The 72,089-nt window shown below is 45.8% G+C and overlaps 1 protein-coding gene across 1 annotated transcript; it reads left to right on the top strand.

Annotated features, from left to right (window-relative positions):
• The first annotated feature begins 46,233 nt into the window (after nt 1-46,233).
• LOC136571855 (ribonuclease inhibitor-like) lies at nt 46,234-65,524 on the top strand. The gene is made up of 6 exons (XM_066572475.1): nt 46,234-46,284; nt 46,680-46,750; nt 49,091-49,261; nt 51,042-51,212; nt 59,918-60,088; nt 64,083-65,524. The coding sequence occupies exons 1-6, from the start codon at nt 46,234-46,236 to the stop codon at nt 64,168-64,170; spliced, it is 723 nt and encodes a 240-aa protein (XP_066428572.1). The 3' UTR covers nt 64,171-65,524.
• The last annotated feature ends 6,565 nt before the right edge of the window (nt 65,525-72,089 follow it).

Genomic DNA, 72,089 nt, shown 5'->3' with positions numbered 1-72,089 from the left:
GATGACCGCAGGATGATGCATTGAACAAAAAAACAGTGTCTCCTGGCCCCACACAGCTCTCGCCCACGCCCCACCTACCTCCATTGAACTAATCCACAGTCTCCCCTGGCCCCTCCACTCTAAGTTCCCTCTACAGTATGGGACATTCCCCTGCTGTAGAGTGAACTTCGAGGGGGCGGGAGAAGGGCGTGGGCCAGGAGAGTCTGTCAATATTCAGTGTAATAGCAGCTGTTCAGTACTGAACAGGTTAGGTGCATGTAGAGGGTCAGGGGAGAGCGAGGAGTGAAATCTCCTACAGCCACCCCGCTGTGAAGCAAGGAAACCTGCTCCTGTGCAAAAGCACGTGAATGGGCACTTGCTGGGACAAGTGTTGGGCATCTTCTGAGCTGCTGTATCTAAGCTGTGCAGACGTATCTACCCTGGAACAGCTTAGATACATCTGCACAGTAATGGGGTCACCATTACTGCTGGGGCAACAACTATAATGTGTGATACTGTCTGCCAAGCTAACGTATCTAAGCCAATCATGGGTGATACATCTGCTGAGCTGCTGTATCTAAGAAGATCCTATGTGGTATGTCAGCTGAGCAGATGTATCACACAGGTTCAGCTTAGATATATCAGCTTGGCAGGCAGTATAACACATTATAGTTGCCCCAGCAGTAATGGGGACCCCCCTAGTAGTTGCCCCAGGAGTAATGGGGACCCCCCTAGTAGTTGCCCCAGCAGTAATGGGGACCCCCCTAGTAGTTGCCCCACCAAATTCTTTAGTCTATCCAGATGCACAGCTCAATGAAGTTTTCCAGGTTAGCAGATGTCTCCACTCTGGCAGTTCATCCGTTACTCACTCAGATAATCACCGGCAGAATTGGATCTGTTGTGCAGCTGGATTCCACATTTTAGACCCCCATTACTTCCGCAGCAGACACAACTCCAGCTCCATTCCCACAGTCAGTTTCTGCAACTGGATCTGATCCTCATTTATCTGCCCCGCACGCTACGAGGGAGATCCTAGACAATGTTTTGGGTTTATTAATCAGTGCTCGCTACATTTTGAGCTGTTGTCTTCCCCACTGACCACCCTAAAAGTGGCTTTTATGAAGTCTCACCTGTCCAGACAGCGTTGGTCTGGGTGAACCTTTTCTGGGAGAGGGATGATACTATGGTTATGTCCTAAGTATATTTGTGGAGATGTTTCAGAGGGTGTTTAATGAACTTGGTCGTACTAGTTTGGCTTCCTCCTTCCTGCTACATCTACGCCAGGGTAGTCTCACTGTGGGGCAATAAGTTATTAAGTTTAGAAACTTGGCCTCGGAGTTGGGTTGGAACAATGAGGCCATGGTAGTGGCATTCTAGAAGAATTTGACAGGTCGCATCAGAGATAAGTTGGCTGATCGCAAGGTACCAACTTCAATGGATGCCTTGATCTCCCTGGCCACAAGAATTGATCTCTGTTTCCAGGAGAGGACCAAGGAGGCTACCCAGGAGAAGTCGATCTGCCTGGCACCCAAGGACCAGAGACCGCTTTTTGTCCTACCTACTATCTTCGTGTTCGGTGATCCTGAGCCCATCCAGGGTGATCAGCTCAAATTAACTGAGGAGGAGCGCATGCGCAGATGCTCTACAAAGCTGTGCATGTACAGTTTATCACAAAGTAGTTCTCTCCACTCAGAGATTTCTTTGTTAGTTCTTCCAAGATCCACCAGTACCGTTACTAGGCCTGCCCTGGCTTTGTCTGTATAATCCCACCTTGGATTGGAGCTCTGGCAGCGTGTTACAATACAACCTGTTTGTTGCCCCTCAGTGCTTCAGAACCTCCAGGGTCTGCCGAAGAATTCTTATTTGTTACAGTATCCTGCAAAGGTGACGCAGAAATCCCCAGTTAGTCACAACAATTGTTTGTCTCCTCTCCACTAACCTAAGGGAAGCAGCGACTTGACGATACGACTCCTCCGAAACCATCAAATAACTCCTCCTGTTTCCCTGGCCATAACAGGCGTTGAAAACAGAGTTATGGATGGCTCGGTCCTAGATGGGGTTCTTTGTCTTCAGGGGGATGTTGCAAAGCAAGTTACTTGAGCTCTCGACGACAATCCGTGGATCTTCTCCAGAATGGTTCCACTGTAAGGAATTGTAACATTAAGCTACTTCAAGGCCTTACTTCATACTCTGAATATACCATTTCTGATTATATAAGTAGTTCCCTAGCTCCAAGAGATGAATCCAGAGATTATGGATCCGGGGGGGTGTTACTGTTTGGTCTGCTGCCCTCTTGCTGTTCCAGGTAGACTCGTGCGTCCCTCTGCTACTTCTATATAAATGTACTTGTTTCTTCTTTCTATCAGCACTGCACTTGTTAACCCTGCCCAGTGCTCTCAGCACAGCTGCAGCTTAAATGGCAATCACCTTCATATTTAAGGGAGCTGGGAATCCTCCATCTTTGCCTCAATATGGGTTTGTCTCAGACACTCAGCATATCCAGGTCACCTGTCTCAGGACTGCTTTGTCTGTTTTATCCTGTTCCTGTATATCTGTTAATTCTATATATGTTCTTTGTCTGTGTGCATTTGTCCATTTCCTTCCAGTCTGTGCATAGTTACCATCCCTGTGTCCTGTCAGGACAGTTAGCCCAGAGGCTCCAGTGCTGGGCTGTGCTTATCAGGACACCTACCCTGCTTTTAGGCAGAGATCTTTTCATCTTCCTGATTTGTTAAGGACAAGATTCCCCGTCTGAGTTTGCCTTGCAACTGGGATCAGCTGCCAACCACACCAGGCCTGGTCCAAAAGCCAGACTGCTTAGCTAGCACAGTGGGTCCACACTCAGAGTTCCAAACATCAATGATGATAGATGTGCATGACTAACTAGACAATATAATCACAAGACCCTATAGACAATAGGGGTATAATTACAAGACAATGCTGATACTATGTCCAAATATTAGCATGGTTCCAGCAAGTCTAAAACTCAGTTATACAATCCCTATAATTTTATATATTGAACATTAATGGCTGTTCAAATACAATATGGAAGGTTACAAATAACCAATTACATTTTCACCCATGACCCTCAACAGGGGCTACGGATCTCTGCGTGGGTCCTAGTGTACCTTGATGCCACCAGAAGCTAGGGGTTTGACAGGGCATAGATAGAGGAACGCCCCTGTCATGCCCCTAGCTCCCGATTGGCTAAAATCTTTAAGGTCCTAGCAGCGTGTGCAGTGATTTTTGCCTGTGCTGGAGGGTTCGGGTTACTTTTCCTGTTAGGCTTAGATTATTAGCTGTCAATGCTTCCACGTTACAGCTGTAACATGGCAGCATTTAGAGCTAATCATGTAAGCCTAACATGAAAACTAACCCGAACCCTCCAGCACAGGCAAAAATCACTACACATGCTGCAGTGATCAGTCTCACATGAACAGCCATCCCCCGTTCCATCTCAATCGTCATCTACACGGTGCTGCAGTAATCCCCCTGCTGGTATGGTGTGGCTCCGCTCCCTCACTGCTCCATCCGCCTACTTTTTGGCACGCCAGTGTGTTGGCTCTCATCTGCATGCTGCTCGGTGTCTCTCTGCTCCGTCCCGCCCGGCCTGTCTATGCCCAGTCCCGGCTAAGGTCTCTGTGCCCCCTCCCTGCTGGCAGCTCTGTACTCGGTTCTGACCATCGGATCTGTGCCGCTTACAGGTGGGTACCCCGTATTTCAGCCCCAGTTCAGTACTATTCACCAATCAGGTTGCTGGAATTCTGAAACAGACAACCCAAACAACCAATCAGGTTGCAGGAATTGTGAATCAGAACCCACCAGGTTGCTGGAATTGCTCACTGCTACTGAACTGGGGCTGAAATACAATATACGCGTGCCCTGCTGACTGTTTCTTCCCCTGTGCCGCTGTCCTCAGGACGGCACTTGGGGGATTAAACACGCCCCAGCCAATCAGAAGCTGGGGGAGTTAACAATTCAGAAGACTGCCGTATTATGTCACCACCCCTAACTTTCGGTGGTGACATAATACAACAGTACCCTTTGCCTGGTGGTCTGCACTCCCTATGCACTCTAGGGAGTGCTTGAGGCCACTAACTGGATCCACTGTTGGCCGCCCTCAGCGGACATGGCCGACCCAGCATCGCCGCATGAACTGGAGGCTATTACTACCTGGCACTATACATCTAGCAGCTCCGTCCTCCTTCCTTGTGCCTGAGCGAGGTCGGCACTGCAGACGGCCCATCCTCTCCCTGCTGGTGGCTTACCTCTGACAGGGGAGGTCTTCATTTTTCTCCACACTGGACACATGGTGAGGAGTAGGCGGGCGCCATCTTAAAGAAGAACACGTAGGCCGGGTGCCTGGGAAGCTCTTCTCCCTGCAACAGAGGTGAGCCAACTAATGGTTCCCTGACTGGCACTAAGTATTTGGGAGGACTCTGACAAACTTCCCTATAGTGTATCGGGTTGTGCCAGAGGGCTGTGGGAGACCTCCAAATAGTGCTCCCCCCGCACCTGAACTGCTTCACTCTGGCTCCTATAGAATCTAATCTAGCCCGGAAATGGTCATACTGAGCTTTGTTCACTTTTTTCTAGTCCCTACTAGAAAGGGACTGCATTTTTTACACCTTTTGTAGCACACATTAAAAAGAAAAAAAAGCTTAAGAAAAATAAGAGGAGAAACAGCATAAAAGGGTCTTAAAGCTATATTTTTTATTGGATAATAACTTTCTATATTATCCACCTTTAATATCTAACAACTGCAGGACTGTTACAAGACTGTTGCACCATCTAGTGGCCAACTGGAGTATAGCAGTTGGGTGAATGAAAATCTGGCTCTAATCACTTGGCTACTGTTTACTTACATAGTTATGCTTTGAACCTTGGCCCCCTAAGATTACAGAGGATGCATTAACTGAACGGCTTTGTTATGTAAGTGCACTAATCCCCAACCCAGTGGTGGCATGTGATATCTAAAAGAAATGACACTTCTCAGCAGACAAGCAGAGTTTCTCATTCCCACTCTACTGGACTGGGCATGCCTCTCAGATGATTCCTGAACTATTTTGCTAACAACTTTCCCCGGCCATGACGGAACAAGACCCAGATTACTCTTCGCAGACGTCTGACAACGAGCGCTCGCCATCAGCCTCTATACTGGGCACTTCTACCCTTTTGGCCCCTGATCTCAGGGAATTGTATGACAACATCAAACAACACTTACAAGAGGAGCTCCATAATGCCATCTTGGAATTCTTCAAACAAGTGCAAGAATTAGCCCAAGTGGAAACAAAACTGCTGAAATTATTGGGACGATGGACACTAATAGAAACTGCACCATGAACAATCACAACAAAATTGAACAACTTGAACTGAAGCTCGAGGATGTTGAAATCTGGTCCAAACAAGCTAGCGTTCACATCTGAGGATTTCCCGAGCCTTTCACTGCACTGAAAGAGGCTATGCTGAACATATTCTGAGCACTATTACCACTAGTCCATGTTGGGCTATTCAGATTAGATCACATCCTCAGAGCCTTGACTAAACCATGCAATCTCAATCAACCACAGGACATTATCTTAAAGCTCCATTATCCTAAGGTGTGGGATGTGATCCTTTCTGCTGCTAGAACTCTCTCATCTCTCCCAGGTACTGAGCAGGGAGTTCAGCTTTTTGCAGATCTGGCCCCATCCATCCTTGAACGCAGACGACTATGCTCAATAACCATAGCTCTACAACGAGCACAGATCTGATACCGCACAGATTATGCTATCTTTTCAGATTGATGAAGAGCACCTTGTATGTATACTGAATAAGGGACAAGAGACACTTTGCTCTGCTAACATTTCGTTTGAGTCTCCGCCTACTGCGGGTTCACAGATCCCACTATCCCAACGTTTATCTAGGCTCTGAGAGAACAGGTGTCAGAGTGCGTCCTACAACTCCCCAAAAGATTAATTAATGCTAGTGCAAGATGCCTGCAATCCTTATGGGAACTTTAATATGTGACATAGTTGATATACTTAATATGTCAACCATAGAATGTTGGCAAAATTGTGGTGGCCTGACCAGCGGCTCTATATGTCTTGACCTGATGGGCCTATAATGCTTCACAGAGTGGTGTAGGAAGAGGAAACCCCGTCCCTATGCAGGAACATCAGATGAGAGCATGCATGGAATAAAGGCTGGGGAGACAGGTGGGCCCCCAGAACAAATAACAGTGAAATGAGGTGAAGAGACTTGTCGATGGTGACTTGAAAAAGTGGATTTTTATTGAGCAGGAAAAAGAACTGCAACGCGTTTTGGAGCTCTCACCAACGCATCAGAGGGGCAGTGTATATCGGCCGGGGCGTGAAAAACCGGCCGATATATGCCCGTGTGAATAAGCCCTAAGGGCAAGTAGCCTGAAACACGTAGACCAAAGTTTTCCATTCTCTACTGGTCTTGCATGTATCTGTGAACACTGTGCATTATGAAGTTTATATACTGCATTGAATAAAGCATGGATGTTTTATTTAATTAGTGTCCAGATTTTCTTTAGTTCTGATAGTTAAATAGATCTCTTAGTTCTGCACACCTATTGATCTGGATTATGATTTCTCCAGCAGGCTTTGGGGTATTTTGCCGCTTCCGAATTATATCGTGTGTGCACACATCGTCGACCAGAATCAGACACAAGTGCTGGTCTAAAACTGGGAGAGTCTCTACAATGTGTAGAGGCTCAAGCCTTTTATTATAACACATGACAACCGCCCTTCAATGGGCGTGCAACAGATTACATCAGTAACATATAAGATGCTCATTTGTCGGATCATATAGAATCCCCCACCTCTCTGCCCACCCCCTTCCATGTGCTGAGGTAGTATGGACTTTTGTCCTAGCTGAAGTCAGCTCCGTGTAGTGATGAATCATTGTTTAACTAGCTTGTGTGAAGGAGTGGAAGGGGGCTAGGTAAACACTCAGTGTTAAACACAGGATATACACGACACTATGGCCCTTTAACTCTTAGAGGCTGGTTGTGCAACTTGTGTAACTTCTATGTACTTAACTAACATTACATCAGACATCCATTGTCTAGCAAATACTATGATTAGATTGTGTGTGTGTCCTTTAAACTCCTGAGCTAAAAAGTCATTACAACAGCAAAATACATTTGGGTTATATTAATCGATAGACATTTTATAAATAATCATCATGTCTATCACACTATTAAGACAAATGTTTCAAATGTTGGTCTTAGGCCTCCTTCCCACGAGCGTGACGGGCTCCGCCGCGTAATATTACGCTGTGAAGCCCGTCACGGCGCCCCCCAGAGCCCCTATACTTACCTGCGGGAGATAGCGTGAAATCGCTTCCCCGCCCACCGCCGCCGCGTCACCGCGCGTCACCGCCCGTCACCGCCCACCGCCCTCGCGTCACCAGCCGTGTCACGTGCACGGCCGGCCGTGTCACGTGCACGGCCGGCCGTGTCACGTGCACGGCCGGCCGTGTCACGTGACGCGGCCGGACCGCGTCATTTGGCGTCATATGACGCTCGGCGGTGGGCGGGAAAGCGTTTTTTCACGCTATCTCCCGCTGGTTACAGCGGGAGATAGCGTGAATGGACGGCTTCCATTGACTGCAATGGAAGCCGTCAGTGCGTACAGCCCGTCCTCACCCGCAGAAAATAGAGCATGCTGCGGGTGAGGACAGGAGAAATCGCGGTGCGTAATTCCGCGGTGGAATTACGCATCGTGAGCATGGAGCTATTAGGTTCAATAGAACCTAATAGCTGCGGGCAACGCAGCGGATTTTCGCCGCGAATTACGCGGCGGAAATCCGTTCGTGGGAAGGAGGCCTTAATACGATTCCTGCTAGTGCACAATATGCCCAATGTATGAAAAGGCATACATTGTGCAGCGTCCGAGGAGCGGGCCACAGCGTAGGAGACAGCGGGGTCTTGTCACGGTGGCTCTATCGCCTCCCACCCGGAGGGTAACCAGGGACATGTCCAATGGGCCGAGGGCAGGCTATGAAAACAAGGAAACCCACTGACTGATTACCTTAGTCCTTTTTGTCATGCGTGACGCCACAGTTCCATCCTTTGCGGTGAATCCAGTTGATGTTGGAAATAAAACAGTCCACACAGGGATTTAACTTTCTGAGGCAAACTGGGAATGGCCGGTGAAACTCGTTTACGTGCAACAACCTGGAAATACATGTTATTCACTGAAAAAGCCAAAAATGCAATACCTGAGTCTGCAAAGCAGACACGGTCGCCATAGGCACGATCACCATAAGGCAGGCACAATCACCACCGGCACAAGGGAATAACACAGCAGACTAGAACAGAAAAGGTAACCATCAGTTCACATACAACAGCGACGCCCGTCTGTGCCAGGATCCTTTACCACCCGCTCATCCATGGCGAGTGCTGGTCCCAAAAGTTAGCTCTTTTTAGTCAGTGCGGTCAGCTTCTTAATGGCAACTGCGTCTTTACCCGCGGGTCACGTGTCATCTAGGATGTAGGTACAACAAGTCTCCCCTATCATCTTACAGACACTCCCCTTTTTAGCTAAAGTCATATCTAAGGTCACTCTATTTTTAAAAAAGTCATAGTCGAGGTAGGTCCTATTGGTCGACTAGTCCCTATAAGTCGTCTCTAGTATAATTTATAAACCACTGCTAACTATAATAAACATAATTAATCCAATCAACGTTTATTTACCATAATGACCAGGAAAATGGACTCGAATCTAGTTTTAACTTGGTCTCTAATTTTTAAAACTTGTCAGGTACCCCCCTTGGCTATCCTAGGATGTCAATGTATACGTGTAGATCAAAACTACCACCAGGGGTCTCTCTTCTCGCTCTAGCATAATGTTACAATACTAGTAGCGTGCACAGGTACGCACGGCGTGGGACTCCCTAATCTTCACCCACACCAATGTCCCTCCTGGAGATAGTCCTAATGGTGAACACGTCCAGGTCGCCTCACCCTTGCGTCAGGGTTTTCCCACTGCCCGTAAGTCCCTACTCCTAGGAAGGGGGGATCCCTACCTCACCTCAGAGGGAGGCCATGGATTCCCTGGGCTCATTTCCGGGCATCCATACCCTCTATCTGTACAAGTTAACACCCCACAGGGTGTGCCCTCGCCGGAACCTAAGGTCTTCTGCACTATCCCTTGGCAAATGGGAATTCCACTGACAATCCATCTTAGGAGATCGGGGCAGGCACAGTACTAGTACATTTCTCCTTTTCTTTGGTAGCGTATGTGGTTGGCATTATCGGAACTGGCTCTTCATCCTTTTTTAGACAAGGGAAATATTGGTGAGTTCCCAAAAAATCTCCCTCTACCCTGCCTAATTGCCTGGCAGGTGTAGTTTCCAGGGTAGTCAGTAATACTCTCTTCGGTGCAAAACACTTAAGTAGTTATAGAGTATTCCTTCTTCCATTTCTCACGGACAGTGTAATTAGCGGAAATGTTCGTGAAGAGACTAAGCATCTACAGGGAGATTTAGGGGGACCATCCCCGAGTGTAGTCGGGCACTACCGCACACGCAACAGTTAGACTTGTTGCTCCTGTTAGCATTGTACCTCATCAACTCCAACCAGAGATTCTGGTCAGAGTAGCCAGTCGCTACTGTCAAGGTGTCTACAAAAGGTAGGGTCGGCTATGATCATCATGTTCGTCAAGGTCTTTATCTTACGGCGGAGGGGGTTAATTATGGGCACGGGACTAAGTGAAGGCTTCCATTCGGCTGCATCTACCATATCCCTTGTTTTAAACTTCCCTAAGGGATCTGTCCTCCCGTACCGGTATGTCCCCAGACTATAAGTCTCCCCGTCCCCCGGGCTTGGATCTCCCATGGTTAATGTAAAAACCGCATTAAAACCAAGCAACATACTAAGTTCAGCCTTCCAATACCTGCTGTCCTTATTATTCTCAAGGAGGGTTATACGACTAATTAGGGATTTCCCGCTCTTATCTTTCTTATTTAAGGCACTTCGCGGTTTATAGGACTAGTCTGTTCCTGCGTTCCATCCCACTAATCCCCAATAACGGCAGTCTTCTCCCCAGACGTTGTCAGTGGCGCAAACATATTGTATTCCCCGGGTATATAAGTCATTTAACCAGCTGGACTGAGCTAAATCTGGCCTGCGGTGGGATCTTGCGCCTAGACACGGGACCACAGTACAATAGTCGAAGGAATATGCGGCTACTTGAGCATTGAACGAGTTATACTAGAAGGTAACCATACCCCCATATTCTTCCGACTAAGGATTCCAGTTGCCACCCTCCTCTCTCACTAGCCTTAAGCAGAGTAATGTCTTTGGCACAACTAAGACTGGTCTCCCGGATCTGAAGCTTTCTTACAGTATGAAGCATGGATCCATGTAAGTCTTTCGGCTAGTTTCACAGCTGTGGCAGTAGTCAGAAGCACCTGGTAGGGGCCATCAAATCGGGGCTCAAGATGGTGCTTCCTGGGGAACTTCTTGACACACACCCAATCCCCAGGCTGCAAGATATGTGTCCCAGTGTCTGCCTCTGAGTCTGGAAGAGAACACCTGTGCATAGGCTTTGGTTAGTTCTTTAACAACGGAAATCACATACTTAGTCAACACATCAGATTGTAATTGTAACTACTGAGGATAGTAACAACCTAGCCTTGGGGCTAGCCCAAACAATCTCGTAGGGAGATAATGTATAATCCCCCCTGGGTTCATATCTAACACTGTATAAGGCTATTGGATGACAGTCTTTCCAAAGTGGCGTCATTTTTAAGTATCTTACTTTTTAGCGTGCCACTACGTCTCTCCACCTTTCCACTACTCTAAAGGTGGTACAGTATGTAAAAGGCCTGGGATACACCCAGAGCAGACATGACATGTTACATTTACCTGCAAAGTTTATACCTCTGTCTGACTCTGAATCACCTCTGGTACCCCATATTCACAGTTTACCTCGTTCATGAGCTTTTTTGCGGTTACCTACATGTTTACCTTGGTAACAGGGTCGGCCTCCAACCTGCAAAGACATCAACAACAACAAGCACGTAGTCATACTTCCCAACAAGTGGGAACTGAACGTAGTCAATTTGCAATCCCTGAAATGGGTAGAGTGGTCCCGGCAAGTGTGATGTGGCAAATTTACTTCTGCCCTGACTCACCTATGGCATAGATCATGCTAAACCGGACAAATGATGCAGCAGCTACAGAGAACCCAGAAGTCGCCCAACCTCTTTCAAGCGTCGTCGTCAGTGCTGCTTTACTAGGTGGGTCTTTGCGTCCATCAGCTGGGCCATCATGGGATACAGGAACTGTGGTGGGCAAGTGCTGTTGACTGTTCACCACACGCTGTCCTGTTTCTGCTGCTCCCATATTAGTCCATTTATTCTTTTCTTCCTTGCTGGCTTGTAACTGTAAAAGTCTTTTAGCATATCAAAGTCCAAATTTTTGTCAATGTCTAAAGTTTTTTACCACTGACTCATGCTGTCAGTATCTTTCTTCTTTCTTCCACGGCTTGAGGGCCGCTGCCTTTGCTATGCTGTCAGCGAGGGTGTCGTCTCTCGCCTCTCCAGTGTAGGACTCGGTGCGAACTCTCAACTTTGTCAGGTAGAAGTAGGGCCTCCATGCGACTCTGTACCGCTGCACCATTCTCAATTGGTTGTCCTGCTAAGGTAAAAACTGTCTGGCCTTCCATATTGGGCCGTAATCATGAGCTGTGCCAAATGCATACTAGGAGTCAGTGTAAAGGGTTGCCGTCTTACCTCTCGCCACTCTACTCGCCTCAGTGAGGGCCTTCAATTCCGCTTATTGTACTGTGACATGCGGAGGCAGAGCTTCTGCTTCTAGGACATCTTGTTGTGTGACCACTGCATATCCGATGTGGAGTCATCAATCCTCACCCTGGTACCATCTGCAAAAAGCTCAACATATGCATTATCAACAGGGGTTCTGGTAACTGTTTGCTTACCTGCAGTTTCTTACTGTATTAGTACTAAATAATCGTGCTGATGTTCTATTTCACATGGCTCAGAATCTTGTAGCACAAAATCATTTATTTATTTTTTTTCAAACCCAATAGCTGATCTACAACACCTAGATCATCTATGACCCAGATCACCTATGCCTCCCCCCTTTTGAACCGGAATACTCAATGGAAAAAGAGTCATTGCGTTCAAACTAGTAAACCAAGAGGCACAAAAACAAGCACTTTGTAGGTCAAGGTGACATTGTATGCAGCGAAGTCTGAGCGAAAATCTCCTTACAAAAAAAATGTTTTTTTATTTCAGGTCGCAGTTAGCATTTTTTAACACAAGGGGGCGCCACACAATTCAAATTTTACGTCACCCAGTGTAATAGTATTTCAGGGTATGGCCAGCGTTTAGCTTTTACTCTCCTGTCGGAATATAATTATAGCTTCAGTGTAGACTGACACTAGAATATACAAAAGGCTTAAAGAAAAACTAAAGAATACAGATGAATTAACATCCTACTCTGGGCAATTCAGTCCCTCTTTCTTCACATAAAAAGTAAAATTACTTCACCAAATTGCATGAAAAAAGTTTGCTGGGTGACTATAGTGAAATTATTCCATCTGTAGGAGCCTTCCATAACATCATCTGTCTGAGCATCCATTGGAGAAGCGGGCAGTGGAAAACAGAGCCCCTGGGAACATGAGAGAGCGTCCCCTGTCATGTATTCCTGGTCTCTGCCCCCCATGCATCAACTCCAATCTTCCATGCACTATAAACCAGCTTAGTCATCTACTATGTCCCAAGCTGCATCTTCACAAAGGTTTGTTTCCCTGAACTTATCACACATCCAAAGTGGCCACATCTTGGAGCGTAACAAAGTCTGGTCAAACAAAACCTTACTTCAGACAATCATGATGTTAGCACTGGATACAGTGGCATTGGGGAATATAGGCCTCCCAAATGCAGCAAAATGGCCGCCAGAGGCAGAAAGGGGCGGGGCTACAGATCTCCCAGGTGAGGCAAAATGGCTGCCGGAAGAAGGGGCGGGGCCAGGGGCAGCAGCACTCCCAGGTGAGGCAAGATGGCCGCTGGAGGACCGGGCGGGGCCAGGTCCTGTCCCGGATGGGGAGGGACCGGAAGTAACATCACACACCCTGAAAGTGAGCACATGGGGGGGGAAGTAACTTCAGGGTGGGGGCAGGCCTCACTACATTTACTGCAGAGTCACACTATGTTGGATTGTAAACATTGCAAGCACGGCCGCCATTACAGGGAGGGGCTGTAGTGAACACAAAGGCATTACATTGTTCATTAGCAATACACATACCCCACTACATGCTTTCCCCTCTTCAATCTCTTAACTACGTTATACCTCCTCCTAGCAATCTAAAAACACCTTTCTTTCTGCTGGGCTTCCTACTCATCTTCTGAAAACTTTCTACAGCCTATCTTACCTGTCCATGACCTAACATTTCTTTCTGCAACTTTTCCTGGTCCTTTCCCATTGTTCAGTAACCAAATCACAAGCTCTATGACCTTTGTCCTTGCTCACTTTGCTCAACTCTATTCTATTCGAAGTTTCTATTCATTCTATTCGAAGACACAGTAGTGTTTCTCTTGTAAAATCTGCTTTCTTCAAATCCTTCCCATATAACCTCTCTTTCCCACTCAGAATTATAATGCACATTAATTCTACAAAACACAGGGAACGACAAAGTAAACAGAAAGGGTTAATTGGAAAAAGCTTTCAGTTCACTCTTATCAGCAGCCCTCCCCCCAACAATAAACACTGCACATTCTTTCTATAGTACCAGACAGACGGGATTACTGGAGAATACCCACAACGGCTCAAGGTATATATATATATCTCATCCACCTTTATATCAACCCAAGGTCTACTAGCAATCCCGAAGAGCACTTCCTGTACACGTCCTAGACAGGACATTTAGCTATACACAGAGACTGACGATTATTTTCAATGACCAAAACCTCAACAATATTCTGGAGAAATCAGCCGTCACAAAGCACGGCTATACCTTTCCACATATGAGAACATAACACGCTCAATCATAAAGGTAAGTATACGTATCATAAATCTTCCTAACCTCACACTAGTTTTACCTAGGAGCACGTGTCACTGGCGTGTTCCCTCAGACTTAAACAGCCGAGTCCGCCCTCCCGACACATTAACCCTCACAGAATTTATCTCTTGGTCTTGCATACACAATTTTTAACCGTCTCAGACATAGCAGACACAGCGTACAAAATACCCCTAGACAGGTAACATGGTGATTTTTCCGAGTGGACAGAACTAGAGTTATTACCTGTCTTTCAGTGAAGGTCCAGTCTGGATCAGGAACAGGCAGAAAAGCAGTCAGAACCCAGCTCACATCGGTAGATTTACATAAAGCAATCTTACCGTGTTCTGTAGATTTTCGGGCCCCTGAGTTCTGCGTGCCATCTGCCGATCTCTGTACGTTCCAGGCTGTGACCTTACAGATCCACTCGCCCACCCAGGGACGCCACTGATCTGGATTATGATTTCTCCAGCAGGCTTTGGGGTATTTTGCCGCTTCCGAATTATATCGTGTGTGCACACATCGTCGACCAGAATCAGACACAAGTGCTGGTCTAAAACTGGGAGAGTCTCTACAATGTGTAGAGGCTCAAGCCTTTTATTATAACACATGACAACCGCCCTTCAATGGGCGTGCAACAGATTACATCAGTAACATATAAGATTCTCATTTGTCGGATCATATAGAATCCCCCACCTCTCTGCCCACCCCCTTCCATGTGCTGAGGTAGTATGGACTTTTGTCCTAGCTGAAGTCAGCTCCGTGTAGTGATGAATCATTGTTTAACTAGCTTGTGTGAAGGAGTGGAAGGGGGCTAGGTAAACACTCAGTGTTAAACACAGGATATACACGACACTATGGCCCTTTAACTCTTAGAGGCTGGTTGTGCAACTTGTGTAACTTCTATGTACTTAACTAACATTACATCAGACATCCATTGTCTAGCAAATACTATGATTAGATTGTGTGTGTGTCCTTTAAACTCCTGAGCTAAAAAGTCATTACAACAGCAAAATACATTTGGGTTATATTAATCGATAGACATTTTATAAATAATCATCATGTCTATCACACTATTAAGACAAATGTTTCAAATGTTGGTCTTAATACGATTCCTGCTAGTGCACAATATGCCCAATGTATGAAAAGGCATACATTGTGCAGCGTCCGAGGAGCGGGCCACAGCGTAGGAGACAGCGGGGTCTTGTCACGGTGGCTCTATCGCCTCCCACCCGGAGGGTAACCAGGGACATGTCCAATGGGCCGAGGGCAGGCTATGAAAACAAGGAAACCCACTGACTGATTACCTTAGTCCTTTTTGTCATGCGTGACGCCACAGTTCCATCCTTTGCGGTGAATCCAGTTGATGTTGGAAATAAAACAGTCCACACAGGGATTTAACTTTCTGAGGCAAACTGGGAATGGCCGGTGAAACTCGTTTACGTGCAACAACCTGGAAATACATGTTATTCACTGAAAAAGCCAAAAATGCAATACCTGAGTCTGCAAAGCAGACACGGTCGCCATAGGCACGATCACCATAAGGCAGGCACAATCACCACCGGCACAATCGCCGTAGGGCAGGCGCAATGGCTATAAGCCCTAAAGATATGCAGTCAGCCAGAAAATGATGTGGAGGAGCAAATTGTTCATTGCAGGCTAGTATGCAGACACCCACTCAACCCAGCCCAGATTGGGGAGGAGCAACTGCATATAATCATAGCCTGCACATGTGAACGATAACCAAAGATGCCAGCCACAGATGGATGGTGACCCACCATACAGGATATCAACCCTGGCTGATATAACAGTGGGTTGTCCTGTATCTCTAGAGTGGGCCACACTGGCTGACATCTTGGGCTCCCCCAACAACTAGCAAACTACATACAAAAATACTAATGCATACCAATAAAATGCGGGTGTTGGTACTGCATTTTGGCCAAAACGCATAGGCTGACTGGCCGCGTCGAGGCCACACCGCGTCCGTCAGTACCTACGCTAACTCACTATAAATTACATAAAAATCACAGAGGTGAGGAAAACAACAAAGACATTATTCACTGAAAGAGACAAAAATGCAATACCTGAGTCTGCAAAGCAGACACGGTCGCCATAGGCACGATCGCCATAAGGCAGGCACAATCGCCACCGGCACAATCGCTGTAGTAATTAACGCTAGCAGGAAAAACAGTGCAAACTTCAAAGTGATCAGTACAGCTGCAGGTCTGTCATATAATGGTGGAGCAGGTCCAGTAATAAATGTAGACATCACATGTTATATACTCACTGTACAACAAGCAGAAGGAATTTTCACATTACTAGGTTTTTCCAAAGAGCTTATTAGTTTCATTGTCACCGGCATCTGGAAATAAAAACAAATTACTGCATTTTTAGTGCATGCGCTTTCCATATTTCATCCAGTTTACATGTGCTGCCACTTGGTTCCCTCCTCCAACGATAACCACCATACGATTGAGTGATTCCTGGCCAATGGCTTTCTATCCAGAAAATACAACTGAGTCAGTCCCATAAGGGATGAGGCCACTTCTATTCGGGGGTCATTCGAATGTTGGCTATTCAGGCCAGTTTCAGAGGAACGTATTATGGGCACATTCTTGCACCTGTAATATGTAAGAGCAGCCCAGCCGGACCGCAGGTCTACTGACCCAAACTAAGAGCACCACAGATCCCTGGGATACTCAAAACTGATTTTCCAAATTATGGACATCTGAATGCTGTTTCCGTAGCATGTGCATGGATTTCTAAAAGAGCCGATCAGACTGAATGAGGCGGCCGCAGAAACATATGAAACAAATTTACGGTCTGTAAATATAGCTGTATAATCAGGTAGTCAATAAACGTGGTGGCTACATATAGGGAGGGTCCAAGTATGGGTTTTAGCTACCTGCAGTTAGGATCCAGTAAAGGGTATGGCTATGAGTTGTAAGGGATCAATGCGGTTTGTACTTTTAACCAAGGTCCAGCAAGGGGTATGCCTATTGTAGTGGTCCTGTGAGTGGGGGGGCTATGACTAGTCGGGGTCTTTTAATGAGTGCAATTGACAGTGACAGAGATCCCTTATGGGAACCTGACTTGTCACACAGATCTTAATTTATAAAAAAAATAAAAAAACTTATTCAAAACCCATTAAAATCAATGGCTCACAAACGTTACCCCATAAAAACTACCATATCACAGGATAAAGACTCATTACTGCTGACGTCCCCAAGTACTACCCTGTTTCCCCGAAAATAAGATGCGTCTTATATAAATTTTTGCTCCCAAATATGCGCTACGTCTTATTTTCAGGGGGTGTCTTATTTCGCCGCGGCAAATCCGTCTGTGGCCGCTAATCACTCAATTAGCCAGCTTTGTGGATGAAATTTCTCAGAAATCCCGTCCACATGGGACAACGAATCTGTCATGGCAAAGCTGGGAGAAGCCGGTGTTGTGGTACAGATTCACCGGCCACAGAAACGGAAAAGCGTGCAGCCAGGTCGCTTCAAAACAAGCGGCTGAGTGCCGTGGGTTTTGAAGCAGCGCTTTCCCGACGGAAATCTCGCTGTTTATTGCTGTGGCCAAACTGCGAGATTTCCGCTGGAAATACGCTCTGTGAGAACCCAGCCTTAAGAATCACACACAGGTTGCCTGACTCACACACAGAGCCATAAAAAAAATAAGGGCTGTAAAGTAACGTACCTGTCTGCAGACAGAAGTTCCTGTACCACTTGTAAGCAGGGATGATATTGCAGCTTCCGGCCACCAGGGGGAGTTCATCACAGCAGACATGTACAGCAGTAACAGAATGTACAGTATAGACTTTTCCAACCAGCAAGGGGAGCTCACAACAGCACACTCGTACAGCACAGCAGGAGGTAGGAGACAACGGGGATGGCAGCAGGGGACAGGCCTCTCGACTTGCCTGCACACTTTAGTATGCCTTACTATCGGGGTGTGCCTTATATTTGCGAATTCTGCAAATTTCCTAATGTGTCTTACTTTCGGGGGTGCCTTATTTTCGGGGAAACACGGTATCAGGCATCCGCAGGACATATGACATATTTAGTGCTCCTTACACCTGTGGTATTATGAATTAAAGGGAACCCGTTGTCAGCTTCACATTGCTGATCCCCAGCCAGTAATGCCCATTGTCCCCATGGATGTTATTCTGAAACGCTGCAGCATTGTACAATAAGCACATTTTAGGGTGTTTACATGTTGTGGATTTATTGTAGAATTTCCACAGTAAATCTGCAGCTAAGAGTTAGGGCTCAATTACATAGCCGTAGGCGTTTTTATGTGCGCCCGCTGGGCACCTTTACGCTGTGGAAATACACCCATGTGCACTGATGCCTGGAACCCAATGCATCAGAGGGGCAGCGTATATTGTCCGGGCGTGAAAACCCGGCCGATATACGTCAGTTTGAATCCAGCCTTACAGCACAGCAGAAAATCCACAGCAGTTTTTTTCCTCTACTTTTGGATTTGCTTTAATCCCATTCACTTTGATAGGAAACGTTTCTGCTGTGGAACATCCGCAGCATTTCCAAAGGGGGTAGCAGATTCTGTGATTTGTCTGTTTATATATTCCTTTTCTGTGATTTTTGACTGATGCTAGTGTAGGGACTCGCAAGTCATTGAGGACCCTTGACACGGTTGTGAGCTTGTGTATTTTGGCCAAAATATTAACCAATACCTCAAATTTATAGGTATTTATCAGTAGCAGGTAGTGCAGCTTTGAACACTGAAGGAGCCCTGTGTGGTCCATCTATGGGGTGTAGGGCAGCCCGCTTAATTTAAATATGGTGTCATTAATAGGCTGTAAGCCTGCATGGAGCACTACAAGTACCATGTAGCCAAACAGCCTGCATATATATGTCTTTTTATGTGCAAGAATAGTACTAAGAAGCCCCCCCCCCTCAATAGGAGGCCGCTTTCACACAAACAGAGAAAATTGTGTGAATTGGTGCGTTGCGAGCGCACAAATAGGAAAAATATCACTGTGTGCTAACTTTGGGCCTTTAAGCATTGCACAACGTGTGAGGTTGCCCATTGAAAACACTTGCCATCCCTACTTGTTATACATAATACTCAACAGACGTGCAACACACACACACAAACACGTGACACACACACACACGTGACACACACACACACACGTGACACACACACATGTGACATACACACGTGACACACACATGACACACACACATGTGGCACACACACGATACACGTGACACACACACACGTGACACACACACACACGACACATACACACGACACATACACACGACACACACGTGACACACATACGTGTCACACACACGTGACACACACACATGTCACACACACACGTGACACACACACGTGTCACACACACGTGACACACTCACGTGACACACACACACTCACGTCAGACACACACACCCATGACACACACACGTGACACGCACACGTGACACACACGTGACACACACACACTCTCGTCAGACACACACACACGTGACACACACGTGACACACACACGTGACACACACACGTGACACACACACGTGACACATACGTGACACACACGTGACACACATGTGTCGCGAGTGTGTGTGTCACATGTGCGTGTGTCGCATGTGCGTGTGTCGCATGTGCGTGTGTCGCATGTGCGTGTGTCGCATGTGCGTGTGTCGCGCGCGACGCACACGTGACACACAAACACGTGATACACACACACGTGACACACACATGCGACACACACATGCGACACACGTGACACACACACGTGACACACACACGTGACACACATACGTGACACACGTGACACACACACGTGACACACGTGACACACACGTGACACACAGACACACGTGACACACACGCCCGACACACGCGCGCGACACACGCGCGCAACACACACGTGACACACACACGCGTCACACACACGTGACACACACACGTGACACACACACGTGACACACACGTGACACACACACACACATCACACACACGTGACACACACGTGACACAGACACACACCTGAGACACACACCTGACACACACACGTGACAGACACACACGTGACACACACACGTGACACACACACGTGACACACGACACACACGTGACACACATGTGACACATGACACACACGTGACACACACACACGTGACACACGTGACACACACATGACACACGTGACACACACGTGGCACACACGTGACACACAGACACACACATGACACACACACGTGACACACACAAACGACACACACGTGACACACGACACACACGTGACACACATGACACACACGTGACACACGTGTGACACACACGTGACACACGTGTAACACACACGTGACACACGTGACACACACGTGACACACACGTGACACACATGTTACACATGTGACACACACGTGACACACACACGTGACACACACACGTGACACACACGTGACTCACACATGTGACACACACACGTGACACACACGTGACTCACACGTGACACACGTGACACACGTGACACACACATGACGCACGTGACACACACACGTGTCTCACACACGTGACACACACGTGACACACACACGTGACACACACACGTGACACACGTGACACACACGTGACACACACATGACACACACGTGACACACATGACACACACGTGACACACACACGTGAAACACGTGACACACGTGACACACACACGTGACACACACGTGACACTCGTGACACACACGTGACACACACGTGACACACACGTGACACACACACGTGACACACACATGACACACACACGTGACACATGTGACACACACGTGACACACGAGACACACACACGTGACACACACACGACACACATACGTGACAAACACGACACACGTGACAAACACGACACACGTGACACACACGACACACACACGACACACACACGCGACACACGTGACACACACGCGACACATGTGACACACACACGCGACACACGTGACACACACACACGTGACACACACACGTGACACACACACACGTGACACACACAAGTGATACACACGTGACACACACACGTGACACACACACGTGACACACACACGTGACACACACACGTGACACACACGCGCGCGTAACACACACACACGTGACACACACGTGACACACACACGTGACACACACGCGCGCGTAACACACACACACGTGACACACACGTGACACACACACACGTGACACACACACGTGACACACACACGTGATACACACTCGTGACACACGTGACACACACACGTGACACACGTGTCACACACACGTGGCACACGAGACACACACGTGACACACACGTGACACGTGACACACATGTGACACACACGTGACACACACACGTGTCACACACACGAGACACACGTGACACACACATGTGACACACACGTGACACACACACGTGACACACACGTGACACACGATACACACACACGTGACACACACACGTGACACATGTGACACACGTCACACACAAGTCACACACACACGTTACACAGACACACACATGACACACACGTGACACACACGTGACACACACACACGTGACACACACGTGATACACGAGTCACACACACGTGGCACACGAGACACACACGTGACACACACACGTGACACGTGACACACACATGTGACACACACGTGACACACACACGTGTCACACACACGAGACACACGTGACACACACATGTGACACACACGTGACACACACGTGACACACACGTGACACACGAGACACACACACGTGACACACACACGTGACACATGTGACACACGTCACACACACGTCACACACACACGTTACACAGACACACACGTGACACACACGTGACACACGAGACACACACAGGTGACACACACACGTGACACACACACGTGACACACGTGACGCGACACACACACGTGACGCGACACACACGCGTGACACACGTGACGCGACACACACGCGCGACACACACGTGACACACACACGTGACACACACGTGACACACACGTGACAGACACACACGTACGTGACACACACACGTGACACACACGCATGTGACACACACACGTGACACACACACACGTGACACACACGTGACACACTCACGTGACACACACACACTCACGTCAGACACACACACGTGACACACACACGTGACACGCACACATGACACACACGTGACACACATACGTGACACACACGTGACACACATACGTGACACACACGTGACACACACACTCACGTGACACACGCACACTCTCGTCAGACACAAACGTGACACACACACGTGACACACACACGTTACACACGTGACACACACACACGTGACACACACGTGACACACACGTGACACACACACGTGACACACACACGTGACACACACACGTGACACATACGTGACACACACGTGTGACACATACGTGACACACAAGTGACACACATGTGTCGCGAGTGTGTGTCGCATGTGCTAGTGTGTCGCATGTAGCGCGCGACATAGCGCGCGACGCACACGTGATACACACACACGTGACACACACACACACCACACACACACACACGCGCGACACACACATGCGACACACGTGACACACACACGTGACACACATACGTGACACACGTGACACACACACGTGACACACGTGACACACACGTGAGATAAACGCGCGCAACACACACACGTGACACACACACGACAAACGCGCGTCACACACAAACGCGACACACACGTGACACACACACGTGACACACGCACGTGACACACACACACGTGACACACACACGTGACACACACACACATCACACACACGTGACACACACACACGTGACACAGACACACACCTGACACACACACGTGACAGACACACACGTGACACACACACGTGACACACACACACGTGACACACGACACACACACGTGACACACACGTGACACGTGACACACACACGTGGCACACACGTGACACGTGACACACAGACACACACATGACACACACACGTGACACACACCGGTGACACACAGACACACACATGACACACACACGTGACACACACACGTGACACACACACACCTGACACACACACGCGCGACAGACACACGCGACACACACGCGACACACACACGCGACACACACGTGACAGACACACACACGTGACACACACGTGACACACACACACCTGACACACACGTGACAGACACACATGTGACACACACATCACACATGTGACACATCACACATGTGACACACACACGTGACACACACACGTGACACACACACGTGACACACACACGTGACACACACACACATGACACTCACACATGTGACACACACGTGAGACACATGACACACACGTGACACACACACGTGACACACACACGGCACACACGTGACACACACGTGACACACACACGTGACACACGACACACACACATGACACACACACGTGACACACACACGTGACACACATGTGACACACGTGACACACGTGACACACACGTGACACACGTGACACACATGTGACACACGTGACACACGTGACACACACGTGACACACGTGACACACACGTGACACACGTGACACACGTGACACACATGTGACACACATGTGACACACACACGTGACACACACGTGACACACGTGACACGCACGTGACACACACACATGTGACACACACACGTGACACACACACGTGATACACACATGTGACACACGTGACACACACACGTGACACACGTGACACACACACGTGACACACACACGTGACACACATTTGACGCACGTGACACACACACGTGTCACACACACGTGACACACACGTGACACACACGTGACACACACGTGACACACACGTGACACACACATGACACACGTGACACACACACACGTCACACACACGACACACATGACACACACGACACACACACGCGACACATGTGACACACACATGTGACACACACGTGTGACACACACACACGTGACACACACACACGTGACACACACACGTGACACACACACACGTGACACACAAACGTGACACACACACGTGACACACATGACACACACACGTGACACACACGTGACACATGTGACACACACACGTGACACACACGTGACACACACACGTGACACACACATGACACACACACGTGACACATGTGACACACACATGTGACACACGAGACACACACACGTGACACACACATGTGACACACACACATGACACACACACGTGACACATGTGACACACACGTGACACACGTGACACACACACGTGACACACGTGACACACACACGTGACACACACATGACACACACGTGACACATGTGACACACACGTGACACACGAGACACACACACGTGACACACACACGTGACACACACACGTGACAAACACGTGACACACACGACACACACACGCGACACACGTGACACACACGCGACACATGTGACACACAGACGCGACACACGTGACACACACACACGTGACACACACACATTTGACACACACGTGTCACACACTCACACATGACATACAAACACACGTGACACACACACAAGTGACACACACACGTGACACACACGTGACACACACACGTGACACACACGACACACACACGTGACACACACTCGTGACACACGTGACACACACACGTGACACACGTGACACACACGTGACACACGAGTCACACACACGTGACACACGAGACACACACGTGACACACACGTGACACGTGACACACACATGTGACACACACATGTGATACACGTGACACACACACGTGACACACACATACTTGACACACATGACACACACACGTGACACACACACGTGACACACACACGTGACACACACACGTGACACACGTGACACACACGTGACACACGTGACACACAAACGTGACACATGTGACACACACATGACGCACACACGTGTCACACACACGTGACACACATGTGACACACGTGACACACACACGTGACACACACACATGACACACGTGACACAAACGTGACACATGTGACACACACATGAAACACGTGACACACACACACGTCACACACACGACACACATGACACACACGACACACACACTACACACACACGTGACACACACACGTGACACACACACACGTGACACACACACGTGACACACACACACTTGACACACAAACGTGACACACACACGTGACACACACACGTGACACACACACGTGACACACACGTGACACACACATGACACACACGTGACACACACACGTGACACACACACGTGACACACACGTGACACACACATGACACACACGTGACACATGTGACACACATGTGACACACGAGACACACACGTGACACACACACATGACACACACACGTGACACGTGACACACACGTGACACACACACACGTGACACACACGTGACACACACAAACATGACACACACACGTGACACACACACATGACACACACACGTGACACACACACACGACACACACACGCGACACACGTGACACACACGCGACACATGTGACACACAGACGCGACACACGTGACACACACACACGTGACACACATGTTACACATGTGACACACACGTGACACACACACGTGACACACACACGTGACACACACGTGACTCACACATGTGACACACACACGTGACACACACGTGACTCACACGTGACACACGTGACACACGTGATACACACATGACGCACGTGACACACACACGTGTCTCACACACGTGACACACACGTGACACACACACGTGACACACACACGTGACACACGTGACACACACACGTGACACACACATGACACACACGTGACACACATGACACACACACGTGACACACACACGTGAAACACGTGACACACGTGACACACACACGTGACACACACGTGACACTCGTGACACACACGTGACACACACGTGACACACACGTGACACACACACGTGACACACACATGACACACACACGTGACACATGTGACACACACGTGACACACGAGACACACACACGTGACACACACACGACACACATACGTGACAAACACGACACACGTGACAAACACGACACACGTGACACACACGACACACACACGACACACACACGCGACACACGTGACACACGCGACACATGTGACACACACACGCGACACACGTGACACACACACACGTGACACACACACGTGACACACACACACGTGACACACACAAGTGATACACACGTGACACACACACGTGACACACACACGTGACACACACACGTGACACACACACGTGACACACGCGCGCGTAACACACACGTGACACACACGTGATACACACACACGTGACACACACACGTGATACACACTCGTGACACACGTGACACACACACGTGACACACGTGTCACACACACGTGGCACACGAGACACACACGTGACACACACGTGACACGTGACACACATGTGACACACACGTGACACACACACGTGTCACACACACGAGACACACGTGACACACACATGTGACACACACGTGACACACACACGTGACACACACGTGACACACGATACACACACACGTGACACACACACGTGACACATGTGACACACGTCACACACAAGTCACACACACACGTTACACAGACACACACATGACACACACGTGACACACACGTGACACACACACACGTGACACACACGTGACACACGAGTCACACACACGTGGCACACGAGACACACACGTGACACACACACGTGACACGTGACACACACATGTGACACACACGTGACACACACACGTGTCACACACACGAGACACACGTGACACACACATGTGACACACACGTGACACACACGTGACACACACGTGACACACGAGACACACACACGTGACACACACACGTGACACATGTGACACACGTCACACACACGTCACACACACGTTACACAGACACACACGTGACACACACGTGACACACGAGACACACACAGGTGACACACACACGTGACACACACACGTGACACACACGTGACACACGTGACGCGACACACACACGTGACGCGACACACACGCGTGACACACGTGACGCGACACACACGCGCGACACACACGTGACACACACACGTGACACACACGTCACACACACGTGACAGACACACACGCGCGACACACACACGTGACACACACGTGACACACACGTGACAGACACACACGTACGTGACACACACACGTGACACACACGCATGTGACACACACACGTGACACACACACACGTGACACACACGTGACACACTCACGTGACACACACACACTCACGTCAGACACACACACGTGACACACACACGTGACACGCACACATGACACACACGTGACACACATACGTGACACACACGTGACACACATACGTGACACACACGTGACACACACACTCACGTGACACACGCACACTCTCGTCAGACACACACGTGACACACACACGTGACACACACACGTTACACACGTGACACACACACACGTGACACACACGTGACACACACACACGTGACACACACGTGACACACACACGTGACACACACACGTGACACACACGTGACACATACGTGACACACACGTGTGACACATACGTGACACACAAGTGACACACATGTGTCGCGAGTGTGTGTCGCATGTGCTAGTGTGTCGCATGTAGCGCGCGACATAGCGCGCGACGCACACGTGATACACACACACGTGACACACACACACCACACACACACACACACACGACACACACATGCGACACACGTGACACACACACGTGACACACATACGTGACACACGTGACACACACACGTGACACACGTGACACACACGTGAGATAAACGCGCGCAACACACACACGTGACACACACACGACAAACGCGCGTCACACACAAACGCGACACACACGTGACACACACACGTGACACACGCACGTGAGACACACACGTGACACACACACGTGACACACACACACATCACACACACGTGACACACACACACGTGACACAGACACACACCTGACACACACACGTGACAGACACACACGTGACACACACACGTGACACACACACACGTGACACACGACACACACACGTGACACACACGTGACACGTGACACACACACGTGGCACACACGTGACACGTGACACACAGACACACACATGACACACACACGTGACACACACCGGTGACACACAGACACACACATGACACACACACGTGACACACACACGTGACACACACACACCTGACACACACACGCGCGACAGACACACGCGACACACACGCGACACACACACGCGACACACACGTGACAGACACACACACGTGACACACACGTGACACACACACACCTGACACACACGTGACAGACACACATGTGACACACACATCACACATGTGACACATCACACATGTGACACACACACGTGACACACACACGTGACACACACACGTGACACACACACGTGACACACACACACATGACACTCACACATGTGACACACACGTGAGACACATGACACACACGTGACACACACACGTGACACACACACGGCACACACGTGACACACACGTGACACACACACGTGACACACGACACACACACATGACACACACACGTGACACACACACGTGACACACACACACGTGACACACACACGTGACACACACACGTGACACACGTGACACACATGTGACACACGTGACACACGTGACACACACGTGACACACGTGACACACGTGACACACACGTGACACACGTGACACACGTGACACACATGTGACACACACACGTGACACACACGTGACACACGTGACACACACGTGACACACACACATGTGACACACACACGTGACACACACACGTGATACACACATGTGACACACGTGACACAGACACGTGACACACGTGACACACACACGTGACACACACACGTGACACACGTGACACACATTTGACGCACGTGACACACACACGTGTCACACACACGTGACACACACGTGACACACACGTGACACACACGTGACACACACGTGACACACACGTGACACACGTGACACACACACACGTCACACACACGACACACATGACACACACGACACACACACGCGACACATGTGACACACACATGTGACACACACGTGTGACACACACACACGTGACACACACACACGTGACACACACACGTGACACACACACACGTGACACACAAACGTGACACACACACGTGACACACACACGTGACACACATGACACACACACGTGACACACACGAGACACATGTGACACACACACGTGACACACACGTGACACACACACGTGACACACACATGACACACACACGTGACACATGTGACACACACATGTGACACACGAGACACACACACGTGACACACACATGTGACACACACACATGACACACACACGTGACACATGTGACACACACGTGACACACACACGTGTAACACGTGACACACACACGTGACACACACATGACACACACGTGACACATGTGACACACACGTGACACACGAGACACACACACGTGACACACACACGTGACACACACACGTGACAAACACGTGACACACACGACACACACACGCGACACACGTGACACACACGCGACACATGTGACACACAGACGCGACACACGTGACACACACACACGTGACACACACACATTTGACACACACGTGTCACACACTCACACATGACATACAAACACACGTGACACACACACAAGTGACACACACACGTGACACACACGTGACACACACACGTGACACACACGACACACACACGTGACACACACTCGTGACACACGTGACACACACACGTGACACACGTGACACACACGTGACACACGAGTCACACACACGTGACACACGAGACACACACGTGACACACACGTGACACACACATGTGACACACACATGTGACACACGTGACACACACACGTGACACACATACTTGACACACATGACACACACACGTGACACACACACGTGACACACACACGTGACACACACACGTGACACACGTGACACACACGTGACACACGTGACACACAAACGTGACACATGTGACACACACATGACGCACACACGTGTCACACACACGTGACACACATGTGACACACACGTGACACACACACGTGACACACACACATGACACACGTGACACAAACGTGACACATGTGACACACACATGAAACACGTGACACACACACACGTCACACACACGACACACATGACACACACGACACACACACTACACACACACGTGACACACACACGTGACACACACACACACGTGACACACACACGTGACACACACACACTTGACACACAAACGTGACACACACACGTGACACACACACGTGACACACACACGTGACACACACGTGACACACACATGACACACACGTGACACACACACGTGACACACACACGTGACACACACATGACACACACGTGACACATGTGACACACATGTGACACACGAGACACACACGTGACACACACACATGACACACACACGTGACACGTGACACACACGTGACACACACACACGTGACACACACGTGACACACACAAACATGACACACACACGTGACACACACACATGACACACACACGTGACACACACACACGACACACACACGCGACACACGTGACACACACGCGACACATGTGACACACAGACGCGACACACGTGACACACACACACGTGACACACAAACGTGACACACACGTGTCACACACACATTTGACACACACGTGTCACACACTCACACATGGCACACAAACACACGTGACACACACACAAGTGACACACACACAAGTGACACACACTTGTGACACACACACGTGACACACACACGTGACACACGCGCGCGTAACACACACACGTGACACACGTGACACACACTCGTGACACACGTGACACACACACGTGACACACGTGACACACACGTGACACACGAGTCACACACACGTGACACACGAGACACAAACGTGACACACGAGTCACACACACGTGACACACGAGACACACACATGTGACACACGTGACACACGTGACACACACATGTGTCACACACACGTGACACACACACGTGACACACATGACACACACACGTGACACACACACGTGACACATGTAACACACGTGACACACACGTGACACACAAACGTGACACATGTGACACACACACGTGACACATGTGACACACACACGTGACACACGTGACACACATGACACACACACGTGACACACACACACGTGACACACACGTGACACACACATTTGACACACACGTGTCACACACATAGACGTGACACACAAACACACGTGACACACACACAAGTGACACACACACGTGACACACACACGTGACACACACACACGTGACACACAAACGTGACACACACACACGTGACACACACACGCGTAACACACACACATGAAACACACGTGACACACACGTGACACACGTGACACACACACACGTGGCACACACATGTGACACACACGTGACACACGTGACACACACGTCACACACACGTGACACACACATGACACACACACGTGACACATGTGACACACACACGTGACACATGTGACACACACATGTGACACACGAGACACACACACATGAAACACACGTGACACACACGTGACACACGTGACACACACACACGTGGCACACACACGTGACACACACACGTGACACACATGACACACACACGTGACACACACGTGACACACACATGTGACACACGAGACACACACGAGACACACACACGTGACACACACATGACACACACACGTGACACACACATGTGACACACGAGACACACACACGTGACACACACACGTGACACACACACGTGACACACACACGTGACACACACACGTGACACACACACGTGACACACACGTGACACATGTGACACACACGTGACACACGAGACACACACACGTGACACACACACGTGACAAACACGTGACACACACGACACACACACGCGACACACGTGACACACACGCGACACATGTGACACACAGACGCGACACACATGACACACACACACGTGACACACAAACGTGACACACACACATTTGACACACACGTGTCACACACTCACACATGACACACAAACACATGTGACACACACACAAGTGACACACACACAAGTGACACACACACGTGACACACACACGTGACACACACACGTGACACACACACTTGTGACACACACACGTGACACACGCGCGCGTAACACACACACGTGACACACGTGACACACACACGTGACACACGTGACACACACGTGACACACGAGTCACACACACGTGACACACGAGACACACACGTGACACACACGTGACACGTGACACACACATGTGACACACACGTGACACACGTGACACAAACATGTGTCACACACACGTGACACACACACGTGACACACACGACACACACACGTGACAAACACTCGTGACACACGTGACACACACACGTGACACACGTGACACACACGTGACACACGAGTCACACACACGTGACACACGAGACACACACGTGACACACACGTGACACGTGACACACACATGTGACACACACGTGACACACGTGACACACACGTGTCACACACAAGTGACACACACGTGACACACATGACACACACGTGACACACACACATGACACATGTAACACACGTGACACACACGTGACACACGTGACACACACACGTGACACACGAGACACACACGTGACACACATGACACACACACGTGACACACACGTGACACACACATTTGACACACACGTGTCACACACACAGACGTGACACACACACAAGTGACACACACACGTGACACACACACACACGTGACACACAAACGTGACACACACACGTGACACACACACGCGTAACACACACACATGAAACACACACATGAAACACACGTGACACACACGTGACACACACGTGACGCACGTGACACACACACGTGGCACACACACGTGACACACACGTGACACACGTGACACACACTTGACACAAGTGAGACACACGTGACACACGTGACACACACTTGACACAAGTGACACACACGTGACACGTGACACACACGTGACACACACACGTGACACACACGTGGCACACACATGTGACACACACGTGACACACACGTGACACACACACGTGACACACACGTGGCACACACACGTGACACACACACATGACACACGTGACACATGTGACACACACACGACACACGTGACACATGTGACACACACATGACACACGTGACACACACACACGTCACACACACGACACACATGACACACACGACACACAAACGACACACACACGTGACACACGTGACACACACGCGACACATGTGACACACACATGTGACACAGACGTGACACACACACGTGACACACACACGTGACACACACACGTGACACACAAACGTGACACACACACGTGACACACACACGTGTGACACACACACGTGACACACACACAAACACGTGACACACACACGTGACACACACACGTGACACACACACATGACACACAAAAGTGACACACACGCGTGACACACACGTGACACACACACACGTGACACACGCGACACACATGAAACACGTGACACACACACGTGACACACCCACGTGACACATGTGACACACGTGACACACACGCGACACACACATGTGACACACACACGACACACACGTGACACACGTGACACACGTGACACACACGTGACACACACACACGTGACACACACGTGACACATGTGACACACACGTGACACACGAGACACTCACACGGGACACATGAGACACATACGTGACACACGTGACACACACGTGACACACACGTGACACACACGTGACACACACGTGACACACACGTGACACACGTGACACACATACGTGACACATGTGACACACACACATGACACACACACGTGACACGTGACACACACGTGACACACACACACGTGACACACACGTGACACACACAAACGTGACACACACACACGTGACACACACCCATGACACACACACGTGACACACACACAAACATGTGACACACACACGTGACACACACATGCGTGACACACACATGACACACACACATGACACACACACACGATACACACACAGACATGTGACACACACAGACATGTGACACACACGTGACACACGTGACACACACACGTGACACACATGACACACACACGTGACACACGTGACACACACACGTGACACACGAGACACACACATGTGACACACACATGTGACACACACACACGTGAGAAGCACTTCTTTTTTATTATTTTTTCAGAAATTAAAAACCAGTTAAAGCACTTTTTTTCTCCCCTGTCCTCCTGCACACAGGACCTCCGACACATCCTATACATCTTTGGAATCGTGTCACCCCTAGGCATCCTGTTGTCCTATCCAGCCGAACTGACGAAGGGGTTCTTCCCCGAAACGCGTATTCCATTGCTGGTTTTTAATTTCTGAAAAAATAATAAAAAAGAAGTGCTTTCACCATCACACATTGGACTTTGATCTACATCTTCTAGTAGCTTAGAGTGTTGCGCCTCCATACCAGTTCTTTTGACATCCTTTTCGCTACACTTACGCCCACACTGGTGGAGTGTCATCTGGTTGGCAGCACCTCCACCATTCAAAATACTCAATCATTGAAAACTCTGTGTACTCCATAAATATTCCACTACCCTCACTGGGTCTTGTTCCACCCTCCTTTTTCATTTCTTTTACTCACATATGCCATAAAGTGAGGACATTACTCGGGGATTCTGTATTTCTAGACCATGGATTTGGTGTCCCGGAAACTATTATAAAGCTGCCACCATTGCTGACATCCACCACACACTAGAGGCGGCTTCTAGTGATGACATTTATGGATGTTAGTAGCAGCCAGGGACATTTTCTCTCCATATTCACCATGTACAGATTTTATACTAACAGTCTGTGGACACGTCACCCTCATCTCATCTTCTTCTTACAGTTTGGCTGGTACTCATCTATCAGACACATCCTGCACCCAGTTGGCATCTGGAATAAGGAATAACCAGTCCCTGAAGATACTCGACTTGTCTAATAACCGTCTGTATGGTCCTCAGTTCAGTGACTTGATGGACGCTCTGTCCAATCCACCCTGCGGGATAGAAAAATAAAAGTGAGTGTAAGAGACATGTACAGGTTGAGACATGTGGAGTTACAAGTTATACATGTACAGGATGAAGCATATGGGAGGCACAAGTTATACATGTACAGGATGAGACATGTGGGGGGGGTGCAAGTTATACATTTATCAGAAAAGACATACGGAGGGCATAAGTTACACATGTACAGGATGAGACATGTGAAGGTCACAAGTTATATATGTAAAGGATGAGCTATGTGGGAGGCACAAGTATTACATGTATAGGATGAAACATTTGGGGGAACAATTTATATGTACAGGATGAGACTCCTGGGGGTACAATTTATACATGTGCAGGATGAGACATGTGGGCAGCACAAGTTATACATGTACAGGATGAGACATGTCAGGTTACACGTTATACATGTACAGGATGAGACATGTGGGCGGCACAAGTTATACATGTATAGAATGAGACATGGGGAGGGTGTACAAGTGCTACATGTACAGGGTGAGGCTCACAGGAGTACAAGTTATACATGTACAGGATGAAACATTTGGGGGGAGCAATTTATATGTACAGGATGAGACTCACGGGGGTACAATTTATACATGGACAGGATGAGACATGTGGGCGGCACAAGTCATAAATGTATAGAATGAGACATGTGGAGGGTGTACAAGTGCTACATGTACAGGGTGAGGCTCACGGGAGTACAAGTTATACATGTACAGGATGAAACATTTGGGAGGGCACAATTATAAATGTACAGAGTGAGACTCATGGGATTATAAGTTATATACATGTACAGGATAAGACATGTGGGGGGCACAAGTTATACATGTACAGGATGAGACATATGGAGGATGTACAAGTGCTACATGAATAGGGTGAGGCTCACGGGAGTACAAGTTATACATGTACAGGATGAGACGTGGGGGGAAAAATTTATACATGTACAGGATAAGACGTGGGGGGCACAAGTTATACATGTACAAGATGAGACACTTGGGGGGCACAAGTTATACATGTACAGTATAAGACATGTGGGGGGAACAAGTTATACATGTACAGGATAAGACGTGGGGGGCACAAGTTATACATGTACAGGATGAGACACTTGGGGGGCACAAGTTATACATGTACAGTATAAGACATGTGGGGGAACAAGTTATACATGTACAGGATAAGACATGTGGGGGGAACAAGTTATACATGTACAGGATAAGACATGTGGGGGGGCGTACAAATTCTACATGTACAGGGTTAGACGTATGGGAGTACAAATTATACATGTACAGGATGAGACGTGGGTGGCACAAGTTATACATGTACAGGATGAGACCTGTGGAGGACAAAAGTTATGCATGTACAGAATGAGACATGTGAGGGCACAAGTTATACATGTACCGAATGATATATGTGGGAAGTACATGGGTTTGTCCTATTTTATTCTCCACACAATTGTTATGTCTATGAGATGATATGTGACATCTCTACTAATGTCTCTCTCATCTCCTCCTATCACTTCTGTCTATGGTGTAAATAGGCTGAACTGGATGGACATTGTCTCCATTCGGCCTTATATACTATGTTACTATGTAATTACAGGGGGCTGCCACAAAGTCAGAATATGACCAATGCTATCAATATGCCCCTCATTGCTTTCCTAAGGGGACATCATGATCTGGAATATGATTTCTCCAGCAGGCTTTGGGGTATTTTGTCGCTTTCCGAATTGAGTATCGTGTGCACACATCGACCAGAATCAGACACAAATGCTGGTCTAAGACCGGGAGAGTCTCTACAATGTGTAGAGGCTCAGGCCTTTTATTATAACACATGACAACCGCCCTTTAATGGGCGTGCAACAGATTACATCAGTAACATATAAGATTCTCATTCGCTAGATTATACAGAGTCTCCCGCCTCCCTACCCTCCCGTCCTCACGTCCGCCAAGGTATGGACTTTGTCATGCAGACAGCCTTAAGGAATTCTGTGTAGTTGACAAATCATTTGTTTAACTAGCTGAAGTCAGCTCCGTGTATAAGCAAGTCTTATCAACATGTGCTCAGGCTGAAGCAATTCCTTTGTTGTAGAAGTTTCAGGATGGGAGGGGTGAAGAAGTGCTAATTCAACACTCAGTGTTGGTCACAGGATATAAGGATATACACATGGCCCTTAACTCTTAGAAGCTGGTTGTGCAACTTGTGTAACTTCTATGTACTTAACTAACATTAGATCAGACATCCATTGTCTAGCAAATACTATGATTAGATTGTGTGTGTGTCCTTTAAACTCCTGAGCTAAAAGTCATTACAATAGCAAAATACATTTGGGTTATATTAAGCGATAGACATTTTATAAATAATCATCATGTCTATCACAATCCCCCCTTAAAATGTCTATCCTCTAATTCTTTATCTAATTTTCACAGTCTTCTGCGCATGAGCCTATAACCGGAGCGCGTTGAAGGTTCGTTTTAGGGTCTTCAAGGGGGTGTAGGACTTGTCCACTCCTTCTGGGGATGCATTCAGCAAACTCATGGTGGGAGCGGCTTTTCCAGCATCAGTTTCACAGGTCTCTCTGACACAGGGGATAACACAGCAGACTAGAACAGAAAAGGTAACCATCAGTTCACATACAACAGCGACGCCCGTCTGTGCCAGGATCCTTTACCACCCGCTCATCCATGGCGAGGGCTGGTCCCAAAAGTTAGCTCTTTTTAGTTAGTGCGGTCAGCTTCTTAATAGCAACTGCGTCTTTACCCGCGGGTCACGTGTCGTCTAGGATGTAGGTACAACAAGTCTCCCCTATCACCTTACAGACACTCCCCTTTTTAGCTAAAGTCATATCTAAGGTCACTCTATTTTAAAAAAAAGTCATAGTCGAGGTAGGTCCTATTGGTCGACTAGTCCCTATAAGGCGTCTCTAGTATAATTTATAAACCACTGCTAATTATAATAAACATAATTAATCCAGTCAACGTTTATTTACCCTAATGATCAGGAAAATGGACTCGAATCTAGTTTTAACTTGGTCTCTAATTTTTAAAACTCGTCAGGTACCCCCCTTGGCTATCCTATGATGTCAATGTATACGTGTAGATCAAAACTACCACCAGGGGTTTCTCTTCTCGCTCTAGCATAATGTTACAATACTAGTAGCGTACACAGGTACGCACGGCGTGGGACTCCCTAATCTTCACCCACACCAGTGTCCCTCCTGGAGATAGTCCTAATGGTGAACACGTCCAAGTCGCCTCACCCTTGCGTCAGGGTTTTCCCACTGCCCGTAAGTCCCTACTCCTAGGAGGGGGGGATCCCTACCTCACCTCAGAGGGAGGCCATGGATTCCCTGGGCTCATTTCCGGGCATCCATACCCTCTATCTGTACAAGTTAACACCCCACAGGGTGTGCCCTCGCAGGAACCTAAGGTCTTCTGCACTATCCCTAGGCAAATGGGAATTCCACTGACAATCCATCTTAGGAGATCGGGGCAGGCACAGTACTAGTACATTTCTCCTTTTCTTTGGTAGCGTATGTGTTTGGCATTATCGGAACTGGCTCTTCATCTTTTTCAAACAAGGGAAACGTTGGTGTCTGACAGGATGTGGAGGAGCATAAGGGCTTTACTAAAGCACACTCCCCTGTCTAATTACCCTCCAGGCGGGTCCTCTACCTCATGTCTCCACAAAGCCAGTAAACGTCTCCTAAGGACTGGACCTGATTCTGCATCTATTCCCCTCCTATCATACTGTAGGAGGAGCAATACCCGTTGGCGAGTTCCCCAAAAATCTCCCTCCACCCTGCCTATTTGCCTGGCAGGTGTAGTTTCCAGGGTAGTCAGTAATACTCTCTCCGGTGCAAAACACTTAAGTAGTTATAGAGTATTCCTTCTTCCATTTCTCACGGACAGTGTAATTAGCGGAAATGTTCGTGAAGAGACTAATAAACCACTCTTCAGCATCTACAGGGAGATTTAGGGGGACCATCCCCGAGTGTGGTCGGGCACTACCGCACACGCAACAGTTAGACTTGTTGCTCCTGTTAGCATTGTACCTCATCAACTCCAACCAGAGATTCTGGTCAGAGTAGCCAGTCGCTACTGTCAAGGTGTCCTCAAAAGGTAGGGTCGGCTATGATCATCATGTTCGTCAAGGTCTTTATCTTACGGCGGAGGGGGTTAATTATGGGCACGGGACTAAGTGAAGGCTTCCATTCGGCTGTATCTACCATATCCCTTATTTTAAACTTCCCTAAGGGATCTATCCTCCCGTACCGGTATGTCCCCAGACTATAAGTCTCCCCGTCCCCTGGGCTTGGATCTTCCATGGTTAGTGTAACAACCGCATTAAAACCAAGCAGCATACTAAGTTCAGCCTTCCAATACCTGCTGTCCTTATTACTCTCAAGGAGGGTTATACGACTAATTAGGGATTTCCCGCTCTTATTTTTCTTATTTAAGGCACTTCGCGGTTTATAGGACCAGTCTATTCCTGTGTTACATCCCACTAATCCCCAATAACGGCAGTCTTCTCCCCAGACGTTATCAGTGGCGCAAACATATTGTATTCCCCGGGTATATAAGTCATATAACCAGCTGGACTGAGCTAAATCTGGCCTGCGGTGGGATCTTGCGCCTAGACACGGGACCACAGTACAATAGTCGAAGGAATATGCGGCTACTTGAGCATTGGACGAGTTATACTAGAAGGTAACCATACCCCCATATTCTTCCGACTAAGGATTCCAGTTGCTACCTTCCTCTCTCACTAGCCCTAACCAGAGTAACGTCTTTGGCACAACTAAGACTGGTCTCCCGGATCTGAAGCTTTCTTACAGTATGAAGCATGGATCCATGTAAGTCTTTCGGCTAGTTTCACAGCTGTGGCAGTAGTCAGAAGCACCTGGTAGGGGCCATCAAATCGGGGCTCAGGAGGGTGCTTCCTGGGGAACTTCTTGAAGCACACCCAATCCCCAGGCTGCAAGATATGTGTCCCAGTGTCTGCCTCTGAGTCTGGAAGAGAACACCTGTGCATAGGCTTTGGTTAGTTCTTTAACAACGGAAATCACATACTCAGTCAACACATCAGATTGTAATTGTAACCACTGAGGATAGTAACGACCTAGCCTTGGGGCTAGCCCAAACAATCTCGTAGGGAGATAATGTATAATCCCCCCTGGGTTCATATCTAACACTGTATAAGGCTATTGGATGACAGTCTTTCCAAAGTGGCGTCATTTTTAAGTATCTTACTTTTTAGCGTGCCACTACGTCTCTCCACCTTTCCACTACACTAAAGGTGGTACAGTATGTAAAAGGCCTGGGATACACCCAGAGCAGACATGACATGTTACATTCACCTGCGAAGTTTATACCTCTGTCTGACTCTGAATCACCTCTGGTACCCCATATTCACAGTTTACCTCGTTCATGAGCTTCTTTGCGGTTACCTACTTGTTTACCTTGGTAACAGGGTCGGCCTCCAACCTGCAAAGACATCAACAACAACAAGCACGTAGTCATACTTCCCAACAAGTGGGAGCTGAACGTAGTCAATTTGCAATCCCTGAAATGGGTAGAGTGGTCCCGGCAAGTGTGATGTGGCAAATTTACTTCTGCCCTGACTTACCCATGGCATAGATCATGCTAAACCGGACAAATGATGCAGCAGCTACAGAGAACCTAGAAGTCGCCCAACCTCTTTCAAGCGTCGTCGTCATTACTGCTTTACTAGGTGGGTCTTTGCGTCCATCAGCTGGGCCATCATGGGATACAGGAACTGTGGTGGGCAAGTGCTGTTGACTGTTCACCACACGCTGTCCTGTTTCTGCTGCTCCCATATTAGTCCATTTATTCTTTCCTTCCTTGCTGGCTGGTAACTGTAAAAGTCTTTAGCATATCAAAGTCCAAATTTTTGTCAATGTCCAAAGTTTTTTTACCACTGACTCATGCTGTCAGTATCTTTCTTCTTTCTTCCACGGCTTGAGGGCCGCTGCCTTTGCTGCGCTGTCAGCGAGTGTGTCGTCTCTCGCCTCTCCAGTGTAGGAATCGGTGCGAACTCTCAACTTTGTCAGGTAGAAGTAGGGCCTCCATGCGACTCTGTACCGTTGCACCATTCTCAATTGGTTGTCCTGCTAAGGTAAAAAACTGTCTGGCCTTCCATATTGGGCCGTAATCATGAGCTATGCCAAATGCATACCAGGAGTCAGTGTAAAGGATTGCCGGTCTTACCTCTCGCCACTCTACACGCCTCAGTGAGGGCCTTCCATTCCGCTTATTGTACTGTGACATGCGGAGGCAGAGCTTCTGCTTCTAGGACATCTTGTTGTGTGACCACTGCATATCCGATGTGGAGTCATCAATCCTCACCCTGGTACCATCTGCAAAAAGCTCAACATATGCATTATCAACAGGGGTTCTGGTAACTGTTTGCATATCTGCAGTTTCTTACTGAATTAGTACTAAATAATCGTGCTGATGTTCTATTTCACATGGCTCGGAATCTTGTAGCACAAAATCATTTATTTTTTTTTTTTTCAAACCCAATAGCTGATCTACAACACCTAGATCATCTATGACCCAGATCACCTATGCCTCCCCCCTTTTGAACCGCAATACTTAATGGAAAAAGAGTCATTGCGTTCAAACTAGTAAACCAAGAGGCACAAAAACAAGCACTTTGTAGGTCAAGGTGACATTGTATGCAGCGAAGTCTGAGCGAAAATCTCCTTAAAAAAAAAAATTTTTTTTTTTTATTTCCTTTCAGGTCGCAGTTAGCATTTTTTAACACAAGGGGGCGCCACACAATTCAAGTTTTACGTCACCCAGTGTAATAGTATTTCAGGGTATGGCCAGCGTTTAGCTTTTACTCTCCTGTCGGAATATAATTATAGCTTCAGTGTAAACTGACACTAGAATATACAAAAGACTTAAAGAAAAACTAAAGAATACGGATGACTTAACATCCTACTCTGGGCAATTCAGTCCCTCTTTCTTCACATAAAAAGTAAAATTACTTCACCAAATTGCATGAAAAAGTTTGCTGGGTGACTATAGTGAAATTATTCCATCTGTAGGAGCCTTCCATAACATCATCTGTCTGAGTATCCATTGGAGAAGCGGGCAGTGGAAAACAGAGCCCCTGGGAACATGAGAGAGCGTCCCCTGTCATGTATTCCCGGCCTCTGCCCCCCATGCATCAACTCCAATCTTCCATGCACTATAAACCAGCTTAGTCATCTACTATGTCCCAAGCTGCATCTCCACAAAGGTTTGTTTCCCTGAACCTATCACACATCCAAAGTGGCCACATCTTGGAGCGTAACAAAGTCTGGTCAAACAAAACCTTTGTTCAGACAATCATGATGTTAGCACTGGATACAGTGGCATTGGGAAATATAGGCTTCCCAAATGCAGCAAAATGGCCGCCAGAGGCAGAAAGGGGCGGGGCTACAAATCTCCCAAGTGAGGCAAAATGGCTGCCGGAGGAACGGGCGGGGCCAGGGGCAGCAGCACTTCCAGGTGAGGCAAGATGGCTGCTGGAGGAGGAAGGGGCGGGGCCAGGTCCTGTCCCGGATGGGGAGGGACCGGAAGTAACATTACACACCCTGAAAGTGAGCACATGGGGGGAAGTAACTTCAGGGTGGGGGCAGGCCTCACTACATTTACTGCAGAGTCACACTATGTTGGATTGTAAACATTGCAAGCACGGCCGCCATTACAGGGAGGGGCCGCAGTCAACACAAAGACATTACATTGTTCATAAGCAATACACATACCCCCCTACATGCTTTCCCCTCTTCAATCTCTTAACTACATTATACCTCCTTCTAGCAATCTAAAAACACATTTCTTTCTGCTAGGCTTCCTGCTCATCTTCTGAAAACTTTCTACAACCTATCTTACCTGTCCATGACCTAACATTTCTTTCTGCAACTTTTCCTGGTCCTTCTCTTTGTATAACATTTCTACATGTTCAGTAAACTCTGCTGCCTTCAGCAACCAGATGACAAGCTCTATGACCTTTGTCCTTGTTCACTTTGCTCAACTCTATGCTACCTGCTTATTCTATTCTATTCAAAGTTTCTATTCATTCTATTCGAAGACACAGTAGTGTTTCTCTTGTAAAATCTGCTTTCTTCAAATCCTTCCCATATAACCTCTTTCCCACTCAGATTACAATACGCATTAATTCTATAAAACACAGGGAAAGACAAAGTAAACAGAAAGGGTTAATTGAGAAGTGCTCTTAGTGGCTTAACTTCAGTCCACTCTCTTACCAGCACCCCTCCCCCAATAATCAACACTGCACATTCTTTCTATAATAGCAGACAGACGGGATTACTGGAGAATACCCACAACGGCTCAAGGTATATATATATCTCATCTACCTTTATATCAGCCCACCGTATACTAGTAATCCCCAAGAGCACTCCTTGTACACGATCTAGACAGGACATTTAGCTATACACAGAGACTGATGATTATTTTCAATGACCAAAACCTCAATAATATTCTGGAGAAATCAGCCGTCACACCACGGCTATATTCACCCGTAAATACCTTTCCACATATGAGAACATAACACGCTCAATCATATGGTAAGTATACGTATCATAAATCTTCCTAACCTCACACTAGTTTTACCTAGGAGCACGTGTCACTGGCGTGTTCCCTCAGACTTAAACAGCCGAGTCCGCCCTCCCGACACATTAACCCTCACAGAATTTATCTCTTGGTCTTGCATAAACAATTTTTAACCGTCTCAGACATAACAGCCACAGCATACAAAATACCCCTTAAGCAGGTTAAAACGGTGGTCTTTTCCGAGTAAGAAAGAACTATATTACCTGCCTTTCATTGATTTATCACTCTGGACCAGGAACAGGCAGAAAAGCAGTCAGAACCCAGATCACATCGGTAGATTTACATAAAGCAATCTTACCGTGTTCTGTAGATTTTCGGGCCCCTGAGTTCTGCGTGCCATCCGCCGATCTCTGTATTTTTCCAGAATGAAAGAAATCAAAATCTCTTAACTCGGTCCACCCAGGAGACGCCACTGATCTGGAATATGATTTCTCCAGCAGGCTTTGGGGTATTTTGTCGCTTTCCGAATTGAGTATCGTGTGCACACATCGACCAGAATCAGACACAAATGCTGGTCTAAGACCGGGAGAGTCTCTACAATGTGTAGAGGCTCAGGCCTTTTATTATAACACATGACAACCGCCCTTTAATGGGCGTGCAACAGATTACATCAGTAACATATAAGATTCTCATTCGCTAGATTATACAGAGTCTCCCGCCTCCCTACCCTCCCGTCCTCACGTCCGCCAAGGTATGGACTTTGTCATGCAGACAGCCTTAAGGAATTCTGTGTAGTTGACAAATCATTTGTTTAACTAGCTGAAGTCAGCTCCGTGTATAAGCAAGTCTTATCAACATGTGCTCAGGCTGAAGCAATTCCTTTGTTGTAGAAGTTTCAGGATGGGAGGGGTGAAGAAGTGCTAATTCAACACTCAGTGTTGGTCACAGGATATAAGGATATACACATGGCCCTTAACTCTTAGAAGCTGGTTGTGCAACTTGTGTAACTTCTATGTACTTAACTAACATTAGATCAGACATCCATTGTCTAGCAAATACTATGATTAGATTGTGTGTGTGTCCTTTAAACTCCTGAGCTAAAAGTCATTACAATAGCAAAATACATTTGGGTTATATTAAGCGATAGACATTTTATAAATAATCATCATGTCTATCACAATCACACCCAGAAGAAAGAGGGATGATGCAGCACCATGGAATGAGGGAGCATTCTGTATGAATAATCTAGTAAAATCCAAGAAGGTTAAACTGATACCCAAACACAAAACTGGTTTCAGAATCTTCATGTGTTTTTAATTATATTGTTTGACTAATAGATCCTGACAACCATTTAAAAAATATTGTAGCAAATCAGAAATTTACAATAAAGTCACATGACCAGAAACATCACAGAAAAGAAACTCTACTGCATATTCATAAATGAGCCTGACACATGGGATGTTCTCAGAAAATAAGGCCTGTTGCAAACAGAACACCCTGAAAACCAGGATAATATATGCTTAACTGATGGAAGGTCCTTAGAGGAATATTAGAAAGATACGGACATCAGGTACAACTATTAACATGTTAAATTAATACTGATAAAAACTGCACAAAATAAAGAATAGCAAATAACAGCAGCAGATTGTCAATATACAGAAGAGAAACAAAAAGATCAGCAATGGAAAAGGTTATAACTAGAGATGAGAGAATCAAACCTGTAGAACCTGACTTTGCTGAAAATTCGGTTTCTGCCAAACTTGAAGTCCAAATACTGAACACTTGTGTGGTGGTTAGCACTGTTGCCTTGTAGAGATGAGCAAGCATGCTCGGATAAGTTAGTTACTCGAGCGAGCGTCGCTCTTCTTGAGTAACTTCATTCTCGTCCGAGCAGGCTTGGAGGGGCCGCGGGGGTGAACAGGGGGCGTGCTCGCTCATCTCTATTGCCTAGAAGTGTTGGTTCGAATTTAAGGACATCTGCATGGAATTGGAACACGATGTTATCTTTAGTCAGATTTGAACATGGTACTCAACCACTGCATGGCAACAGTGCTAAATATTTAGTCACCATTCTTCTTACTGTAGAAAGAGAAACACAAAGAGAAAATAGGAACTCTATGCAGAGGTTGTCATTGTCAGATCTGAACCTAGGAACACACCTCTGCAAGGCAACAGTGCTGACCACTAAATCACCATATTTCGTCATCCTTCTTTCTGCGGAGGAAGAGAAGCAGAGCAAGAAGAAACAGAGAGAACATATAGATGTTGTTCTTGGGCAGATTTGAACCTGGGACTCCATTGCTGGAAGGCAACAGTGATAAACACTAAAAGACCATACTCCTTTCTCCAAAGGAAAAGGAGAAGAACTAGAAATATAAAGAGGGCATACAACCTCCATGCAGATATTGTCCTTGGCCAGATTGAACCAAATACTTCAGCATGGCAAGGTAACAGTTTAAACCTCTAAACCATTGTTCCCCCTTTCTTTTCTGGAGAATGACAACAGAGAGAAAAAACATAAAGGGAGAATGAACATACAAACTCTATTGAGATGTTGCCCTTGGTCAGACTTGAAACTAGGACTCTAGCACTGCAAAGCAGCAGTGCTAATAATTGAGGTACCAAAAGTCTCTTTTTTCTTCTCCGAAAGAGGAAAGCAAAGGAGCAAAGGGCACAAAGAGTACATACAAACTCCATGTAGAAGTTGTCCGATTAGATTTTAATCTACAACTCCAGCACTACAAGACAACAGTGATAACCACTTAGTCACCATGCCGCTGCTACTTTTCTTCTCATCCTCCTTTCTCTTGCCCCTTCTTTCTATTTCTCTCTTGTCCTGGAGAAGAAGAAGAAAGTGAATAAGAACAAGGAAGGGGTGAAGCAGAAGGAGGAAGAGAAGAAGAAAGTGAATAAGTAGAAAGTTGAGAAGAACAATGAGAATGGAAAAGAGAAGATCTCCTGTTCCTTTTTCTTTTCTGTCATGCAGAGCTGGAGTCCTAGGTTCAGACCAGGATGGATGAACACAGAACTTAAACACACGCTAAGAAAGAAGAACTGCAATGTTTATGAAATGGAAAGATGGGGGTGGGGGTATCTATTGAAGAACATAATGCAGTCTGCAGAAACTGTAGGGCAAGTGTCAGAAAAACTAAAGCCAAGAATGAATTGAAGCTTGCAAAAGAAGCCAAAAGCAATAAAAAAGGATTTTGAGAGTATGTCCAAAGCAAAAGAAAAGTCAAAGATGCTATAGGATGTTTACAGGATGAAAATGCTTAAATGGTTAAAAATTATGTTGAGAAGGCAGAACTCTTAAATCCCGATTAAATATGTTTTCTTTCAGAAAGTAAATGTAACATCAGCTGATTTTCCCTGTGCTATTGAAGGGATAAAATAATGCAGGCTATTGATAAGCAGAGAGATGGTGAGGGAACATTTAGCTAAATTACATGAATTCAAGTCTCCATTTTGAGATGAATACTAGGGTACTAAAGGAAGTAGCAGATGTTATTGCCAAACCACTCGCCATAATCTTTGAAAATTCCTGGAGAATAGGAGAATTCTCAGAAGGTTGGAGAAGGGCAAATGTTATCCCTACATTCAAAAAAGGGAAGAAGGTGGACCCAGGAAACTACAGACCTGTGAGCCTGACTTCTATACCAGGAAGGATCTCTGAACAAATTATTAAACAGCATATATGCAAGTTCTTGGATGAGAATGGAGTGATTAGCCAGAGACTGCAGTGGTTTTGCTAACTTTAGGGTAAAAATACGGCTGTATAACGGGACAAAAGGAAACTACTAATTTCAATAGGCGTTCAGTGGTTTTGTTTTCACTATTGGGATTAGTCAGCTGTGAATACTATAGCCGAGAAAAGATAGGACATGTTCTATAAACCCCGCACACAGTGAATACATCATGTAGGGAAGATTGGGCAGCATCTATCTTCCCACAGTTATTTTAAAAGTCCTGAGCTCTGGCGCAGATTTTGAAAAGCAGATGAAGGAGAGGAAATTCCCCTAGTTCAAACGCAACTTCGCTTCGTACTGCCAAGCATAGTTCCGCCTTCAGCAGTGTGGTTTGGCCCTTAGGGTGACTACCCACTAGCGGGTTTTTTTTCTGCTGCAAATTTGCTCCTATTTTTTCTTCCAATTGTCAATGGGACTTTCTAATGTTCAAAACGCAAAGTTGCGTTGCGTCGCGATGCGTCACGTTGCGGTTTTAACATTAGGAAGTCCCATTGACAATTGGAAGAAAAAATAAGAGCAAATTCGCAGCAGAAAAAAAACGCTAGTGGGTAGTCACCCTAAGGGCGCCCACCCACTGGCATTTGCGATTTTCGTGCGTGAAAAATGCAGCGTTTTCCGCGGCGTTTTTTGCGGCTTTTTCGCGCCTTTTCCGTTAATTTCCATTGACATTCATGGGTGCATTAAGAGAAAAATAAGGACACATATGCAACTGACAGTTCCTATGTTAAAAATTGCAACGGACTGAAAAAAAAAACGCAAGTGGACAGGAACACATTCAATTCTAATTGCTCTTGAGAAAAAATGCAAAACGCAAAGGAAAAAAAATCGCCAGTGGGTGGGCGCCCTTAGACTGAATGATTGTCATTCAGGAAATCGTTCAAATGATTGAAACAATGACATGCAGGCAACAGTTGAATATTGAACAAGACTCGTAACATTATTAAGTTTCAGCTGGCAGAAAAATCAGCGCCTCCTCGTTTACTTACTGGGCACTTTAAACACTGCTCATTCAGTATTACACATAGGAATGTGAAACACTGAATGAAAAGTGAGCGAGTACTGTATGATTCTCAATGAAAATCATGCGTCTAAACACGCTGGCTAAGTGTAAACAAGCTGGTGACATCATCACCAGCCTGTTCACACTCGGGCAGCGTGTTTAGACTGCATGATTTTCACCAGCTGACGTTACCAGCTTGTTCACTCAGGCAAATGAGATTTGTCCCATTGAAAAGGGGTTACTCACAGAAAAAAAAGGCAAAAATGCACCATTTGATAAACTGCAAGGCAGGCTCAATCACCAGTAAACCCTGGTAGAATGCAGAAGGCCAGGTTGCAACATGAGTAAACCTTGCCGTTGGCCCGCCAGCTTATGTAGCTTCTAGTGATGACATTTATGGATGTTACTAACAACCGGGGACATTTTCTCTCCACATTCACCATGCACAGGTTTTGTACTAACACTCTGTGAACATGTCACCCTCCTCTCATCTTCCCATTCTTACAGTTTAGGTTATAATTATCTACCAGACACGGCATGCACCCAGTTGGCATCTGGAATAAGGAATAACCAGTCACTGAAGATACTTGACCTGACTGGTAGTCATCTGTCTGGCCCTCACTTCAGTGACTTGATGGATGCTCTGTCCAGTCCAGCCTGCAGGATAGAGAAATTAAAGTAAGTATAAGACGTGTACAGGATGAGACATATGGGGGGCACACTTTATACATGTACAAGATGAAACATGTGGGGGGCTCAAGTTATACATGTACAGGATGAGACATGTGGGGGGCATAAGTTGTACATGTACAGAATGAGATGTGGGGGAGCACAAGTCATACATTTACACAATGAGACATAATGGGGGTATAAGTTATACATGTACCAGATGAGACACATGGGTGGTACAGTAAAGAGGAGTCATTCATAGATTGAGTGTTGCCTGTTTACACTAAGCGAGAAGCAGTCATTTCTTTTCAGTGATCTGAAACAGAACAATTAGCAACAACTGAACGACACCTTGCTCATTTCTGTGTTGGGGCGATTGAGTTATTATTTGGGCTATCGACCTATAAGAAGGTACCTTTATACAGTGCTGTGTGTACACGGGACAATAGATGACAAAAATCGCTCATTTGAGTGATTTGGGCAAGTATTGGTCTTTGTGAAGCTACCTTTATAGAGCACCTATAAAGTCTTGGGAAAACCCATGAAGTAATAGGAAACCAAAATAAAATCTTCCTCCAATATCTATAATTAAAAGGTAAAACATTTCTGTAGAGCAGAGACATCTTCAGCTCTCTACACACACAAGTGGTCGTACACATTAGATGGAAGTAAAGTACATGATTGGACAATCGCTGAATGAATGATCATTTTACAGACTTGGCCATACGTTTTAGTTTATTTTGCCCATCATAGTCCATCAAACTGTCCGTGCATGTTTAGTGACTCTGGCTAATGGACAAAAGCTCTCTTGAGGGCATTCTTCCAAAGAAAGATCTTTTGTCTAAGTACTGAGTGAAAATCTCAAACTTGTACAACTTTTTTTCTGCAGGATGACTGTCAGTTGAATTAATTGTTTCTTCTTAAATTTAACTCAGCAAAAGAGTGTTTAGGCTGAAATCATCTTTTTAAATTATTTTTAGCATTTCTAAATCAAAAGCTGGCAGATAATGGGCTGGTTACTGGTCTTTCATCTGCTCATCATAATAATGACAGCTCTGGAGGAGGATATAAACATTAATGCAGCCTTGGCTCCATGTGTGCCTCAAACTGAAATCTACGCCAGCTATGTGCTCTCCACTATAATTTACACTAGAAATTGGCTGATAGTAATTATGATGGGCTATGGTAGGCCACATCCCGACTACTAATCATTCCCACAAAAACTGCTTCCATGATATTAGTGTGCCAATACAGTATATTTATTAAATCCCGAACTGCGTACATCAAAGTTACCATATGAACATGCTGACATTGTGGAAGATTTTTTGTGGGCATGCAGAAGGTGGGATGAATTGACCAGGCAATTGATATTCTGCTCCATTCCTCTGGTGAGTGGCAAGATGAGACATCTGGTACTATGGGCCCCCAATATGAATTTTACTTGTAGATCCTGGACAACCTAGTGTGACACTGCATAGAGCTCTACAAGTGTATGGATCACCTCTTATGGGCATGAGGCTTGGTGGATGGACAGTGCAGGGATGTTATAGGGATGATGCTTCCCAGTATTGGGACTCTGTTTCTAGACCATGGATTTGGTGTCAGTTGATATATCATATAGCTGCCGGAATTCCTAACATCCCATCCACCACACACAAGAGGCAGCTTCTATTGAAGACATTTATGGATGTTACTAGCAGCTGGGAAGATTTTTTCTCCACATTCACCATGTACAGATTTTATGCTAACACTCTGCGGACATGTCTCCCTTATCTTCTTATTCTTACAGATTGATGGGTAATAATCTACCAGACACATCCTGCACCCAGTTGGCATCTGGAATAAGGAATAACCAGTCCCTAAAGACACTTGATCTGTCTGGTAATCATCTGTCTGGTCCTCACTTCAGTGACTTGATGGATGCTCTGTCCAGTCCAGCCTGCAGGATAGAGGAATTACAGTGAGTATAAGAAATGTGTACAGGATGAGACATGTGGGGGTGACAAGTTATAAATGTACAGGATGAGACATGGAGGGAACAAGTAGAGGATGGGATGTGGGGTGTACAAGTTATATATCTCCACAGAGATTCAAGCTTCAGAGCATAGTAGTTTTGTAGAAACTGTTTGGGTAAGAATACAAGGGGAGAACAAGAGAAATTAATTGTAGGAATTTACTAAAGACCTCCTGGACAAATGGAAGATATGGATGAACTCTTTCTACATCAGATTGTCAAGTTCTCAAAAAGGTACAATACAGTGGGAACTTGTAACTATTGAGACGTTTGTTGGGAAACTCTTGCAAAAGTAATGGGTCCAACAAATTCTTATTCACTGACAACTTTATCATTCAAAAGGTAGAAGAGAAAACAAGGGGATCTGCTATCTTGAAACTAATTCTTAGAAACAGGGAGGAAGTGGTTGAGGAAGTAATAGTGGCTAGGACATTAGAAGGCAGTGATCATACTATCATTAAATTTTGAATAGCAAGGGGAGGAAGACCAGAGAGGACTAATAAAGGCCAATTTAGCAATGATCGCTCACAAATCGCTCAAACGACAGTTTAAGTGACAGCTTTGAGCAATCATTTTGCATAAACTATTAACAAGCTACTCAGCTACTTAACAGCTTATTAGCATGCAAATGAAGCCTTTAGCTGAATGCAGTTAATAGCTGGAGGTCTCTTATCTGCATTCAGCTCCTTTGTTCTCTGGCGGGTTAAATAGTTGAAACAATGTTATCAGCACTACCCGCAGACAACTCAGCATGCGGTCCTAATAAGACCTCACAATGATTTTTAAGCTAGCTTGAACTTAATGATCAATTAACAGTTCACGAAAAGTGCTCGATGGCCGCGCGTTTAGACGCAACGATTATCGCTTAAAAGATCGCTTTAGAGCGATTTTTCAGCGACCATCGCTCCGTGTAAATGGGCCTTTAGACTTCAAAGTTGGATCTCAGAAAGGCAGACCTTAATGGACTCAAAAAAAAAAGTTAGGAAAGATCCAATGGCTCGATGTTCTTAATGACAAAAATGTCCAAGAAGGTTGGGAGATATTGTGAAATGAAATTCTCAATGCATAGTCATTAACAATCTCTGAAAGAAGGAAGAATGGGAAGCATTTAAAGAGATGAGGATGGATGAACACAGAGCTTAAGTACATGCTATAAAGGAAGAACAGTGGGGAGCATATCTAAAGAAGAATATAATGTGGTCTGCAGAAACTATAGAGCAAGGGTCAGAAAAGCTAAAGCTAATAAAGAATTGAGGCTTGCTGTAATGGCCAAAAGCAATTTAAAAGGATTTGTGGGGTATGTCAAAAACAAAAGAAAAGTCAAACATGTTTTAGGATGTTTACAGGATGAAAATGGTGAATTGGCTAAAAATAATGTTGAGAAGGCCGAACTTTTAAATTCAAATGTTGTTTTCTCTTAGAAAATAAATGCAACATTAACTGATCTGCCCTGTACTATTGAAAACATAAAGGAATGCAGGCTATTTATAAGCACAGAGATGGTAGCTAACCTACATGAATTTATTCTCCGGTTACAGAAGTATTACATCCTAGGGTAAAAAAGGAAGCAGCAGCAGTAATTGCTGAACCACTCGCGATGATCTTTTCCTGGAGAATAGGAGAAGATTGAAGAAGGGCAAATGGTGTTCCTATCTTCAAAAAAGGGAAGAAGGTGGACTCAGGAAACTACAGTTCAGTGTGCCTGACTTTTATACCAGGAAACATCTCTGAACAAACTATTAAATAACATATATGCAAGTAATTGGATAGGAATGCAGTAATTAACAAAAGCTAGCATCGATTTACTACAAACAAGTCATGGCAGACTAATCTAATTTCCTTCTATGAAAGAATCACCAACTGGGTTGATCAGGAAAATGCGGTGGATATAGTATATCTTGACTTTAGTGAAGCATTTGATAAAGTATCTCATACCATCCTTATTGAAAAAATAACCAAATATAGGATCGACAAGGCAACTGTTAGGTGGATTCACAACTGGCTAAGTGAATGTACTCTAAGTGTTGTCATAGATGGCTAAACATCCAATTGGAAGAATGTCTCAAGTAGGGTACCACAAGACCCTGTCCTGGGCCCAGTGTTGTTCAACATTTTTATAAATGATCCAAATAAGGGAGAAATGAAAGAAAAGTAATTACATTTGCCAACGGAACAAAGCTAGGAGGAATAGCTAACACTAGAGAATAGAGAGAGGATTAAAAAAGATCTGTACAAGCTTGAAAAGTGGGTAGTGACTACCAATTGTATTTAACAGGAGAAATGCAAAGTCCTACACTTGGGCAAGAAAAATAAAAAAGCACATACAAAATGTGAGGAACTGGGATAAATAGCAGCACATGTGAAAGAGACTTGGGTATACAAATAGATCACAGACTGAACATGAGTCAGTGACACAATTCTGGGATGTATTACGAGAAGCATAGAGCCTAGATCACATGAGGTAATTATCCCCCTCTACTCTTCCTCAGTCAGACCTCATCTGGAATATGGTGTCCAGTTCTTAGCACCCTAATTTAAAAAAAAAGGGTGATAAACTGGAGCAAATTTAGAGCAGACTTACACGGATGGTGACCAGTCTGTAATCCATGTCTCATGAGGAATGGATAAAGGATATGGGAATGTTTTGCATGCAAAAAAGAAAGCTGTGAGGAGACTAAATAGCTGCCAATATCTGTCAAAGTGCAGAGGGATCAGCCCTATCGCATTTACACAAGGAAAAACTAGGAATAAGGGTATGAAATTGAAAGGGAGCAGACAGATTATATTTTAGAAAAAAGTTTCTGACAGTGAGGGTGATCAATCAGTGGAAAATGTTGCCATGGGAGGTGATGAGTTCTTCTTCAATGGAAGTCTTCAAACAAAGGCTGGACAAATATATGTCTGAGATGATTTAGTGAATCCTGCACTGAGCAGGGGGTTGGACCCGATGACCCTAGAGGTCCCTTACAACTTTATGATTTTTTAATTCTATGTACAGGATGAAACGTGTGTGAGGCACAAGTTATACATGTAGATAAGACCTGTGTAGGGCACAACTCATAAATGTGCAGGATGAGACGTGGGATATACAAACTATACATGTACATGATGAGACATGAGGAACACAATTAACACATATACAGGATGAGACAGATGTGGGCACAAGGTATAAATGTACAGGATGGGACATGTGGAGGCGCAGGTTATGCATGTATAACTTGTGCCTAATCACGTCTCATGCTGCACATGCATAAATTGTGTCTCCCACACATCTCATTCTGTACATGTACAGTATAAGCCATGGACAGGGCACAAATTATGCATGTAAAGGATGAGACGTGTGGGTGCACAAGTTACACATGTAGAGCTTGAGACTTGGGGGTTACAATCTATACATGCACAGGATTAGACATATGAGAGACATAAGCTATGCATATATAGGATGAGACATATGTAGGGCACACGTTATGTATACAATGAGACACGTGAGATCCGCAAGCTATATACGTACATATATAACTTGCACCCCCCACATGCCTCATCCTGTACATAATGAGACTTGTGGAGGGCAAAAGGTTAACATCCACATGATGAGATATATAGGGGGGGAAGATATACATGTACTGGATGAGACATGCAGGTGGACCAAGTTATACATCGATAGGATGAGAGATGGGGGAAGTATAACAAATACATGTACAGTTTGGGACATCTGATGGACACATGCATGAGATATATTGGGAAGGGGAAGTGCAGAATGAAACATTTTGGTGCCAAAAGTTATACATACATATGATCAGATAATTAGGGGGCACAAACTATAGATGTACATGGCAGGAAATGGGGGGGGCAAAAGTCATTCAAGTACAGGATGAGAAATGCGTGGAAAAGTAATATTTGGACAGGATAACACATGTAGGGGACACAAATTACAGATGTACAGGATTAGACAGGGCAGGGCAAAAGTTATATATGTACATGATGAGACATGGGGGTCACAAGTTATACAAGTAGCGTTTGAGACATGGTGACACAAATTATGCATGTACTAGATCAGTCATGGAAGGGGCATAAGTTATATATGAACAGGATGAGATGTGGGGGGCGCAAGATTTACATGTAGATGATGTAAAATCGGGGTGGTGCAAAAGTTATACATCTAGAATTAACAAGTTGGGTACGCTAGTTATACATGTACAGGATGAGACTTGGGGAAACACAAACTATATATATACACAGGATGACACATATGAGGGATACACGTTATGCAAGTATAGGAAAATATGTGGGGGCACAAGTTATACATATAAAGGAAGAGATAAGGAGGTGCACAGGTTTTATACGTACAGGATGAGATGTATGTGGGGCATAAGTTATGCCTGTACAAGATGAAATATGTTGGGGGCACAATGTACACATGTTTAGGATGAGACATGTAGGGACACAAACTATACATGCACAGGATGCGACGTGTGGGGGCATGTACAGCATGAGACGCACAAGTTACATATGTACAGGATGAGACAAGTAGGGGGCACAAGCTATTTATGTCCAAGAGGAGACATGTAGGACGCAAGCCATACATTTACAGGATGACACACATGGGGGCACAATATATACATGTACAAGGTGAGACATTTGGGGAGCACAAGATTTTTTATATAAATATATATATATATATATACTGTATATATATGTGTGTGTGTGTAGGATAACATATCAGTGGGCTACAAGTTACATATGTACAAGATGGGATGTGGGGGACAGAAGTTATACATGTACAGGATGAGACAGGAATAACTACATAGGGGGCACAAGTTATCCATGTACAGGGCAGATGGGTGCACAAGATATACATGCACTGGTTGAGACGTGTGGGGGCAGAAGTCATGTATGACAGGATTAGACATGTGAGGGACACTGGGTATAGCTGTACATGATGAGACATATCGGGGTGACAGGTTATACATGTCCAGGATGAGGGACGGAGGCACAAAGCATGCATATACTAGATGAGATATTGGAGGGCGCAAGTCATGCATTATAGGATGATGCATGTATAAGTTGTGTTCCACTCATGTACAAGATGAGACATGTTAGGGGCACAAGCTATATATGTACAGAATGAGATATGTGGGTGACACAAGCTATACATGTAGATATTGAGACTTGTGGACGGCAAAAGGTTAATATGTCCATGATGAGACATGTGGGGGGCATGTTCTACATGTACAGGATGAGACATGTGGGGGATACAAGTTATACATGTATAGGATGAAACATGTGGGGGGTACAAGTTATACATGTACAGGATGAAACATGTGGGGGGTACAAGGTATACATGTACAGTATGAGACATGTTTGGATCCCAAGTTATACATGTACAGAACGAGCCATGTGAGGGGTGCAAGGTACATATATCCCATAAATCAATGAGATAATCCACTGGCTGCACTGTGATATTTGACATCTCTACTAATGTCTTTCTCATCTCCTCCTAATTTCTATGGAGTAATTACAGCTGGCGCTGCCCTAATCACTGGTGTGAATATGCCCCATGTTATCAATATGTCCCTCAATGCTCTCCGTAGGCAAAATCGCATTTATGTTGGGGTCATATTCTTTTACCTATAAGTGAACACATCTCGTAAGAGGAGTGACTGTACAGACATTGCAGAGATTAATATAAAGCCACAAAGATAAGTTACCTTTACACAATATGACTGTCAGACGATAGTCATTAACCCCTTATGGACCAGGCTGTTTTGTACCTTAAGGACCGGACACTTTTTAGGGATTTTACCCATGTGGTGATTTTACTGCCTTATTTTTTTCCTTTAGCTACCAAAATTATTTTTGCTGCGATTTTTTTCCGTGACATATAGAGCTATTTTTTTTTTCACTGACCGTTTTTCTGTTTTTTTAGTTTTATTGGGAGTTAGAAGCTAAAAAGTATGATTTTTTAACATTTATAGTTGTTTTTTCAAGTTAGTATATCTACGCTAAAATAAAGAATAGGAATGGGTTCCTTATTTTGTTTTGGACGTTCTGATATATAACGTGTTTGCTTTCAGATTACAGGACGCATATGATGACGGTTTTGGTTTGCGTCAGCTTTGGGTAATTTTCTTTTTTATGTATATATTTTTATTTTATTCTACATTTTTTTTTACTTATTCATTTAACTATTTTTTTTACCATCTATAACCCTCATAACATATAAGATGTAAGAACTCTGGGGGTCATTCACATGGCTTTTTTTTATTGCACACTTTTCCACTGTAGTTGGGGCATCCATAGGAGCCCCAGTTACAGGGGAAAAAACCCTCTGTAGTTACAATAGTCACTAATAGAGCTGATCAGGGTCTGCTAGGACCCTACAGCTCTGCTGTGCCAGGGGGCTCCCAGTGGTCACGTGATCATCGGCTCATGTAGTAGAACTTATACCTCCACTTTCACTTGCTAGTACATAGTGCTCATTGAGCGCTATGTACCCAGGAAAGGAGAAGTCAGAAACTGTTAAAAACTGCTTTTCACTTCTCCTCCTGGTTCTCAGCTGTGACTAACACCTGAGAACCCAATCTGCTCCTGATTGATTGTAGGAGCAGAGGCTCTAATCTCACACCGTAGTTTTGCTATCGGTGGGATTAAAGCCCAGGGCCAAGCGCCGTATATTTACCACGCTTGGTCCTTAAGAGGTTAAAGTGATTGGGGGTGGAGTGGGTCGGAGATCATTTCAGCTGCCTGCCTCCATGCACAGTTAAAAGGAGTCATTCATAGATTGAGTGACTCCTGTTTACACTGAGTAAGAAGCTGCACAGCAGTCGTTCCTTTTCAGTGAGCTGAAACAGAACAAGTAGCGACAACTGAGCGATTTCTTGCTCATACCGTGTGTACAAGGGCCAATAGTCAACAAAAATCGCTCATTTGAATGAGTATTGGTCTGTATGAAGCTACCTTTAGAGAGGACCTATGAATTCTTGGGAAAACCCATAAAGTAATAGGAGACCAAAATATAAAATCTTCCTCCAATATCTATCATTGAAAGTTGAAACATTTCTGTAGAGCAGAGACGTCTTCAGATCTCCACATACGGAAATGACTGTACATATTAGATGGAAGTAAAATGCATGGTCTGACAATCGTTGAATGAATGGTCATTTTACACACTCGGCCATACATGTTTTAGTGCATATTGGACATCACAGTCCATCAAACTAGCCATACATGCTCATGTACTCCGGCCAATGGACAAAAGTTCTTTTTTGGAGAAGATTCTTCCAAAAATAATTCTTTTATCTGAGTACTGAGCAAAAATCTCAAATTTGTCCAACTTCTTTCCACAGAATGACTTTCAGTTGAAATTATTGTTCCTTCTTAATTTAACTCAGCAAAAGAGTGTTTTGGTTGAAATAATCAGTTTTCATAATTTTTAGCCTTTCTAAATAGAAAACTGGCAGGTAACGAGGCACATTTGCTAAGATTGGTGTTTCATCTGCTCGTTGTCATAAACATGTCACTGGAGAAGGATATATAAATTAGTGCATCTCTGGCTCCACGTGTGTCTCAAACTGAATTCTATGCCATCTATGTGCTCTCAGAGATTTCCACTATAATTTACACCAAGAATTGGCTGATAGTAATTCAGATGGGCTATGGCAGGCCACATTCCCACTGCTAAGCCCTTCCCTCTGAACTCTGCATGTTTCAAAAGTGGAAAAATGTAAAAGTAACAAATGTTGGTGCAAACATGGTGTGTGTCTTCTTACAGTATGATCACATTCAGTGCACTATAAGGACTCTGATTCTCCCCATCGCAGTATAATTATGTCCGGCCCCCTACTCTCACACAGTATAACTACATGTAGCGCTCTTTCACCTTACCATAGTATGCCCACATCCGGCTCTCCCCACCTTGCTGCACAGTGTAATCACATCTGGTCTTTCACTTCATAGTACAATCAAATCCATATCCTCATACCCATTTCCCCTGCAGTAATCATTCGGAGCTCCCAGAACAAGGGTCATCCAAATTGGACCAGACCTTAATTATTATCAATGGCTAGCACCTTAATCATTCCCATCTGCTTTCATGAAGTCAGCATGTCCGTACAGTAACGTTATTAAATCCCAAACTGCATGCAATCAAGTTACCGTATGGACATGTCAACATTTTGGAAGATTCTTTTAGTGGGCGTGCAGAAGGTGGGATGAATTGAGCAGAGAATTGATTTTTAGCTGCATTCCTGTGGTTACTGGTTAGAAGGGACATCTGTTGCTGTTGGGCAATATGAATTTGACTCATAGATCCTGGACAACCCAGCATGACACTGCTCAGAGCTCTACAAGTATAGATATCACCTCTTATGAGCATTTCTTCCCGGAGTTCGGTGGACGGGTAGCGCAGGGATGTCCTAGGGATGATGCTCCTCAGATTCTGTTTTTAACCCATGAATTTGGTGTCAGTGGACACATTATATATCTGCCACCATTCCTAACATCCACCACACACAAGAGGCGGCTTCTAGTGATGACATTTATGGATGTTACTAACAGCTGGGGACATTTTATCTCCTCATTCACCATGTACAGATGTTATACTAACGCTTCTGTGGACATGCCACCCTCATCGCATCTTCTGACTCTTACAGATTGATGGGTAATAATCTAGCAGGCACATCCTGCACCCAGTTGGCATCTGGAATCAGGAATAACCAGTCCCTGAGGATACTTGACCTGTCTCTTAATCATCTGTCTGGTCCTCACTTCAGTGACTTGATGGCCGCTCTGTCCAGTCCAGCCTGCAGGATAGAGAAATTAAAGTGAGTATAAGGGTATGTTCATACGGGGTGGAAATGCTGCAGAATGTCAGAAGCAAATCATCCCAAGGGATCCTTACAGGGTAATATGGATCCTATACTTCAAATTTAGCAAAATACTTCAGTGGCGATTAAGGTGATAAATAGCGATAATAGTGATGAATCCTACCTTCTGTAGACCCATCCATATGTTTAGGTAGGATTTGTCATGAATACTGCTGGCTGTCAATGGGAGCTTCCTCTTAAGGGCTTTTAGCCACTAGCATTTTTTTTAACGCTGCGATATCGCTGCGTTTTTTTCAACTGGACTTTCTAATGTTAATATTGCATCGTACAAAAATCGCAAGATTGTGCTTCAGTGATTTTAACATTAGAAAGTCCCATTGGAAAAAAAAGCAGCGATATCGCAGCGTTAAAAAAATGCTTGTGGATAAAAGTCCTTAAAGGGGTTGTCCCGCGAAAGCAAGTGGGGTTCAGCACTTCTGTATGGCCATATTAATGCACTTTGTAATGTACATCGTGTATTAATTATGAGCCATACAGAAGTTATTCACTTACCTGCTCCGTTGCTAGCGTCCCCGTCTCCATGGAGCCGTCTAATTTCAGCGTCTAATCGCCCGATTAGACGCGCTTGCGCAGTCCGGTCTTCTCCCTTCTGAATGGGGCCGCTCGTGCCGGAGAGCTGCTCCTCGTAGCTCTGCCCCGTCACGTGTGCCGATTCCAGCCAATCAGGAGGCTGGAATCGGCAATGGAATGCACAGAGCCCACGGTGCACCATGGGAGAAGACCTGCGGTCCACCGTGGGTGAAGATCCCGGCGGCCATCTTCGCAAGGTAAGTAAGAAGTCACCGGAGCACGGGGATTCGGGTAAGTACTATCCGGTTTTTTTTTAAACCCCTGCATCGGGTTTGTCTCGCGCCGACCGGGGGTGGCTATTGAAAAAAAAAAAAACCGTTTCGGCGCGGGACAACCCCTTTAATGACAGAAAGTCCCAACACTTTTTATCCAGTACACAGACTCATCAAGGAACCAATAGAGGATGAAAGCAGCACCAAGTCAATGAGTAGCAGAGAAACATTTAGTAAAAAAAAAAAAAAAATATTCAAAAAAAGTTTCTTAAATTGCATATAATGGCTGCACAGCACCCCATGGAGAGTGACAATGCCGAAAAGCAATCATACAGCATCTAGTAGATACAAACCACAAATCTAATAAAGTCATATAACAACCAACTCAGTAAACCTGCAGGTATGTGGCAGTAGTGAGCACATTGCATATGCTAGTGCTTCATAGAAAAGTCACCATAATGGCCAGGATGAGCGGCATATGGCAGCAAACAACCGCATATAGCAGTGAAAATAGAATAGAAGAAAACATCCCTACATGCGGCAAAGGAAGTATAATGGCAACTCCACTCCGTAGGGTTGCACCATTTGTGCGATTGCAGATCAGGTGAATCACTTTCTGGCAACTAGGTGACATCAGAGCTGGAAGACACGAGTCTGTAGCAACCCACATCTTGTGTTATCGAAGTACCATTGAATGCAGCTATTGCATGATAAAGCCCCATACACACACAAGGGCATTCCTAGGCTGGTTCTCGCATCCGCTTGTCAACTCACATTAACAGCCAAGGTCAAATAAACTGGAAAGTTGTCAAATTCATCATCAGTGATTTTACAAAAAGCACTGAAAGTTCAATCATAGTATGTAAGGTGTAAATCCAAACATCTCTCATAGACAGCTAGTATTTCAACTTTTACCTGTTCATGATGACTGTTTCCACCTCCTTGGTTTTCAGGTAGATGGTTTTGCTTATTATATGTGCCATCGGCTGCTTGAGTTCATGGTTTTATTTTGAGGGTTTTAGTTCCTTTTTACAGTGGGTGGTCTGTTGCAAGACAGCATCTAACATGATGACCCGTTTCAAGGATGACTTTCTCACTGTGGGCCCCAGGGATCCCTGACGGTGTGGTTTTTCTGTGAGACTCTTTTTGTTTTGTTATGGATAAATTTGGCGTTCCCTTAACAGCGAGTAAAACAGAAGGTCTATTGATGGTGTTATCCTTTTTGGGTATCGAATCCGATTGCATCAAAATGTTTTTCGTCTTCCTGTAGTGAAAGTGGTTAAACTGCCGGTCAAACTTGACACCTGTTTAGCCACCAAGAAAGTGCAACTCTGTCAGATATAACGGACTCTATGTATTTGCGCACAGGGTTATGCCAATGATTCAGAAGTTGCATCACCTGACCAGCAGCACTGCACTTGCTAAAGGCCGCCAAGTACTAGATGAAAGGAATTGGGGGGGAGCGCTGTATATACTAAAATCAGCTGCATATTTTGAGTCTAAATCCGCACCCCCGGTTTGGTTACAGAAATGCTGCGGCTCTTGCAGACTGATTTTCCATTGAGGTAAATCTGCAACATTTCCACTATAAGTGAACGTACCCTAAGAGACGTGTGAAGTGTTTTTAGGTGTTTCATTACTTTCTGTTGGCCTACAAAGACTATCTGGCCACGGAGTATTTTCTGGCAAAACATTGTTATAATTAACAGTGAGAAATGTGGAGTTTTTCCTTGGAACACCGTGGAAATCACCCAAAGGAAGGCTGCGCAGGTAATCACATGCTACGATTGAATTGTGGCTAAAACCACATTAAAGAATACATTGTAAAATAACTTACGATTTTGCTAGTTTTTCAATGTGGTTGCAACTTTTTTTAACTGCAGCCACATATAAAACTGCAGTAATACTGTGTGCAGCTTCTTTATATAACTTTTTAATGCAGTTTTAGCCACACTTCAGCTACATCGCCCCTATCATTCTTTAGTTTTCTAGATTTCATCCACTTGCAGAATTTCAGATCTAGATGAATTGGTGGAGGTCCTCGGGCAAAGAATGTGGTGAAATCCACCATAATTGTAATATCCCTCAAGAGGAGCTGTCCCGCCCTTTTGTCAGGGTTTGTGCCTGCAACAAGAAGGCAGCAGTTGGAGCCGCATCATGGAGATGCTGCTTGATACCAAGGAGGCCAATAGTCACCTCTGCCAAGGAGCTTCTCATTTGCATCATTTTAGGCTCACACTATGAAAGCATCAGTCAGTGCTGGATCATCACATGACGGCACCAATGAGGATAAAAATGAAAGTGTGTTTAAGAAATGTACAAAGTAAAGAAAAAAAGGGACAAAAAAGGGCACACTTGGTGGCTTAGTTATATTTTTTAACATGACTCGCCACTAAACCATCTCCTTGCTGTAAAGAAGTGTTCCTGGCTATTGTTTTTCCTTTCCTCTTACCACAATGTACTTTAGAAGAAATAAATAGTGTCTTGCCAAGCACTTAGGTTCGGGAATCATGCACTGAGCGGACTGGAAGTCCATTTGTCTCTGCATTCCCATGAGAGTCTCAATGTGGCAAAAAGTATTGATGACCCATCCTCAGGATCATCCGTCTCGCTGTCAGTGCAGCAGGGACTGACATCATCATCAGGGATGTGAGCAGAAGTGCCATAGCAGGATTCACTCCCATTGACATTAATGGGAGCTGAAGCCTCTTATTACACTTCCGAGTCTTACCCAGGTGTCAGAACAGGAAATTCCAGAAGTTTAACAGCCAGCTTCAGCTCACAGTGATTTCTCTATGCTACGTCCACTCCTGTCACCGTTGATGACATCCATTCCTGCTGAACTGACAGTGAGCCACGCGATCAGCTGTTTGCCGGTGATCCAAGCTGCAATCCCTTGGCGATTAACTATGGATGACCTATGCTGAGGACATTTCATCAATAGTTTTTGTCTGGAAAACTCCTTTAGGCCTCCTATAGAGCTGGTAAATGTTCATACTTAAGAGGGGGCATTTAAAACGTTGCTATGGGGTGCAGACTTTTCTTCTTACACTCAAGTTTAGGCAAATTAATTCACTGACTAATCTGAGGTCCTGAGAAAATCCTCACTTTAAAAAGTAACATATTATTTTTGGTTTTTTTTGTTCTAGCTTATTGTCATGCAGACTGTCTAACAATGAGAAGAAAAAATTAAGTGAGCTGAGTACACACAAACCGAAAATGAAGATCTCCAACTAAAAGAAAATCTGTGCCGAATAAAGGAGCTCATGTGCTCCAAGAGAGAGCTCTCCCTTTTGAACTATCCAGCCTTCTGTACAACTCTCCTGATGAACCTTAGCCTTTTTCCCAGCTCCTGCAATCCAGTTCATGTTTTGTTTCCACCCTGATTGCTAATTGGACATGCTATAAAAACCTAGCCCTGTCCCTCTCTCAGTACATGGTTATTGAGCTCCCAGCCTGTGATCAAGTTCCTCTTTTTCCTGCACCTTTATTTCCAAACAATTGCTCTGTGTACAGACTCCTGGCTTCCCCTGACATGGCTACCTGCCTGCTCCTCTTGTACTGCAACTGACATTACCCAGATACTCACCACTGGCTTCCCCACAACTCCACTTCCTGTCTGCTTTTCTTGTTTTGCAACAGATACTGACTACTGGCTACACCCTGACTATGCTACCTGCCTGCTTCTCTTGTACTGCAACCAATAGTACCTGGATAACGACCCCAGGCTTACACTGACTACACTACCGAACCACACCAGTTATGACAAGGAGACTCCAACCCAGAACCAGATCGTTACAATCTGTCTCTATGATGAGGAGACAACTTTTGATGGTTACTACTTCTTCAGAGCTTCAGTATGAAGTATTTCATGGTGCATTGTGGGTAATATCGCTAATATATAATCTACACATTGTCATTATCACTTCTCAAGCAAATTAAATGAAAGTGGGTGCCTTTTAGAGTCTTGTTGGTCATTGCAGAAAAATCCTTAGACGTGGTTCTTTGGAGAGTTTTTTTAGTCTCTCTTCAACAGATTGACCTGAGGTTTTGTTTTGTAGATCAAGTGGTGGTGCTCTATTCTTCACTGATGGCAAGAGTGAGAGCCAATGTTATACTGTCTAAAACATTTAATATTGAAAATGGCACTTGTAAAGGTTATCCCTTGTCTTCCTTGCTTTATATCCACACATCACCATGGAGCACCTGGCGGTGGCATTATGTGAGAGTCCGGATGTCTCCGCGTAGGATCACCACAAGTTGGCTCTTTATTAATGACCTACTCTTATACGCATCATCCCCTCACATATTCTTACCTTCAATTTGCAAATAAGTTTGACCGTTTAAGCAATTTCAAAGCAAATCTTACGAAAACTGAAGCATGGAATATTTCCCATCAGACTCTGACAAATAATTATGTATGAAGTGTTATTTTGCATGTTTGGTATCCAAATTCCAACCCAACCTCATCTGCCTTTTCCCTTAATTACCTTCCATTACAGAGGAATATGCTAGAAGATTAGCAAAGGAATAAGAAAAAGCATAGCTCTCGGTTTGGTCACATGGATGTAGTGAAAATGTTGATCCTCCACAGATTTCTATACTTGCTTCTGTTCCTATTTGTGTACTTTTTTTAAACTTGTTTTGCTGGGGGATTCGTTAGAAAAATTATGAACAATAAAAGAAACTGATACAAACCAGAAGCGATCAGTGCTGTCATTGATGGAAACACACAGTGCTACATGGAGATTATCACATACACCAAAGTGAAGTGCCCTAATTTCACATCTGTGCTGAGCATTTACATCTGTGCTGAGCACGGACTCAAGGCAATGTTCACACAGGTCATAGAAACTCCAGAAAGTCCCACATAAAAACAATAAAACTCGTTCGAAGTCCACACCCTGTGACTCTTCCGCCCACTGCCTCTGCGTGTCGCAGTTATTTACCGCCCCCCAGGTCCCACCCGCCTGTTCCTAGACCACTTTGCTGCCTGGCTCCCCCACTTCCTTTCCTATGAAATCCCAACCCTCATCCTTGGTGATTTCAACATCCCTAATAATGACTCTAGCTCCTCATCTGCTTCGCGGCTTTTAACACTTACCTCCTCCCTTGGCTTATCACTAATCTCTGACTCCCCCACTGATGGTAACACTCTCAATTTAGTTTTCCTCCGTCTCTGCTCTGCTTCTCACTTTACTAACTCCCCCCTTCCACTCTCAGATCACAACCTTCTCTCTTTCTCCATCAGGCACCCTAGCATCTCTCCTGACCCTCCTATCTATCGCACCTCTAGGAACCTCCAGTCCGTCCGCACCAAACAGTTTGCCGAAACTATTCATGCCTCCCTATCTCCTATCTCTCTCCTCCCCTGCCCTAACCTGGCAGCCGAATACAACCACACCACCCTCAGCCATGCCCTGGATGTAGTGGCACCACCCGTGACTCAAGCCGTCAAACGCAGACCACGGCAACCCTGGCTCACGTCCCAAATGTGCTTCATCCGGCGGTGCTCTAGGTGCGCCGAGCGGCTGTGGAGAAAGTCAAAGCTGCCGACAGACTTCCTCCACTTCAAATTCATGCTTAAAACTTATAACCTAGCCCTTCACCATGCCAAACAAGTTTATTTCACCTCCCTTGTCTCCTCACTATCCCACAACCCCAAACAACTCTTTGAGACCTTGCACTCCCTCCTCAGCCCCAAAGAACAGGCCCCTGCGACAGACCTGACTGCTGGAGAAATAGCTGCCTATTTCAAAGAAAAAATCGACAACATTCGAAAAGAAATCTCTCAAAGCTGCATGGTTAGCCCCGATCCCAGTTTCATCAGCACTGCATCCAGCACCTACTCACTATCTACGTTAGAACTAATGACAGAGGAAGAAGTCTCCAAGCTCCTTTCCGCTGCCCGCCCCACCACCTGCGCTAGCGACCCTCTCCCCTCTCACCTCCTCCGGTCCCTTTCCCCAGCTCTCATTACTCACCTCACTACAATCTGCAACCTCTCCCTAACCTCTGGCACTTTTCCCTCCTCATTCAAACACTCCATTATATCCCTTCTGCTTAAAAAACCAACCCTGGACCCAACTGATGCTGCCAACTACCGACCCGTTTCAAACCTCCCCTTTATCTCTAAATTACTGGAATGCCTGGTCTACTCCCGCCTTACTCGCTTTCTCTCTGACAACTCACTCCTCGATCCCCTCCAGTCTGGTTTCCGCTCTCTACACTCGACCGAAACTGCCCTTACAAAAGTAACAAATGACCTGATGACTGCAAAGTTGAGAGGTGATTACTCCCTACTAATCCTCCTTGACCTGTCTGCTGCATTTGACACTGTCGACCATAATCTTCTTCTCACTATGCTCCACTCTATTGGTCTAAAGGATACTGCTCTCTCCTGGTTCTCTTCCTACCTCTCTGACCGCTTTCAGTGTTTCCTTTCCTGGTTCTATCTCTGCTCCACTTCCTCTTGCTGTTGGGGTACCCCAGTGCTCGGTCCTTGGTCCCCTTCTCTTCTCTATCTATACTGCCCCAATTGGACAAACCATCCACAAATTTGGCCTCCAATACCATCTCTACGCTGATGACACCAAACTATACACCTCCTCTCGTGAGATCTCTGGACCATTCCTCCAAAATATCACCGACTGTCTGTCCACTATCTCTAACACTATGTCCTCCCTTTTTCTCAAACTAAACCTCTCTAAAACTGCCCTCCTTTTCTTTCCACCTTCTAACCGACCTCCCCTCAACATCTCCATTCCAGTGTCTGGCACCATCATTACCCCCAGACGGCATGCCCGATGCCTTGGGGTCACACTGGACTCTGACCTCTCCTTTACCCCCCACATCCAATCTGTGGCCCAAACATGGCACATGCACCTCAGAAATATTGCTAAAATATGTCCGTTCCTAACCACGGACACGCTAAAGACACTCGTGGTTGTCCTCATCCACTCCCGGCTTGACTACTGCAACTCGCTACTCATCGGCCTCCCCCGCAGTAGACTCGTTCCACTCCAATCCATACTAAATGCAGCAGCTAGACTCATTTTTCTATCCAGTCGTTATTCAGATGCCTCTGCATTATGCCAGTCACTGCATTGGCTGCCCATCCACGGCAGAACTAAATTTAAACTCCTCTACCTCACTCACAAAGCTCTGCATGGCGCTGCGCCATCATACATCGCCTCCCTACTGTCAGTACACCACCCAGCTCGCTCACTCCGATCGGCTAACACACTCAGACTAAACACCCCTGTAATACGAACCTCACATGCTCGCCTACAGGACTTCACCAGAGCAGCACCCATCCTCTGGAACGCTCTACCCCAAGGCATACAGACAATTCCTGATGCACAAAATTTCAGACGTGCATTTTTAAGGCACCTCTTCAGGGAAGCATACCAAATCTCCTGACCTAGTCCCTCTCCCCTCCCTATGGTGCCCCACCCGGTTTGCCTTCTGATAAATGATCTGTACATAAAATTTCCTATTGCCTGTGTTCCCCAACCCCTGCACCTCCTGCACCACCCTCAACCCATTTGTGTCTAACCCAATGTATCTCACATTGTAATTGTTGTATTGTTTTGCTTTTATCCATGCCTGAAAGCGCTGCGGAATAAGTTGGCGCTATACAAATAAAGATTATTATTATTATTATTATTATAAAACCACTACCAAAACACAAACGGGGGGGGGGGGGGGGGAAACTAGCCCCAACAGCCAAAAGAGGGCCAGATAGAGACGACCCAACACTGGAACCTAGTACCACCTGTACTAACCTTGGGTAGATTCAGGAAAATAAGGTGGTAACAACTAAAGGCAGTAGAAGCAATGGCAGAAACAATGTTATAATAAAAATCAGGTAGAAAGGTGAAAAAAATCAAAAATAGGGGTGGAACCACCTGGATGGGTTAGCGAGTTGAAAAAATTATAGGTAGAGGAACATGCAGAAGATGTGATTGTTCTTTCTCATTAAGATGGTGGGTTGTGGAAAAGACCTAGCTGTTCGGGTGCAGCCAACCCAATGATAGGTGTATGGACAGGTGAGACTATTCTGATGGATTGGTGAAGAAAAAAATGTGATTGGTATAGGCACAGCTGACCGAGATATAAGGTTCAGTACAATACAGAAAGTAAGCTCAGCTTCTCCATTTTATTTTAAACCAGCATAAAAAGAAACGTTTTGGGCGACGCCCCTTCATCAGTTATAACTGGGGATACACCTTGTGTTGGTTATTGGTATTTGCATGGTGTATTGTACTGAACTTTATATTTCAGTCAGCTGCGCCTACACCCATCACATCTTTTTCTTCACTATGATATAAATCAATGCAGGAACAACTCCAATATAGAAATAAATCAATACACAATCTACTTAGCTTTACCTGGATGGCAGAACCTAGGTAAAAAGGACTAGACTAACTTCACCCAGGAGAGATGAATAATAATCAGCAATTAGTGAGAGCAGGAGTTGAAATATATAAACCCCTTAACAAAGAGATTCGCCAGCCAAGAAAACACAAACCACCCAGGGGAATTTCAACATGACTTCAATGACTTTTTATCAACAACAGGGAAGCCCATGGGTATAACAAATGCACAGTCCTTGAATACTAGCATCCTCACCCTAGTGGTTATATTATTGTATTTGCTGCTGACCACCTTTTAGTATACTGAGAAAAGACTTTGTCGGCCAACAGCTGATAAGAGAAGAAGAAAAAAGCTACATATGAGAGGAAGGCCCCCTGCACACAGGCAGAAATTCTGTGGGATTTCACGCAGAATTTTCGCCCCTGGACGCCTGCATAGGATTGCATTACAATACACAATCCTATGCAGACTGCCGTGATTTGTCCGCGTGAAAATACATGCGGAAAACAAATTGCGGCATGCTCTAATTCTGTACGGGTCTCACAGAGGCACGCACAGAAATGTCTCTCCTGGCGATCCAGCTCTGCTCTGCGCCGGCTGGCCAGCAGCCGGCACATCAAAGAGCCAGAGCCACGGGAGAGGTGAGCGCCGCACTGGTCCCCGCAGGGGCTCGGGTCCGGTCGCGCTGCGAGAATTCTCGCAGCGGGATCCGACTTGGCCATCTGCAGACGGCCGAAGACTTCTCCTGCTGCAAAGAAGAGCCCACGCCATTGAGAAGTGAGCCGCAAGTCTAGAGCCTGTATACAAGTTATCAAAACCTTCTTTGTTGGCTAACAGCAACCCATGTCTGGGCTACTGTCGCAGTAGGGGCAGGCAACACAGGAATCAGACTATGATATGGACACTAGGCTTACAAAATATATATACATTTTCATTGTACACATAAAGTTGGAGATGAAGTTGCTGTAGTAACTTCTGTTAATAGATAAGCAATATGCCGTTATTCAGAAATATTAAATGACCTGACTGACTAAGAGTATGTTTAACTCTGGCATGAGGGGAGGATGGTAACAATCTGTTATACATCACAAAGGTTAGTAACACACATCTACTGTAAGACACATGGTAGTAGCACCCAACATTTCATCCCAGCAATGGTGGTCGTTCTTACAAAGTCCTAAGGTGATGCAAGTGTTGTCCAATAACTTGCCGGCAACTGGCGGATGAATATGTGTTTTTCTGGTATCGGCTTGACCTCATGTATTTTAACTGTCAGGCCTGTGTTTAAATCACTACCCATTTGCACATGTCGGGCTTTTTCCTGAGGTCTCACCTCATATCTTGTGTTCGGTACTATAATGTAGTTGACTCTTCTTTGGACGTCTGTTGGTGATACCCCAATTCGCAGAGCTGCAGGACGATGTGACTCCTCTGTAGAAGTCTCTGTAGCTGTAGTCTTGGTAGCCTTGTTCTCTCAGCGACATCAGTTCTTGCACATTATAGAGCTACTTTCTTGTAACACTGTCCCTCTCTAGCAGGCATAGATTGTCCAGTAACATATGTTTTTCTTCAAGAGAAAGATCACAAAGCCGATGTGTGACTTAAAAAGGACATGCTTTTCTTTTATAAACTAGTGCCATTACATATCCACATTTAAAAAAAACAGCTTGAGGACGCGTTTCAGCCCTTAAACAGATCCTTGATGACCATAGATTCTACAGGACACGTCTCACGTGGCTCTCTAAGCTGACTCCTCACTCCTTTGTCAGCTCTCTCTCCCGGTATTACAGTCTCTCTTAAGGCTCAGTACCACTGGAGTTGCTCTCCAGCTTGCAGCTCTTTATCATTTCAAGTCTTCCAGATCTCCCACCTGACCTCTGTAGCCAATGGAAAGTCACATACAACACTCTGTAGAGAAATACACAAACTGCAGTAATGTATGATAGCCAGCAGATGTCTTGCTTATGCCATCCAAATTGCATAACTATAGGAACCATAAACGAGCTCATTACAGAACAAACTTGAACCTGGGCTCCCTCCTTACATTACCAAAGGCCTATGTTTGGGCTGAAGCTGGGCCCAGACTACTAATAACTGCAGATTCCAGAATATCCAGCAGCAGGGGCTTCCTGGTGAGTGAGAGGGGCTGAGATCCACAGAGCAAGAAAGAAAGCCTCGACCACCATACTACAGGGAAAACCAAAGAGAATGTTCATCTAATAGTGACCAGACACTGCAGAAGTTCTTAGTCATTCATCTCCTATGCAAAGAGGCCACACTGTCTACACAGCACTGCATGGAGCTATACTTATCTACAGGATTGTTATAATCCTTCTACGTCTGATGTATCTGGGGGACAAGAGACAGAAATGATTAAAAACTGTAGAACTGTACGAGTGTATAGTTACAGATGTTTGTTGTGAGAGATCCATCTTCACATCATAAAGATACTATTATATTCTGAAACAACCCTCCATTTTGTGAGAGAATAGTAGATGTTCAAACAACAGGCCACCATTTTGTGATACTTCAGCAATAGGCCTCCATTTCAAAAAAGGTTATCATATGTCAAATTAAAAGTCTTTCATCTTCTAAGTTTCTGGTACATATATAGTTTCAAGAACTGTATTGTCCAGTATAAACTTTCTCAGCAAGTGATCCTTTATTCCTCGAGTTATTTTTGGCTTCCATAGTATTTATTGAATTTTACATTTTCAAAACCAGTTATAAACACATATGGTTTGTTTTTAATAAGAATATATAGAAACAGTTTACTT

The sequence above is a fragment of the Eleutherodactylus coqui genome, chromosome 6 (genome assembly GCF_035609145.1).
Source record: "Eleutherodactylus coqui strain aEleCoq1 chromosome 6, aEleCoq1.hap1, whole genome shotgun sequence".
Taxonomy (NCBI): domain Eukaryota; kingdom Metazoa; phylum Chordata; class Amphibia; order Anura; family Eleutherodactylidae; genus Eleutherodactylus; species Eleutherodactylus coqui.
This window is presented reverse-complemented; position numbering and strand designations above follow the sequence as displayed.

Coding starts and splice junctions, on each gene's coding strand:
- LOC136571855 (XM_066572475.1), top strand. CDS start 46,234: ATGCAGATATTGTCCTTGGCCAGATTGAACCAAATACTTCAGCATGGC. Junction 49,262..51,041: donor TGCAGGATAGAGAAATTAAA/GTAAGTATAAGA, acceptor TTATTCTTACAG/ATTGATGGGTAATAATCTAC. Junction 60,089..64,082: donor TGCAGGATAGAGAAATTAAA/GTGAGTATAAGG, acceptor TTTTTGTTCTAG/CTTATTGTCATGCAGACTGT.